The sequence below is a fragment of the Clarias gariepinus genome, chromosome 26 (assembly GCF_024256425.1).
Source record: "Clarias gariepinus isolate MV-2021 ecotype Netherlands chromosome 26, CGAR_prim_01v2, whole genome shotgun sequence".
In the NCBI taxonomy this organism is placed as follows: Eukaryota; Metazoa; Chordata; class Actinopteri; order Siluriformes; family Clariidae; genus Clarias; species Clarias gariepinus.
Genome location: NC_071125.1, coordinates 5103540 through 5170505, shown reverse-complemented (window position 1 = coordinate 5170505; position 66966 = coordinate 5103540). Strand labels below are relative to the sequence as shown.

Sequence of the window (66966 nt, the reverse complement as noted above, 5' to 3'; positions counted from 1 at the left end):
CAAACCTGTTAATTATTGAATTCAGTCACGGCTTCTTATTCCCAGTGAAGGGCAATCTTAATGATTCAGCATACCAAGACATCTTGGACAATGCTATGCTTCCAACTTTGGAACTTTTTATTTTTTATTCATGTATTGTTAAATCTACTGTTATTGCTTTTTTGTTCATAGCCTTTGAGAATAAGGTTTCTTATTATGATCATGCCAGCGAAGCCTACTTTAACTGAACTAAATTGAACTGAGATCGTGACTTGACTAGCCGGATTTTCTTGATTTTTTTTTCTTGGAATTCAACAAAAGTTAAGATAATTTTTCGTAAACAAAGCTTATTTTGACATCGGGACTTGCTCATCTTCCAACATTGTGTAACACCAAATTCCTCCACTGTTCCCTCCCACAGACGCTGTTTTCAAATAAAATTCGGCTCTGTCAGGTGCTGTAAGACACCTCCACCTCAAGGCAGACATATTCTGGGCTAAGCTTAAAATATTCTGGCCTAAAGCCCTAAATGATCAGACCTAACTATGACACTCTATAGATCACATGGATAAGGCTATTCTCGCCATGGTCTCAGTTTAATAGGGCAGATTGGCTGGAACTAACACACTTTATGCCCAAAATGTGTGCTGGTAGTTTGCTAATTTTATAGCTAACACCACCGGACAGAAGAGTTAATCAATGTACAACTTAAAACAGCCATTTGTCTGGATCCAACTGTTCCTATTATTAAGGGCTATTCTGAGCATACCTTGTCATTCTAGATGTTCTGATAACTCCTCCTTTCTTTTGTCTGTTATTTAAAAAAGTAATGGACAGTAATAACAAATCTGACATCAAAAGGATGATAAAAAGCATGCAGATGAATATGATAATTATATCAACATAGCGTTTTCTAATATGGTTCACTTATTTCAGGTGACTGAGCACTCATTTTCTTTGTGTTTTCAATGCGCTGCCGTTATAAAATGGATAAAATAATTTGAAATCTGCGCGAAGACACTTTGCTGGAACGCATCCATGTCCACTTTGATGGCATAGATGCTTAAATTCTATGCAGTTGTAAGAACGTGTTCTTTGTGGCACCCTTCTTCTTTTGGCACAGTGTAGTAAATGACCGGTGGACAACTTTTACACAGTACTGTACTGACTTTTAAATGACTGAGGTTGAGGAAATATGGAGTAATTACATGGGATAATAAAATAATTTATCTTTAATAAAGCATCATTATTATCATTAACAACAACAATGACAACAACAACGGAAACAACAACAATAATAATAATTACTAAAACAAACTATGGTACAATAGTATACATTATATTTATATTATTAAGTATAATTATTCAATTTTTTTAATAAATAAAAAATTATGTATTTAGTTAGTATCTAGTTGGTACTTGGTTAGTAACCTAGTCACGGAGTGTAAGGATCTATCCAATGATGGAAATTACAAAGCACTCTGGATAAGTCGCTCTTTCCCTTCTGCTATGTTGTTTGGTTTACTACCAGATGTCTTGATTATGTATTGTTAGGGATATTATCAAGCAATGACAGAAGAGGGGCCCAAACAAGCTTATGTAAATATAACTGAACTAAACCTAATAAAACATGAGCTAATGCCGGACAAAATTCTGCCATATACAATTAATACAAGTAAGCATTTATACACGGGACCTATTTAATAAAAGCCACCTAATGCATTTTGTCCTGGTTAAAAAAAAAAAAAAAAATTAATTAATTTATTTATTTCAGACATTTCATATAGCACAAGGAATGCAACCAAAGAAAAAAAAACCAACGAAATGTACAATAACATTTACAGCAAATAAACGAAATAGACAAAATTAAAGTAACAAAATAATAAAATAAAGAAATAATTATATATGAGATAAGTTAAGCCTTTATTTGTCACATATACAGTACATAGCCCTCTGAGCTACCACTGTCTATAACCATATACATATTCTGTATATAAGATTAAGAAAACAAAAAAAAAAAACTGAAGAGAAATTGAGTAAAAAGTCAAAGGAAAGAGTTTAACCTTATCTCAAGGAGCCAGGGGATTTCTGTGTTTTCCTGTCTGTGTTCAGTGTTGGAGTTTCGTTTTTGTTTTATTACCACCCCACCTTATCTCCAAATGGGAAACTCTCCTGAAAGTTTGCACAAACACTTCCGCAGCTCACACACACAGCTTCCCCTACGATGCCCTGCAAAGGGGCTCTATATAAAACCACCCAGTATAGGGGCTCTATATAAAACCACCTAGCACGCTAACACCACGTACCATCCGCATCATACCCAGGATTACAAATCCCATGGTTCGGACTGGTCATGGTTTTTACAGCATGTCAAGGATCAGATAATTTTTCGGATCAGCATGGAAAGAGACATTTTAATTTAGCTTTAATTTATTTCTTATAGACCTTAATGAACTTAATGAAAATAGCATTCACGATGGGCTATGGTAAAATGAAATCTTAAAAAGAATATTTCTGACGTTCCATCATAGCAGTTCTCTTGGCGATGGTGGCTCAGAGTGTAAAGGCTCTGAGTTACTGATCAGAAGGTTAATGGTTAGAGTCCTAGCTCCGCCAGGATGCCCCTGTTGGGCCTTTGAGCAAGGCCCTGTCTGCTCCAGGCTCACTAACAAAAGCTGGGATATGAGAAGAATAAAGAATTTCACTTTGCAGTAACGTATGTGATGAATAAAGGCTAGATTTACATAACACAAGCATGTATGTGTAGCGGGTGCTGTGTGTGGGTTTTGAGAAACATATAGCAAAAGAGGTGATGAGGTGGGAAAAGGTCTTTTAATAAAGGAAGACAGAACAAACACTCACATAAGGTAAATAAGGGACAGCAACACGGGGTCCAAGAGAAACCAAAGGCTAAGCAAAACAGGATCTAAACAGTACAATAACTAAACTAAACAAGAGCTACGCTAAGGCAAGGGTTAAACTGAGACAGGGGGTTAAAAAAAGATTAAGTGCTAGACATGACTTGGAGACACACATGGCTAGCTGCTAACACATGGCTAGGCTAAGCACAGGCTAAGCTAAACTCTGGCTAGGGGATAACATCACAAACTAGGAACAAAACATTACCATACATAAACAAAACCAAACCAAGAACACAAACCAGCTAGGGGAGTGGTGTAACACCAAGAGCATGGAAACATAACACCCACTTAACTTGATAGCAAGCTAACACAACAGATGCCAGACAAAGGAAACTAAACTGAGAGACTATTTATAACTAAACTAATTAGCTTACCTTGGTTCAGGTGTGCTCCCCATCACCTGACCGAGTTGCACTCTGGGAAATGAAGTTCAAGGACAACCAAGGAAACACAGGAAACACAAAAGAAAACAAAATGGAGTCCGGGAGCATGGCGCCATCTGGTGGCTAACCATGACATGACCCACCTCCAAAGGCGCTACACCGGAGCGCCAAATGGTGTTCCAGGGCACCCTCCCCAAGGTCCGGTGTTGGTCCTCCTGACAGAGAGGCTGCAGCACAAGTCCCCTGGGCAGGGTGGCAGGGCTGGCATTGGCGTTGGGTCGTCGCCGAGTCCGGGCGGCGGAGCGAAGGGCACAGGAGCTGGGTCTTTGCCGAGTCCGGGCGGCGGAGTGAGGGGGACAGGATCGTCAGCGAGTCCGGGCGGCAGGACGACGTAATAAAGGTCGGTGAAGCAGGGCAGCGGTGGGAGCTTAAAGCCGTCAACGACGCAGGGCCGAGATGGAAGCTCGATGTTATCGACGAAGCTGGGCTGCAACTAAGCTAGCTCATGTCTTTCGGGGCTCTCTGGCAGACCGGAGCCCGCCACTGGGCTCTCTGGCAGACCGGAGCCCGCCACTGAGCTCTCTGGCAGACCGGAGCCCGCCACTGGGCTCTCTGGCAGACCGGAGCCTCTTCTGAGGCTAACTGAAAATTCTGGACCTGTACAGTCAATCTAAACGAGCTGGTCCTGGAGCCGTGCACCCAACTCCAGCAGGGTTTGCATGCGCTTATGATCGTTGCTTGCCCGTCACGCATTGACCTGCTGGATGAGCTCTCCAGCCAACTGTTGGAGCACTCACCTCTGCTGTTGGTGCTTCACACCGTGCCCCTTTTGCTGGCACACCAACTGGGGTTTTCCTCACCCCTGGTTCCATCGTCCTGTGTCTGTGGGGGCACGCGTCGTATAGCCAGCCTCGAGCTTCTCCAGTCCTGCTGCGTTGCTCGCTCGCCCTCTCCAGTCTCTTGCCACTGAGCACTGCAGGGCGTCGTCCCTGCGTGCCTTACGCTGTTCCGTTGGATGGCAAGCCGGCCACCCACGGGGTCTGCTTGCCCCGACGTCACGATTATAGCCCCCCCCAAAAAAAAAATATCCAGGGGAGGCCCCTCCGCTATACTACTTTTTCGGTCTGGCATTCTGTAGCGGGTGCTGTGTGTGGGTTTTGAGAAACATATAGCGAAAGAGGTGATGAGGTGGGAAAAGGTCTTTTAATAAAGTAAGACAGAACAACCACTCACATAAGGTAAATAAGGGACAGCAACACAGGGTCCAAGAGAAACCAAAGGCTAAGCAAAACAGGATCCAAATAGTGCAATAACTAAACTAAACTAAACCAAACAAGAGCTACGCTAAGGCAAGGGGTTAAACTAAGACAAGGGGTTAAACAAGATTAAGTGCTAGACATGACTTGGAGACACACTTGGCTAGCGGCTAACACATGGCTAGGCAAAACCTAGGCTAGGCTAAGCACAGGCTAGGCTAAACACAGGCTAGGAGATAACATCGCGAACAAAATGGAGTCAGGGAGCATGGCGTCCTCTGGTGGCTAACCGTGACAGTATGTTATACTGGTCAAGTGGATACATAAACAGATAAGATTAACTGGGAATATTCTAGGACTTATTACGGTCTGTTTGTGAGTTACTATTGGGTTTGACCAGAGCTTTTATTACATATGAATTTCCATTGGAGGTGCTTCAGCCACATGAGGATTCCTTGCATGCTGTCCTTAAATGTGTTTTGCAGTGCTTTAGAGGAGAAATAGTACACAAATGGATCCAGGCAGGGGCTTAGGCTGCTGAATAGCAGGGGAAACACTCTCCAGTCAGGGCTGTCCCTAAGAATGTAACTTACTATATGGTAAACACTGAAGTGCAGGAAACAAATAATAAAATGTAGAACGGTAAATATGGCAAGTGCAATGGCCCTGGAACACTTCATCGGACTGATGTTGTCTAACTTGGGGAGTCTGTAAATGGTGATGGTGATATACAGTAGCAAAAACAGCAGATAAACAGTGGCACACATATGGCCAATATGCTAATTCCTAGACACTCAGGCACGATAATGTTCTTCTGTTCTTGAGTAAAATATCTATAGGTTAAAAAAGAGGTGATAGGATCAAGTCCAGGATTTTTTTTGTTTAGGAAGTGGTACTGCATGTAATAAACAATGCTGCAGTGGGCCAGGTTGACCACCCAAATTATGACACTGACTATTACAGCATATCGAGGATGTTGCTTGATTTTGTACTTAATGTCCTAAATGTAGGGTACTAGTATAAAAGTTGATCAATGTAATGTAAGTTGAAAACGGACAGAGGAAATTGCTCATTCTCCATCCCATTTCAGCTGTCTCTTTAAAGCGAAAGGGGAACAAAAAGAAGAAAATCAAATCCGAAAATGTTGAGGCTGAGGAGGAGCATGTCAGTCAGTGTGGCGCCTTCTTTCACCTTTCGGATTAAGACGTAGAGGGACAGCAGGTTGCCTGGAACACCTGCGATCAGTGTGGTACTCTACATGGTCAAGACCAAATCTTTGAAATCCCATGACGAATTCATAATGACTTGCGAGATAAAAGATAAACAGAAATAACAAATCAGACATTTTGATGTTGACAGCTTCGATGTAAACCTTAATAAGTTATCTCAAATGATTCGCTCCTGGCAAAAAACTATTTGACACAAATACTATTAGTTTTTACAAAATCTGCTGATTAATTTTTTTCGCTGATATTTCCATCAGATGTTACTATGATAAGTATAATTACAAGCATTTCATAAGTGTCGAAGGCTTTTATTGACAATTACATTGAGTTTCTGCAAACAGTCAGTATTTGCAGTGTTGATAATCAATGCTTGGAGTTTCTCTGAATTTGTGGTAGTTTGTTTGTTCACCAGCTTCTAAAAAGTTCCCAATGGGATTAAGGTCTGAGGGGTTTCATGGCCATGGACCCAAAATTTTGATGTTTTGTTTTCCGAGCCACATAGTTATTACTTTTGCCTGTTCGTCACCAAACTGTTCTTGGGAGAAGTTGCTTTCAGAGAATTTTTTTGTACCGATCTGTCCGAAATCATGAGTGAGCCCACTGGCTTGTCTAAAAAGCAACCACACACATGAATCGTTTCAGGATGCTTTACTGCTGGCATGACACAGGACTGATATATATGGTATAATTACTGTATGCGTCAGTATATCTTAGTAAAATCTAAAAAAAAGAGGTTAAAAAATTTCAACAAGAAACTGAATAACAAGCCTGTCGAATCTAATCTAATTCATTGAGCCTCCTGCAAAAGTACTGTTATATGTTTTCTAGGGTTGGGTTAATTTGTATAATGCATGAGCTGGTGTTGTGTATTTCCAGCTAATTGGTATCGGTATGATATGTTGCATGCATTTGCTTAGAAGGTACAATTACTACTTCTTTATTGAACCTGTGGCAGAATTCACTATGCATACAAGTCCTTTTCCCATAAGAGCTTATCTCATGTTTGTGTGTGTGTTGTGCCACCCGAGCAAAAGATCTTACACATGTTAAAAGCATTTTTACATTTTATATATAAATACACTGCCTGGCCAACACTCTACGATTTCATTTAATCACCTTCAGCTTTCATAACAGCACGCAGTTAATGTGTAAAAATGATTGCTCATACTTCCAGAACCACTCTTTCACAATCGGCGTCCAGGAATTGGTTTACGTCATCAGGGAAGAAAAACTCCACGGATGTGATAACCTGGTCATTCAGTACATTCATGTCATCAGCTGACTTCATTTTATTGTGACATAATGTTGCTGAGTCGAGACCTGAGCAACTGAAGCAACACCAGAACATAACACTGTCACACAGAGGTTTGTACATTGGACACTATGCATGATGGGTACCACTTCATGAGCTTCCCTTCTCAACCTGACACGCCTATTACTCTGGAATGTGGTTAATCTGAAATCATCAGACCACAAGATTTTTCTGTATTGCTCCACAATCCAGTCTTTATACTCCCACACCTGTTTTTCTGATGAGTTGCACTACCTAATGGTTTTCCTATCATCACACAGCTGTGTAGTTATAATTCTGTGAGTTGTAATCACATTGAGTGTGTATGCTCTTACTTTCACAAATAACCACATTTCAAAGTTGATGGTCCAGCACATTCCAGGTTTTGATAATGCCTTAAAGGATTCTTAATTTTTTTTTTTTAAATTGTTCAATTTCCTTATTTTTGTTTGCAGCATATAATTTGTCACACCCGAAATTGTGACTTTTTTGGCCAGCAAGTGTATGATCAATTAAAAAAAAAAAAAAAGCACATGATTGGACATGGGCTGTTAAAATATGTAAACCTGAGAGTCTTGGTTATTTAAAGAGAACAAAACTTTGAAAATCATTAGTAATTATGAAATTGTATAGTTAGTATAATCAGAATTGTCATGTTCATTGTCAGCTGCGGAAACAAAAAGTAGACCAATATTAAGGTGCTGCAGGTGTCGCACTGAAAGGTTTATGATGAACAGATTAACCGCTTTTGTCAGCACAAAATAAATTCAACAGGAAGCCAAAGCATCCTCCCCATGTTTTTCCACCTACATCCTCAATGTACTATTCCTTATGGAGCAATAAGAAATTAGATAAATTTACCATGCACGTGCAGATTAAAGATGTCATGTTTTGCTGTTTTAGTACCCGACCCATAAGTTCATGGTGCTACTTCAAGCTACTTGTGGGTTTATGTTTAGTCAAAAAAAAAAGTTTTTTAAAAAATTGTTGCACATTTTATTTAATTTGCATGATTTAACAATTGACTAAAGGATTGATGCATACCGTTTTAAAATGTGTCAGAAAATGCTAATAGTGCTACCGATAGAGATTATATTATGACAATACGTGATAAAATAAAATTGACAAAATACCCAATAAAAAACTTCCAGTATGTCAGAAAATGTTACCTCCGATAAAAACTTTACTATATTTCTGCAGTGCTACAACCATTTAAAAATATTCAGTAAGTGTTACGGAACGGGGGTGTGGGCTTGATACGAGACATAGTGGCAAGGGTGAGACCTTGGAAAGAGTCTTTTAATGACAAAAACAAAACCTTAGCACATCAGACAGGAGCAGACAAACAAGAGCTAAACTAAACCATGGGCTAAACATAACTTGAGCTATACAATGAACAAAACTTAACATGAGCTAAACATAACCAAGGGCTAAAGTAAACAGGAGCTAAGCTAACAACGGTGAAACTAAACAGGATGCTGATCAAGGTGCTAAACACAACAAGGGGGTTACACGGGGCTAGGTGCTAAAGAAAACCAGGAGCCAAAGAAGACTAGGGGCTATAGAAGATAAAGAGTTACACAGACTAGGAGCAAAACAGTAATTAAACTAAATAGCATTTAAACTAAACAGCATTTAAACAAAACAGAAACACAACAAACCAGGAGTCACGGAAATTAGCATAACGCAGAGCTAAAGTGTTCACAAGGAAATTCACAAGGGTAACTTCAACAGATGCACGACGGGGAGAAACTAAAGACAAGACTATTTAACACAAAACTAACCAGTTACTTTTAATTATCTGCCTCGGCTCAGGTGATCGCTTTCTACTCAGAACCCAGTACAGTTCTTGTATTATTCATTTAAGAAATAATAAGCAGGAGCTCGTATTATGTATTATTGTTATTTTATGTATGTTATAATTTATTTATGATGATATTCATAATAGAAATAAATTAATATTATTAATTAGTAAGGCACCAAGCCTTCACTCAATACACAGATACTAAGGGATATACAGTACTACTATCAAAAGTGCATCGTGCACAAATTTCCCACAAAACTTGCAGTGGAAATAGTTGCATTTTCATCTCATCAAGTTGAGTTCTGTGAGGTTAGAGAAAGGCTTAGTGGATGATCTCTCTGCTCCTTTGATTGCTTACTATAAATGCCCACAGTCTGCTCCCTCTGACCCCTTGCTTGGCGCCAACAAGACGGCGAAGTAGATGATAACACCTACTTTCACTGGTCTGACATTTCAGACTAAGATTAAGTCTTTCCAAGATGGATATTTGTGGCTCAGTGGTAGGTGTTTCGCCTGCCGTACAGAAGGCCCGTGTTCGATTCCCAGCCAGTGCCGGTCCCAGTGCCGGTCCCAAGCCCAGATAAAATAGGAGGGTTGCGTCAGGAAGGGCATCTGGCGTAAAACCTGTGCCGAGTTGTAGTGCGAACTGGTTGTGTGGACCACTGTGGCGACCCCTTGCCGGGAGCAGCCAAAAGACCAACAACATGCACACAATATTATTATGTCCGTTCTGATACACACCAAAATATAAGCTCTTGTGTAAAATAAAAAAACAATCAACTGTCACAGGGAAGATGAAGCGAACTATCCATCCAATGCTACAATACATGAGTGCTACTATATATCAGCATTTCGGGTAACAACACCACAGCTACCAGCCCTTTGTGTGAACTACAGTAAATATGCAAGACTAGTCTTGATTAAAATAGAAAATTGTGCCTCATAAGTGGGAAGTACGTGCAGGTCAAATGAGGACATGGAGACAGGAGTGAAAGAGAGTCACAACCACGAGAAGGAATGCAGGAAAAAAAGCCCCAGGGACTATAGTGATAGAGGAAAGTGGGTTGTGAAGTAACAGAGGTTCTATTGTTTGGATCTGAGTTGCTATAGTTCAACTGGTTGTGCTGTAAATTATGTCCAGGGCTAGCTCCAGGACAGATTAAATAGAGGGAGGTTTCGATCAAGTAACAATACACTTCTGACACAATCACACAGGACAGTTTCCTATAATACATTATTAAACACAGGCCACTGAAACTGCAGTACAAACTCTTGTCCTACAGGCCTGCAAGGTAGCACGGCTGCTCAATAAGTCTAATCATATGGCGACATGTTAGTGCCTTCTTATTGACAGAAAAAAAATAATCAGTTTTTCCAGTTACACTAATTGTTTTTGTTTACTGAAACTTTGTCTCCTTCCATCAAGAGCTCACACAGCCTGATGGCGCCTTTCGAAGCCATCGATCGGACATAGACTGGAAAAAGGCCAATTCCGGTCGGCTGGTTTTGATAAGATGGGAAATAGACTATCAGAAATAGTCTTCTTCCAGCATTTCTTCTTCAACAGCTGTGAGATGTTGATAAAGCATGAGGATTTGAAAGGTTTTGCTTGAAAATGTAATTATTGTGATTATAGAATTATAGAAGTCTACCATTATAGGTTACTACATGATTTATGCCCTATATGGATGGACTGTTGCTAGGTTCTTTTTTCTCTTCTTCTTTTTGCTGCCGTTAGGGGTTTCCACAGCGGGCCATTTGTCTCCATCCAACTATGTCTATTACATCTTCCTTGGCAGTCCAACCTACTGTATGTCCTCCCTTACCACAATCATAAACCTCCTCTTGGGCCATTCTCCGTTTCTCCTGCCAGGCAGCTACATCTCCAACATTCTCCTCCCAATATACCCCTCCTTCCTCTGCACATGTCCAAATCATCTTAATCTGGCCTCTCTAACTTTCTCAGCAGCAACGTCTTCAAACCAGACAATATTGCTGGTCTCATTACCTTCCTGTAAACTTTCCCTTTCATTTTTGCTGGTAAGGGAGGATATTTCGTGTTACTGTTGAAGGTGGAGCATTTGGGGGCTTTTGGCCCATGCCCATGCCAAGAACCAGCCATGGTCTTTTTTATTCTTAACCCTGAGCACCTATCTCTCTAATGGGTCCTGTTCCTGAACTTGGGACGTTTCCACTTTTCCACGAAGATGGCCCTGGCCTTCAGCACTGGAGGTTCCTACAGTTTACCTGAGCCCATATTAACTTAAACACATCTCCTATTATACTGAACTTCCAGCCTTCTAACACTCAATGAGAACGGGTTCCCTCAAGGTTTGGTCTGGTTTCTCTACAGGTTTCTTCCTACTGCCATCTCACAGGGTTTTCCTTGCCACTATCATTGTCATCCACGGCTTGCTCATCAGGGACAATCTAATCATTTTGATTTATACACATTCACATTTTATACAAACTTCCATAATTCTTTTGATTGTGTAAAGCTGCTATGCGACAATGACAATTGTTGAAAGTGCTATACAAATAAAATTTAATTGAACTCAAAGAGTTGCTGAAAGATAGTGCTAAACCAGAGTAAGAAGGGAAGTGCATGAGCAAGTTTAGCAATGTTATGTCACAATAAAATGAAGTTAGCTGACGACCTGAATGTACTGAATGACCAGGTTGTCACAATTATGGGCTTTTTCTTCCATGATGCCCCAGTGAAAAAAAAATACACTTTAGTGTATTACAAATATATTGACATCCTCGATAGTACATTGCAAATATACTAACAAAAAATTGTACCATCAGTTAATATTTAAAAAGTATACTAACATCATGCTTTTACCAAATTTTGGAATTTAATTTTTAATATACTTAAAAATAATTGTATTATAGTACACTTTTCAAAAATATTGTAGCGTTTTTACGCCGGAAGGAATGCTAGAGAGACAAGTGAGCTTATTTGCTGCCCAATGCAATGGCTGGGAGTACTTTATTAAGCACACAGCATGTAAGGCATGAGCAGCACCTTCACTCAGGAGCCTACATCCAATTCAGCGTCAGCCTGAACTGAAGCACATTTCACACGTCACACCCTACACACACAAACAGGGCCGAAGCCACCAACCCAAACACCTTTCCCCAACATGGTGAACACACACCGACATCCCCGCAAGGCATGCTGGTCGTCAGCCGCCGCCCCGCCCACGCCACACTGCCCCCACTCGAGCTGTGACCATCCCTGGTCACCATGACGAACTTTGCCGTGGAGGCGGTCGGCGCTGGCGGTGGGAACGCCGGCGTCCTTTGGCAGGTGAGGGATGAACGCGAACGTAGTCCTGAGGCGGTCCGGCCTCCACAGAGTTCGATGTCTCCCCGGCGTGCGGCTGGTGAGGCGCAAGATGGTCCCGGTAGAGCAAAACTTGTGCCCGCCCTGCCAACCGCACCCGGTAGATGACATCGGAGAGCCGAGCTGGCTGTGAGTGTCCACGCCCATTCGCCCCTTCTGGGCCCTTCTGCCTGGCGATGAGCGGTTCACAGTTCCACAACCCGTGGGAAACAGTGGAGCCGGTGTCCACGAGCGCCCGCAGTAAGACGCCGTCCGGCACACAGTCGATGTAAAGCCCCGCGGGGCTCCCCAACCGTCCACCCGGCGCTAGTTTAGCGGCTGCTGGTGTACGCTGTCCCTCAGGCCTGAGAACGTTGAAACGGTAGTCCGGCTGTCCCTCAGGCCTGAGAACGTTGCAGCGGTAGTCCGGCGGTCCCTGGCCTCGGCGTCGGCGCGGAATCTCGGAAGCGGTGTCGAGGCCTAGCCGCGACGGGTAGCCCTGTCCCCGGCTTGGTTCACCTACCAAGCGCCACTGAGCTGCGGGCAGTCGCTCGGCTCTTTAGCCGTGATGTGCCGCCATTATGGGCTCAGCGCGCTCGACCTCGCGCAGCGCCTCCTTACGGTCACCCGCGCCGTCGCCTCGCCGCGAAACGTCGGAGAGCTGCTCGTTGCCTAGCCGCGACGGGTAGCCCTGTCCCCGGCGCCACTGAGCTGCGGGCAGTCGCTCGGCTCTTCCGCCGCGATGTGCCGCCGATATGGGCTCAGCGCGCTCGGCCTCGCGCAGCGGCAGGTCGCTTTGCCGGCTAACGGCGCACGGAGCTGTATCTTGTATCCAGCCAATCAGAGATTGTAGGCGGGCAGATTCGGAAGGTCCGCTCTCTGATTGGTCCTTCACTTCTACAGTAGTTTGAATTAACGGCTGGAGGCTGCATCATCGCGTGCGTTAGTTCGTATCGTTATTATTTTATTTTTATCGGCATAAGGTAAATTTACCGGTTTTTGTTAGGTAGTTTGTAATTAAGTACCTACTTTAAACTATAGAATGTATTGTCTAATGTGTTGTTGCTAAATCTCATGTACTTTGCTTGTGGTATAATGGCTCCGTAGCTCGGAGCTTTGTAACACAGTAAAAATAGCTTTAATGTACTTATAATATATTAAATATATACTTAAATTGTATTAATTACTGTCAGGTATGTACGTTAGTACACACACAGGCATATACTTTAAGTGCACTAAGTAAACCTAAAGTTGTTCCACTTTAGCACACAAAAGTATACTTAATACACTTACAATTGTACTTTTGTACAATTTAATTACAACTTAAATACACTTAGTACAAAATTAGTTGTTCCAAAATAGCAAACTTCAAGTATACTAGTCATTAGTCTGGCTGCAAGTACATTTAAGTATGCTTCGGCATGCTAGGATTTAATATACTTAGTATACTTTTTTTTTTTACTAGGGTGGCAGTGCCGTATTCCATGGCTCAATTGGAAGTTTTTTTGGTTCTGGAAGCATGAGAAATAATTTTCACACATGATTTGGCACCATATTGTTTGCCGCAATCCAAGCTTAGGGCTGCTGAAAGAAAATCATTGTTCTAACCTTTGCAGCCAGGCTGCAAATTATTTACCCTAATCATAATGCTGCTGCTCACTTTGTCAATAACAGTTACAAGTGAGAGCACATTATTCCAAGTCTGCTATCCTTTCACTGGCTTCCAATACGTGTTAGATTAAATTGTGAGGTCTTGTGTACAAGTTATAAAAAGATCTGGCACCATATCTCATAGATATAATAGATTTATTGCAGCCTTGCCTCTCAGGTCACTCACTTAGATTCAGGTTCGATTCCCGCCTCAGGGTCTGTGTGCATGGAGTTTGCATATTCTCCCTGTGCTTGGTGTGTTGCCTGGAATGCGTAAATGAGTGTGTGAGGGAGTGTATGTGTATGCCCTAAGATGGATTGCCTCGTACCCTAAGTCTCTAGGGATAGGCTCCAGGCCCTCCACACATTATAGACGATGACTACAATAATTTTCTATTGAATGGTTCTTGACTACTGTTTGTAACAACATATTTGGGACTGTATTTATATTTGTAATTCAAATTAGAGATATATATCAATACATCCAATTACGACTGTAGGACACTATGATGTCAGTGGTAACACCTTACCCCTATGTAATCTAAGCCTAACAATAAACAGATCTGTAAAGTGTGCTGTTATTTAACAAGGTTGTCTATAACTGGCGATATAAAAAGCTCTCGGGAAGCAAATGTGTATTTGACACTTATTGAAGAAGGAAAATAGTCAACTTTTGAATAGTAATGCATCACATGACCTGATTTTAATTCGTTTCTAATAACAGCATGCACCAGGTTTTTTTTTTTTAAATTCCTTATAGCTGAACCTATTTGTCAAATTTTCCAAACACTAAAAACATGAGAGAACCGAGCTTATTGTACTTGGTTACCCACTTCCATGCATTAATCAGTTTCATAATGACAACTGGAGCAGTGTACTAATATGTTAGGGCTCATGTCAATTTCCTTATTTTCTTAATTGTAGCTGGATCTGGTCAGAGCTGTTACTTCCAGTTCCATTAATGTTTTAATTTTTTATAAATTATTCTTTATTATTATTATTATTTTTGATTTAGAAAAAAAAACTCGACACTAAAGAAGAATGTATTAAGAGTAAGGTGTTTTTAAATGATTTAATCAAAACGATGTAGGCTGCCTGTAATATTATTCGGAAGTAGCAAATAAAAAATAAATAAATTATCACCTGTCTCTTTAAGACGAATAAGAGAAAATATTAGGAAAATCAAATATTAGTAAGTAGAATAATTGAAACTGTAGAACAGAAGCCTGAGTATGCCATTTGGTTTGACTCCTTGTTTTATTTTTCGGATTTAGCTGTAGATCAACAGCGGGTTGCCTGAAAGACCTGCGATCAGTGTGATGCTGTACTGTACATTGTCAAGATCCAATACTCTAAGATTTGTAATCAACTACATCACTTGATAAGAAGTGCAAAAAGACAAACCAAATTGCAAGTCAGATTTTTCAGTGTGCTAGCTTCAATTCACAACTATTTAATTTTGATTAATTTGGAAGTGAAAAAGCCAGCTGGTCCTGCTCAATTGAATTCTCTGTTTTATGTTGATTATTGCCTATTTTTTGCTAGTAAATTAGCTGAATTTCACTGGTGAAGCAGATGCAACTGCCATGAATTGATTTCTTGCTTGTTTATAACCAAAATGATGTATTTTCAACAAGCCAATTTACCTTTAAATGCACTTGCACAAAACTGGCAAAATGAAAACAATGAAGACAATTATTTAAAGCTTTAGTGTTAATATTTGTGCAAACGATTTAGAAATTAATGTTTAGGATTAGATATCAGCCACTCCAACCAGTATAGCCGACTACATTTCTAATATAACAGTGTGGTTTTCCCTTTCATACTGTTATCTATTTTTTATCTATTGCACATATTCACTGCATAGTCTTGTTTTCTGTCTTGTATTCTGGCATAATCTTGGATTAAAAAACAAACAAACATATATATAACAAATATGACCCAGTTTAAGGATATATTTAATAATGAAAACTTTAAAGCATTTTTGTAAGTCTCTCTGGATAACTGCGTCTGCCAAATGCCTTAATGTAAATGTAAATGCACTGATATATTGTATGTACACTACTATTTGCACTTTTGTATTGTACTGCGCAATGACAATAAAGTTGTATCTATATATTTATTTCAGATTAACACATGCACGCAATGCAAAATGTTCTCTCTCTTTCAACAAGCATTTAACCATAAACTGATGGCCATCTGAGTTTCCAGTGTTGTGTATTAAATGCAAATAGTTTTTTGTGTGTTCGGTTGTGTGAAGGTTTTGCATGTGGATATATGTATTTGGTTACCGGCTACTTTTCTAAACTTCCATTGAAAATTGATGCCTCCGGGTCCCGGCTCGAGTTCCATTTCTGTGTGCATGGAGTTTGCATGTTCTCCCTAGTGGGTTTCCTCAAGGTACTCTGGTTTCCTCCCAGAGTCCAAAGACCTGCAGATTAGGCTAACTGGCGTTCCCAAATTGCCCGAAGTGTATAAACGTGTGTGTGCCCTGCAATGTATTTGCACTCTGTCCAGGGTGTACCCTGCCTTGTGCCCTAAGTCTGCTGGGATAGGCTCCAGGCCCCCTGCGACCCTGAATAAAGAATAAAGTGGTATAGATGGCGAGTAGGTGAGTGAAATTGGCTTGGCAAGTTGAGAAGATGTACAAGTGACTTTTATTCCATCTCGAGAAAATTCAGTACATACAATACAGACAATATACTTTGGTCTTTAATGTAAAAAAGTACCAGATTGGCAGCACATGGTAATGAGATTTAAAGCAAGACTTTATTTTGTGAAGTTCTTGACATGGTTGTTGAGGAAAAAAACATTGTCTACCACCAAAAATGCAAGTACTTCATGGGATTGATGATCCTCCCACTTTACTTCAAGAGTAAAATCCTCATGAACTTTAAAGTTCATTAAAAAAAAAAACAACAACTTGGTATTCATTGCATAATTTAATAAATAAAAAGCAAGGTTAACTACTTTAATATTGCTTCCACATTCACCCATTTATTCAATTTTAATGCCAATTAGCTTGTGTAGGGTGTAGGAGAGCAGGGAGCCAAACTCGGGGCACAACTACAGTATAACACAGAGCTAGCAGATAAATGAGACAGCAACATTATGCAATAGAGTCAACGTATGTAAGCATGAATTTATTTCATTTCATTACTTATAGCAAGGATAAGTGTTAATTTAGCCATGTTTCATAGGTAAAAACCTAACCTTATTTGGGCATGTTTGAGCATCAGCTGTGTGCTCGATATGGCACAGTGTCTCCAATTCCCCCCATCTCCCTGTCCACAGGTGGAACATTAATTGCCTGTGGGCACCAAAGTGAGGCCGGCATAAAGTTTTGCTGACATGATGGGAAAGTCAGTGAATTACTTAAAAAAGCATGTCCATATTTGCCACAATCTCATTCTTTAATGAGAGAAAGAAAGAAAAGTGGCCTAATTAGGCCCTGGTGGACTGGCTTTAAAAACCTGGTATAATTTGGGGCATTAGGAATGCATGTATGGTAAAAGTAAAAAACATTGAATTGACTTACTTATTCACTTAACCTGGGAAGGAATTGCCAAGTTTTCAAGCATTAATAATATGATTTCCCTCAATAAGAGAGGAAAATTCTTACAGAGTCTTACAGAACCGAGGGCCGGTATGAGAAAAATGAAGCGTTTGTTGCAGAGACAGTGCAAAGGCCCCGCATTCAGGGTATGATAGGGCTGGGAAGGGATCCACCCTTCCTTGCTCGGTGGAAATTTCCCTTGTTGATTTATTTTTGGAACAATCATGATAGGAGACCATGAAATAGAAACTAAATTATTGTCAGCAAAGCCATGATGCTGACAATCGCTTTCCTTTCAATGCTTTTCAGTCATTAAAGACGTCAGTCAACACAGGACACAAAAATCCAGTAATTGGTCCGAAAGAACAGTCAGGAAATGTTGTTCCAGGTTGATCATCATAATCTCACAGAAAAAGACATCTGGGTATTGTAGTGATGGCACACAGGTTGTTAATTCACCGAAAATTCTAAAAGATCTGTCATCATCATCAGGATATTGTGCTAGTTTTGAGCTGTCAAGCCATGTCACCAACCAGGCAATTACATTAAAACTTTTAAATACATTTATATATTGTAATGCCTACATGGTTTCATAAACATGTAAGCATGTAATTTATTCATTAACAATTTATACTTTAATTCTGTTAAAAATATATATATATACTGTATACTGTATATAAGGCAGTTCTGAAGGCGAAAGAGGGTTAAATACTGTATTCCGTATTAGTATGGGGTTCCTATGCAAAAGCAATATGTGCAGTTTATGGGTAATTCAGGGGTTTGCTGTAATTACAGAGTTGTGGTGTGCTACAGAGTTGTGGTGTGCTACAGAGTTGTGGTGTGCCAGCCCATATAATTTCCTTGTCCAGTCTATTTCTGTCTGACACTGTCTGATGTTGCAGCCCCAACAGACCACAGCATAAAAAAATTACACGTGCCACAACAGTCTTATAAAACATCTGGTTGGGTGGTGTTGTAGACGTTAAAGGAGCCTTCTCAGAAAATACAACCTGGCTCTGTCCTTTCTTGTAGATAGCCGTTGTTGAGGATTCAGGTGAGATTCTGCTCCAGGTGGACACACAGGAATTTAGTGCCGTTGGTGATCTCCATGGAAGAACCGTTGATGTTCAGTGGAGAGTGGTCGCTTCGTTTCCTCCTGAAGTCAACAACCATCTATTTTGTTTTATCGATGTTCAGAGATAGGTTGTTGTCCTCACAGCAGTCCGTTAGCCTCTGACTTTTCAGCCTCTGGTCATGTCATCAGCAAACTTGATGATGTGGTTGAATTATGTATGTGTTGCTACACTGTTGTGAGTCAGCAGTGGAAACAGCAGTGGACTGTTTATGATAATTGTTTTTTATGCTGTTTGGTGTCCTTGTTGTCTCGATGTGTGTGGGCCTGATGGATTGTGGTGGAGATGGCGTGGTCTGTTAAATGGTTAGGACGATACGCAAACTGCAGTGGGTCCAGTGAGGGGAGCAGCAGGGTCCTGATGTGTCTCATGACAAGCTGGTCAAAGCACCTTATTAAGAAAAGCTGGGAGGAGGGAGGCACAGGGGAGGTGGTTCCAAAAAAGCAGAGATTGAGACTGTAGTGAAGCTAAAAAAAGATCCAGCCCGATTTATCCAAGTCCCCTGTACAGACCAGTTGCAGGAATATTTTATATGTGTTCTTGCCTCTACATGGTCACACGAATCTCACAGCGCCACATAAAGACTGCTCCACATGTGGTTGTCAGCTACCCTTATAGGTTACCTACTGTAAACTCAAACACAATGTGGTTTTGGATGACCTCATTGCAGTCATTGAAGTAATGAAACGTGCTACATGAAAATGCCATTGGATCACTTATTAGCATCGGGTGTTTTAGTGATTTACAATAAAGTGTGGTCCACAGACCAGGGGGCACAGATGGCTGGGATGAAAGAAGTGGGGTGTTTGGCTGCATCATGATTTCAATCAGAGGCTGTCTCTGATCTGATGGTGAGGGTATACAGTATGGCAGTAGGGGTATGGTCGAGGCGCGGCCATAAGCAGAGGGGAGCAGGTTGAACCAGCAATTAACGTGTATATATAAAAGACTTCTCTCGGTCCAGGGAAAACTTTTACCTTTTTGCTATATGAACTATAAGGTGTGAAATTTGTTATTAAATTTGTTTGTAAAGTTTTAAGTGATGCCTTATACTGCAGACTATACTTAAAAAAGAAGAGGCTTCAGAAGAGGCTGTTTAAATGTGAAATATTGTTTTTATTAAACTAGAGCAAAATCTTTACATTTCATTTTCTTTATTTTATTTTGTGGTTAGCTAACTAAAAACCTTTCTTTTTTGTGAACATACAGTGTTATCCACAGATCAGCCATGACCTAAATATCTCCACAAGGTGAACTGAATAATGCCAAACTCCCCAGATCTTAATCCCTTCGAGCATCCATGGAATGCTCTGGACGAGCAATTCTGATAAATGGGCGCCTCACTCTGCAATCCACAGCCCCCAAAGGATCTGCCAAACACCACAGCACACTCATGGAGGTCCAATGGAGCCATGCCCCATGGAGACAGAACCACTCCAGGAGCAGATGTCAATCCATCCGAATTTAATTGCACACTTATAAGCACGTTTAAAAAAAATGTACAACTCCGCCTACAGAATTTTGAGATGAACTAATGATTTTTACGTGTTACTGTAAAGTGTGCGTAATAAAGGTGTGAGATAGTGTTTATTAAGTAGATTTCAATTTCACACTTCTAAGCTTATATCTTAAAATGTACAGCGCCATCTGTTGAATTTTGAGATAAACTAATGATTTTTTTAAGTTCGATTTTTGTATGATATAAGGGCGTTTCCAATTTAAATTTGATAGTAGTATATCATCTTTTCCCATGGATGGATTGTGGTGAAGTCTATACTGTACGTCACCTCAAGATCGGGCAAATACACCTGCAAAAACCACAATAAAATTCATCCAGTAGTTTTAACATAATGCGTTTGTCATAAACAGACAAACGGACAAAAGAAATTCAAAAACATGTGAACAGGGTTTTGCAAATGTGGACATGTGGACATTTTGCAAACATCTTCAATGTACAGACACGACGACTTTCCAGTTTTATTATATGTATAGATTATCGTTAGTACCCGTTGTAGACGGGAAATGAGTTTGTAGAAATAGTTAAAAGGGTAAAGATAAAAATAATCTAATCAGTTTTAATGTAATCTTATCTTTAATATTATTATTTTAGGTTGAAACCGCCTGTCTTTTTGTAAGGCAGAACTGCCTACCTACCTTTTTAATACAAAGAAACTAAATTTTGTAAGGCTGAGTATCTTGCGCCATGTTTATACTAAGCTGCGCTTCTTTCTTCATCAGCCAAATACACTCCTTGTTCGGTAATCAGGGCGTGAATAACAGATGAAAAATAAAAAAGGACATCAGTTAAAGATTAAGTTTTGTCCTTAAACAACTTCAACACACTTATACTGTACTGTACCACTTCAGCGCTGTTATTTCAGCTGTGAAAATATAAACCAATCCCTGTAAAACTATTCAGTTTAGCTTTTATAAATAATATCTATCTGTACAGTTGTTTTTTTAATTGTGCAAGTAAATAAATAGTAGCTTATTTTAAAGTAGATTATTAAATCCACCACATAAATATTTATTATATACTGTTTTTTTATACATATATATATATATATATATATATATATATATATATATATATATATATATATATATATAGGCCTATATATATATACATTTTATTTTTTTTTTTAACATTTTGATTTCATTTGTTGTGCAGTTTAAACTTCAGGCAAATACCTAAGTACTGTAAAAGTTTTATTAAGCTAGTTTTACGTGATGCTGTGACAAAATCTTGCTGAACAGACATACAGACGTAACATTTTTCTGAAACTTTTTATTCAACTTTTGTTACTAAGTACAGAATCAAAGTTTTACAGTCTGATCAGTGTTGTTTTCACTGTATGTTAGGTTTAAATATGCTGTTATGTCAATAATAACACCTCATTCTTTTTAATCCAAGCAAAACAATAAACAGAAATGTTATTTAACAAGAATTATAAAATTAGTAATATGGTAAAACATTCAGAAAGGAAATTTAGAACGTACAGTATGGAGAGAATCTCTAATTAAATTTCTCTTAAACAGTCAGTAATGTTCCGTTACACAGGACAGAGGACATTGTTCTCTTTAAAGAGGGGATGGTGAGCAGTAATTTCATAAGGAAACTTACGGATGATCGACGATATTAAAACAAGCATCATGTTTCAGATGCATAAGGACAATTGGATCAATGTGCGAATATTCGAGGGCTTATGACAAACCTAGTTTTGTGATTGTAGCTGGATCTGGTCAGCTCTGTTATCGGCAGTTCTCGTGATATTTAATCTTACTTGGAGATTATGCAACAACATATAGAGTGCTCGAATGCTCCTGCTAAATGCTTTTTGCAATGATTTGGAGGAGAAATAAAAAATAAATGGGTCCAAGCAGGCATTGAAGCTGCTGAAGAGCATGGCATACACTCTCCATGAAGGATTGTTCCAACCAATGAAACCTTCTACAAAGCACACACCTAAAGGAATAAAACAAATCATAAAGACCAGAAGGGTGGATATCGCCAACCCAATGGCTCTGAAACGCTTCATGGGCTTGATGTTGCCTGTCAGGGAGAGTCTACGAATGATGTTGATATAGCAAAAGCAGCAGATCATCAGTGGTATAAATATCTCCACTATTGATAATACTAGACGTGCAGGCACAAGAATCTTCATTTGTTCTTCATTAAAGGACCAGTAGCAGCCTGTTCCATTTGTCAAACCTTGGATACTGTCTAAAAAGTGGTACTCCATGTAGAAGACAACAGTGCAGTGGGACATGTTGACCACCCAAATTATGATGCTGATGATGACAGTATGTCGAGGATGCCGCTTGAGTTTGTACTGAATAGCAAAGAACACTGCCAGATAGCGCTCCACACTAATGGTCATTAAGAGTAGGGTGCTGTTAAAGAAGTTTATCACAAAGATGTAAGCTGCTAGAGGACAGAAGAAGTAACTCATATTCCATTCATTATCAGCTGTCTCTTTTATGCGAATGGGAAGGGAAATGAGGAAAATCAGGTCAGAGATGTTGAGGCTGAGTAGGATCATGTGAATTGGTTTGGCATCTTGTTTTGCCTTTCGGATTAAGATGCAGAGGGACAGCAGGTTGCAAGGAACCCCAGTGAGCAGTATGATACTGTACACGGTCAAGACCAAAACCCTGAGGTCTGGTGTCCAATTCATCATGACTTCAGAGGGAAACAAAGAAATTTAAGTTAATGTTAAATGATTTAAGATATATTGCTTTGCTTGCTATATTTTTCTTCCAGCTAATTTCTATAATAATCGTCAATAGTCGATTAATAATAGTCAAATAAACTTGCAAAAAAAAAAAAAAAAAACCCTGAATACCCCACACAATTAAAAAGAAAGGTATCTCAATATTATCTAAGCATTAGTTTCTAATAATAATAATAATAATAATAAAAATAATTATTATGGTCAACATTTTGGAAATTAAAACTCAGGATTAAGGATCAGCCATTGGGACCAGTGTAAGTAACTACACATTTTTAAAATGTCATATAGGAAGGGGTAGGAAGCTGTGTTTTAAAAATATGCAAACTGCTTATTAAAAGAGTTCTTACCTAAATTCTTGGTTCCTCTCTTTTTTTTTTTTTTACTTTGCAAGTGTTCTGGAAAAGAATTTTCACAAATTAATTGTAAAACAAAAATAAGTTCCTAACAGTTTATATCAAAATAAGGCTGTTCCTCTTTTTTCAGCAAGCACTCGAGTACAAGCCAGTGTTCAGTATACTGAGTTATCTGGTGGTGTGTATTAAATTTAAAACTGCTTTTGTAGTTGGGTTTTGTAAAGGTTTTGCATGTGGATATATTTGTTTGTTACCCATTTTTCCGCATTACAAATTTCCTTGTCTGAGCAGGCGACGATCAAGGGCCCAACAGTGGCAACTCGGTGGTGCTTGTGTTTGAACCAGGGACTTGACCATGTCAAGTAGTCCAGGATCAGTATTCCAACGTCTCTACCACTACCTTAAACCATATGATACTCCCATACCTATTGATTGGCTTGGCAAAAAGAGGCTTGTACTGCACTTCAGGCCAGTACTAGTTAACTTTTTTGTTACTATAACAAAGGAACAAACTGACAGCATATGGTAATGAGATACTTTAATAAGCTTTTATTTCCTGAATCATATTACCTCTATGTTACATAATCCTATTTCATAGGGGGAAAAAAACTCTTCTACTAGCTAAGTGATCCGTGGAATGACTAATCATCCTGCCTCTGGAGTAAAATTCGCAGCAATTTTATTAAAAAAATGTATAAGAAGAACTTTGTAGGCACCAATAAATTTTTGTGTAAATTGTTTTAGTAACTCTTTACTTAAAGAGCTACAGCATAAAGAGCTATGCTTAAAGAAACTAAGCTACATAGCACTTATAATAGTAAGTATAGGTATTATAAGTTTTTAGGTTAGATGTATAGTCTTTTTTTACAAGTAAAGATACAAAGACAATTACATTTTAAATTTAAAACATGCTCAAACTTAATAGTATTATATTGTAATTTGAAACACTATATTGGCAAATTATGTGGACACCTGATCACTACATCTATATACTGTATACTCCTTGAATAGTTTTAGTTCCCCTTTCTGTTATAATAACCTCCAATCTTTATGAAAGGCTTTCTACTAGATTTTTGGAATGTTCCAATTTTTTGGCATAAGTTTGAAAAAGGCTGAAATATGCATGTGAAGGTTCAGCGTCGATATACTTTTGACCATGAAGTGCATTTATCCAACGAAGCTTAAAAGTAAGCCATATATTGGGGTTTGAACTCATAACCTTTTATTACTAAGAGACTAGGAAAATAGGAATTTCCTCATACTCTATGCTGGATTATGCAGAATTTTGCAAAAAAATAAAAATATTACTTTTATATATAATTATTAGGATTAAAATTCCCCCAAATATTTTTGATTAAGTATTTAAATTTAAAAAGTAACCAGAACTAATTAAACAAAGCTGTGGGATGTAATGTGATATTCTTCATTTATTTTAGTCTTGTGCATTGAGCAGAGTTGTGCTTTAAGGGATGCAGAAGATTTTAAATTGGTTACTTTTTGTAATAGCTGATCTAGGGTTCGTTGCAGGACATCAGGCACACATTTAAATATTTATTCATACTAAGTGGCAATCAGCATACATAATTCACCTGCTGGCATTAGATTTAGTCAGTGGAAGGTGTTACGTCCCAGTCTAGGGTTGGGCCGTACAGCAAATGATAGGTTCGGGGTTCTATTTTAAACTGTGTGAAAAGAGTCGAATGTAATGGTGTAATATACCAGAAAGAAATAGACAGGCACATCAGCTGGCAAAAAGACAGGGTTTGTATTGCTTTACACAGAGCACACAAGAATACTGACACCACACCAGGATCAGCTTCAGGGTGGACCCAGGCCAAAATAATAAACAAAACGGGTATCTGTATTTTGACAAGCTTGTTTACCTAAACAAAACACAAACAAAAATACAGATAACTTGCCTATCTCCCTAAACCAAAACAGTAGATAAATTCCCTTTCTCCCCCCAAAACAAAATGGCAGCCACACCCCTACTACTGGTGCGTGCACAAACAAAGTGAAATTATTTACAGAAAATATATACAAACAAAACCAAGCAAACAAACCAAAAGGGACAAAGCAATAATCGAAGTCAGAGGGTTGCAATAAAGTCAAAAACCAGGGTACACAAGCCAATATCAAAAACACCAAACTAACAACTCTCTCTCCAAACAATCAACACCTCGCCTACACGCCTCCCCGTTCCCGTGTCTCTCTCCGGTTTATAACTGGTCCGCTCGTTGCTGACGTCACTCAGGGCGGAAGTGCACGTGTGGAAGGTCAGCCAGCCGCTGGTGTAGTGGCAGTCGAAAAACCTGGAGTGGAATGGGAGCGGAGCCGAACCTGGACACGCTGTAGTGGCAGTCGGAAAACCTGGAGTGGAATAGGAGCGGAGCCGAACCTGGACACGCTGTAGTGGCAGTCGGAAAACCTGGAGTGGAATCAGGGGCGGAGCGCGACCTGGGCACAATATACACACACACTACAAAGCACAGAAGCATAAACATACACAGCGCGATCAACATGTTGCGGGTTGTAACATGGAGGAAATGCAGACAATAACTCTATGTCAGGATTTAATTCAGGACCCTTGAGCTACGTATGAGGTGGCAATGCTACCCACTGCTCCACTGTGCCGAAATTGGATCGGGATTAAAGAATTCACTTGAACATGGACTATGCTTTTATGCAAATCTTAACTTCCTAAGGAATATACTGTATGTTACTCATTTGGTGTGTCTATCACTCGTGATTAGCTTTATCTGTCTATCTGAAAATCAAACACAGACCGTTTATGTGCTTAACCCTTTACTTTTTTATTTTATTTTATTTTTATATTTTTTTGTTGTCCTTATCCCAGGTTGCCCCAAGTTCATGTTATACACTGTCTACTTCATTAAGTACACCTTGCTAGTACTGGGTGGGACTGCTTTTGCCTTTAGCATTTTATTCTTCATGGAATAAAGTCAATATGGTTCTGGAAATATTATTTTTGGTCCATATTGACATGATAACATCACATCAATGATTCAAATATCATGAAAGATGCTGGATTTGATTAAGATCTGGTGCCTGTTGAGTCCATTTGAGTACAGTGAACTCACTGTCATGTCCAAGGAACCAGTTTAAGATGATTTTACCTTTGTTACAGTATATGGTGTGGTAACCTGTGATCATAAAGGGATGGAGATGGTCAGCAACAATACTGTACTCTGTAGGCTGTGCCACTTACACAATGCTCAGTTAATACTATGAGACCGAAAGTGTGCCAAGAAAATCTCCCCCACACTACTACACTACCACCAGCAGCCCGAACCATTGATAGAAAGCAGAATGGATCCATGCTTTTATGCTGTTTGAGCCAAATTCTGATCCACCCATTTAAATATAGCAGCAGAAATCAAGACTCATCAGACCGGGCCGCCCTTTTTAAATCCTTACCAACCTTGGTGAACCCATGCAAATTGTAGCCTCAGTTTCCTGTTCTTTGTTGACAGGAGCGGGCGGCACCTGGTGTGGTCTTCTGGTGCTGTAAAACATGTGCTTCAAGGTTCAACATGGGTAGGTTCATTTAACTTTACATTTAGGCATTTGGCATACACTCTTATTTAGAGCAACTTACAAAAGTGCTTTGAAGTTTTCATCATTGGAAAGATCCTTATCTTGGGTTACTGAGTTACTAACTATAAGTACTGTACCATCGTTCAAAGACTGTTAGGAATTTTTTTTTTTTTTTTGTAGGGGAGGGGAGTTTACTCAAATACCTGAGAATCGGATAGGACTTTTAGTCATAAAGAGATGCTCTTCGGCATACCCCTGTTGTAATAAGCAGATTTTTCTGTTACTGTTGCCTTTTTATCAGCTCAAACCAGTCTGGCCATTCTCCTCTAATCTCTGGCATTATCAAGGGATTTTTACCTAGAGATCTGCTGCTGACTGGATATTTTCTCTTTTTCAGACCATTCTTTATTCTCTGTAAACCCTATGGATGGTTCTGCGTGATAATCCCAGTAGATCAGCAGTTTTAGAAATACTCAGACCAGCCTATCTCTCACCAACAACCATGCCATGTTCAAAATTAAATAAATCACCTTACATCCCTGTTCTTATGCTTGGTTTGAACTTCAGCAGATCATGCACTATCTGATTGGCTGACTGGATATTTGCATTAAATTGCATTGCTTAATCAATGCTTGGAGTTTGCTTTTTTGTCCACCCGTCTCTTGAGGATTGACCAGAAGTTTATAATGGGATTCAGGTCTGGGGAGTTTCCTGACCATGGACCCAACGTTCCGGTGTTTTGTTCCCAGAGCCACTTAGTTATTGCTTTGGGGAAGGTGCTACATGAGGCTGGAAAAAGCATTGTTCGCCCCTCAAACTGTTCTTAGAAGATGTTTTTATGTCAATCTTTATCCATGGCTATGTTCTTAGGCAAGTTGTGAGTGGCTGAGAAGCATGAATGGTCTCAGGATGCTTTACTGCTGGCTTGACACCAGGACTGATTATAGCTCTCAACTTTTTTTCTTTCTGGCAAAACATTTTCTGGATGCCTCCAACCAATCGGAAAGGGGATTTATCAGAGAAAATACCTACTTCAAACCTCAGCAGTTCAATTCCTTTACCTTTTCTAAGAATATCAGTCTGTTCCTGATGTTTTTTCTTAACAGAAGTGGCTTCTTTGCTCCCTTTTTTGAAATGTTTGAAAGTGATCATGGCCATCAGTAATGTGTCATGGGTTTGACACTTATGAAATGCTCGTAATTATACTTCAGTATACAATAGTAACATTTGACAAAAAGATCTCAAACACTGAAGAAGCAGACTTTTTGAAAATTCAATATTTCTCATTCTCAAAAGTTTTGGCCATGGCTCAATTCTAGCAAATGACACAAAAGTAATTTCCTCTGAAAACAGGATTTGTTTACCTTATTGTGAAAGTTCATTCAACATAGTAAGCATTATAACATTCACTGAAAATGACATATATTGCATACATGCTGACCAGCTCATGTATTTATTTATTACCTTATTTATTATATAACTTATTTAAAATATTAAACCATTTACAAATATAAATAATTAGATTATTTATGCAGAAAGGATAAAGCACAGCTGTGCACTGTACAGTACTTGTTAGCCTGATAGCTTAACTGTTAATAACAGGTGTTTTGTTTCATTCAGACCAAACTGGAAAATCAGGAAGTGTGAGATGCTCAAACGCAAATCTACTTCCTACGCAAGTGCGCTCATTAGGGTGGGACAAAATGGCGTTTCACACCCTATGTAGTGCACTGAATATCCAATGGAAATTGAGCCCAGTGTAAACGGTGGCGGCTCTTTAGACAGCTTTAACCGAAACATGACGGCGAAAAAAAGAGAACAGAGTGAGTACACGAGCATTCTTATTTAGTAAATATATAAAAAAAGTATCTTTATATCGTATTATATGAGATATTATCCTCCGTATATTATTTTAACACCTTTGTTATACTGTTAGTAAAACTGCTGCTTTGTAAATGTTTACGCGGCGTTTTGTAGATAAACTGGTTTGACAGAGCAGTTCCTGAACATATTGACGCTAATGCTAATATTTGTTTGTTTTGTTTGTGTTGTACTGTAGCTCCTCCAGGCTGAGATGAATAGAATCTTATTGCTGGGTCATGTTGTGCTTGTAACAATTCTGGCAGGTAACATTATACTATTATTAATTTTGTAATTATTATTATTATTATATTAGTAATTATTATTAGCTTATATATATATATATATATATATATATAGCCTATATATGTTAAAACTTTGATTGTGAGTACAAATTGTTCTGGAAGCATTCTTTTATATCAAAACACTTGTATATCAAGGTAAATTTCCCCATTTAAAATAATGAAAACTTATAATTCATTCCACAACCCAAAAATATTAATATAAAAAGAATTAATACAAAATGTGAAGTAAAAAAAAAACAAATTAACCTGCACTTTACCTTTAAAGTCACACAAATTCTTATGCTTTCCCATTTTTTTCTGCTTTCAACACATCAGGACCAAAAGTGACACAGATTCTGTAACCACCTGATATGACACCAACGTGTAATTCGATTTATATTGTGTTTTGGTCAATTTTTTACCTTTATAAATATCCTGACTTGACAATACATTTTGTTCCAAATATGTTAGAATTTTAAGACCTTAAACCTTTTTTTTTATTTAAAAATTAAGTCCAACCTTTAAGGTTTTATACCGCATCTTTATTCAACACTTTCACAAATAAATTGAACATGAGTAATTAAATGTAGCCCATTTGTTATAACATTAGTTTTTTCACAAAAGATCAAGGGAAGCATTTAAACAATACAAACTAACTTTAAATACAAGAGTTTAAGATTTAACTTAAAAATAATGAAACAAAAAAAGATACATTTTTGTCTTGCAGCACATATCTCCTTTATGTCACCTGCCATAATGTTTATTTCTAAATAGCATCCTTATGCATCACCTGTAGGATTAGAAAGAAATGGTGATATTTTTAAAATTCTCAAACTTGCGAGCATGTGGGTGTGGAGCTTCATTCCAGAAAACATTCCAGACCAAAGTTACCTTGTGTTCAATACTATGATTATCATCATTATCATCAAAAGAATAAAATAAAACAAAAATATTTACCCTCCACTTGTCAACTTCACATTTTATCAGTAATAAACCATTCTTTTCAATACAGTAATCTTATAAATACAGTATTGTTTTTTTTTTAAAATATATTTTATGAAGTAGACGAGTGTAGATAAAGTTAAAACTCCACTGCATGGATCCACTGCACATACGGCAATAACATTCTTTATTCTTTAATGGCCCTGCTCTTTTCAAGGATGACCCTACACTGCTAACAGGAATTGCTTTAATCTGCATCCTAAATGTGTTCAGATCTAACATGGGCTAAATCAGATCTGGCACTTCTCCAGTGACCACTTGTGTGACCACAGTGATTGGAATGCATATATTGCGTGCACTTGAGGAAGGCTTCCTTGCACATCACTGAGCTCTTAACAAAACAAATATATTATTAGATTGTTGTTCTGTTTTTCTTTTTTTTTTTTAGGCAGAAATGTCAGAAATTTTTTAATCATCCAATGCCATACAGTACATTTCAAAATCTTTAATCGCATTCTCTGCCAAGGAGACTCACTATGAAAAGCAGCTGTTTTTCACTCTGCTGGTATAGTGTTGGATGTATCTATTATTTACAGTATGTGGCAGACTATTGGGGAGCCCTTCTGTTCATGTATGACGTACAACCAGTCTTTCAAAAATTACATATTTTTGGTTTCTGGTTTGGGCAATGGCTCAGTGGATCAGTTGCAGTTCGAGATGCATTGATAAGCATTTCCATTCACATGTCAGTTGTGATGGTGGTCTGATCACAGTGCGTTTTAATTTGATCACTCTCACTATATCTTTAAACAGTTTTAAAGAATTTCAGACAGCTTTAATCGTAGCCTAAAAACATATTTTTGATGGCCTGAGTCTTCTTCTGTTTGAGCTGAAATATACAAATTTGAAAGTCTGGTTAAAATGATAGCTCATAGCAGTCGTAGCGCCATTGGTGAGACATTGGTTTAATGATCATAAGGTTGTGAGTTTAAATCCTAGCCTTGCGAAACTGGCACTCTTTTGCAAAAAATTTGACCCAAAACTGCTCAGTTTTATCATGCCTCAAGAGTAAGTTGATTCGGGTGAAAACATTCATAGCACTGCAATGGCAGAACTAACATTTTTTAGAAAATTGTCAACTTGGTAGTGCTGGGGTTTGAACCTGAAATTTTCCAATCAGCAGTCCAGTGCCTTAACCACTTAGCTACCCCTCACTGTAGAAGTGTTACAAAAGTCGCTTGTTGTAACTGTAAGTGTTGCAATTATTTCCACAGCAGTGTAAACTCTAATGCTGCTTTATTGTAAGTAAAGCGTATCATGTGGCCGATACTAAAAACTCTTAGTCAGCTTTTGTGCATTTACAGTACAAGAGTGCAAGAAATGTGTTTAACTAGTTAGACGGGATTTTTTTCAATGACCTTTGTTTATTAAAAAACCTATTTAAAGCAGAACAGACATTGTTTTCACACATGTACATTAAATTTGGTCTATGAGTGTTTTGGGATATGAGCCCGATTCCGGAACGAAATATGTTCGTAATCCAAGGTTCCACTGTACTTGGAAAGCATACCCAGAACAATAAAGGCAACCTGTAGTGAAGTTGCTAGTATTTTTGTCTGTTATTTAATGTAAGTGAATAGAAAATGGTGTACTGTATCAAATAATAATTATTAGTATTTTTTAATCACGCTTTTTCCTCAGTGCTTCCTCTAACGTCATGTCAGGACCCGGTGCCCATTCAATTCCAGAGCTCGCCTGTGCTGGCAGCTACAGGAGGCAATGCCGTGTTCACAGTTCAGACCATTTCCAATGTCTTCTCCATCACATGGTTTGCTCCCGGAGGAGGCACTCTGGGTCAGTGGATCAATGGCCAGGCTGTGATTAATCCACTTCCTCAGTACCAAGGCAGAGTGAGCATCACTGCGACTCAGCTCACAATCAGCAGCAGCCAACTCAACGATGCTGGAAACTACACTGTCTCTGTAACACCGTTCGCTTCCACCGGCCTGTCCACCAACACACGCTCCGTCACTTTGTCTGTTTACGGTAAGAATTGGTTTTATATATTAGTATAAATATACTAAATATTTATTTAAAATGGACAGTATTAAAATTAAACATAGTGATGATTATTTTTACTGTCTTTATCTTTTATTTTTATTTTCTCCAATCTTGAGGATTCACTGAAAACATGGATTCACTGTTTTTGATGGTTGATTAATAATAATGGTACTACATTGCAAATAATTGCAGGGCTTAAAGTATTCCGGCACCGTGCCGGATCTCCGGCGTGCGGCCGTGAGGGAAAAAAATTATAATATTTTAGAGCCTGCGCATGCGGTTTATTATTTTCGAGCCAATTTATTTCACCTACCAATCATATGAGAGGAACGCAGCTTTAACTAACGTTACAATCAGAAGCAGAGAAGGGCGGGTCCTTGCAACACGGTATGATTGACACCCATACGTCAATGTCACGTTAGCGTTGTCGGAGAAAAAAAAATGGAGCGCAAGTTTATGAAGCCTGGGGATGATATCCTAGAAATAGATAAAGGACTCAAAAATAAATGGCGCTGGGCGTGGATTGAAGAAAGAAAAGATGGCGAGCCTTTTGGCGGTTGGTGCAAGAAACTGAGAGAGCCCGGGGCTTGTTTCTGCACGATTTGTTCGAGGAAGCTACTGTATGCCAGCAGCGGTAAGAAAGTGCTTGCTCGTCATGATTCAGACTCCGGTCATAGAGCCGCTGCCCGTGCACTCAAACTTACCACGACGTTGCCGGGAGCAACTGTTACAGATGAACACCGTTGTCGATGACTGACCGTGTCTGCGATTTAAAAATACGTTTGTGCACATTTATAGCAGAACAAGATTTGTCATTCAGAATTTTGCATCCACTGGTCACCCTGTGTAAAAAACTGGCAGAAGACAAAAAAGCGTTAACTAGCCTGTCGGTTTCAAATCAACATGCGAGTTACATGAACACTCATGGAATTGCATTACAGTTCAAAAAATGTTTGTCTGAGAAACTAAAAAAATGCATGTTCTCACTCAATGTTGATGAAGCAACAACCTTGAATATGGTTAAAATACTCAGTGTGCTTGTTTCACTTTTTTGATAATGAAAGCAACAAAGTAATAACACAACATCTGGCAAGCAGAAAAGTCAACATTGCAAATGCCCCAAACCTCATGCTGGAACTTGATGTCATGCAGACTTATGGTCTTGAGTGGAGACAAGTTAACAGCATCCTGCTTGACAACTGTGCCCCCCCAAAAAAAGTTCAGGCTCAGGGTTTTTTTTTACTTTAACCCCTGTAATTGAACATTGTCAGTACATTTTACAGTGGCCACCTTTACATTTACATTTAGTTGGCTGGTAATTATTTTATCTAGATGAAACTGCATCTTATTCAGTCTGTACATGAACTTTGTACAATGGCTTTGAATCTAATCTAATTAAAAAAAAATAGAGGAGGTCTTATATTTAAGTCTGATGTAAGGCATGCCTTGTTCAGACTTTCAGGAAATCATGGTTGTGAAAACACAGGATGGGTGGAACAAGTTTTTACATTAGATAAGGAGGTCGAACTGTTGCTGTTCAAATATTTAGTCATAATTTATAATAATCACAGTACATACTGTACAAGGTTAATGTGAAAAACACTTTCCCCCCATACATATCGTACCAATATGTAATGTTAAACATATGGTATATTTTATTGTCTAAAATTATAATTTGTGATTTTCCTATGAAGTTGCGGTGAGTGGAGTGACCCTGTTCATCCCCTCTGTGGTTATTGAGGGTGGCAACGCATCCTTAACGTGCAGCTGGACTGCAGGTTCCGGCACCAGCGTGACATGGGGAAAAGGTAGCTCCAATCTTCCCTCCGACCCTCGCTTCACCATCAACGCCGGGTCTCTGATTATCAACCCAGTGAACAGAAACGATGCCGGCCAGTACAGCTGCACCGTTAGTAACCCAATCAGTAGCCAGACTGCCACGGCAAGCCTCACTGTGTACTGTAAGTCTAATGTTAATATTTGTGTAGGGACAGGATATTACACAACATAAGAACAGAACTTTGAGAAAAAACAATGAGGTGTGCTACATATATATATTTCCAGGTGGCATATTTTCCACCTTTTAATATAATCTTTTGATATCACTGTAATTATTTTTTAATTTAAGGACATCACATTGTTCATGTCAGTCTGGGACTTTCTCATGAATGAGAACGTAAAATTGGTTGGCATTTAGAAAAAATGTCAAGCACAGCAAGAGACGTATCTGTCTGTGGGGAACTAAGCAGACAATCATTTACCAATACCACTTGCAAATTACAGCAACCCGTCTGGGAGTTATTGCCACATCCCCCGGACAGTTCTGACGGCACTCCAACCTTTCCAAATGTTTGCATTGTTAAAAGAGTTCCTGAGAGGCCAGCGTTTTATACATGAAGTAGGCAGTGTGATCATGGCCCCAGCGTACTGAGAAAACTCTCTACCTATCCAAGCACTAATGCAACCGGGATACGTGCATTAATGTAGCAGGAGATTATATTGAGAAATAAAGGGAGTTTTTAACTCTCATTACTGTGTTCTATTTGATTATGCGCGATCAAGTTTGACTTGAACATCCCTTGGATATTTATTAATTTGTAGGTACACTTGTTTGAATGTCCACAAAACAAGTTTTATTTTGGCTAATCAACAACACATTTTAATCAGTGTTAATCAGTAGCTGCTTTTATGGAAAATTAATCAACAACTTCTCTCCATTGGCATTGATGTTTTGGATTTATTTACTGTAAGCATTGCTTAAACAACAAAACTTTTGTTATTCCTAATGCTTATTTGAAATTTTTTCTAGAAATTTTGATTATATTGATTATTTATACATATAATGTAATATTGCCGTCAGATGGCCCAGACACTCCTCAGGTGACGCAATCATCCTCCAATTGTGTTGGTGGAGGAGACGCTACCATTGGCCAGACAGTCCAGCTCACCTGCACCGCTGTCTCTTTGCCCCCTGCTCTCTTGTCATGGCAGTTCAATGGTGTACCACTGACAGCCAGCCAGGCAAACAGTGGCACGCTGAATTTGCAGATTTTTTCCAACAATCAGAGTGGGCAGTACACATGCTCAGCTCGTAACAGCATCACAACACAAACAACGCAGCAGCAGACAAGCCTTAGCATCGTGGGTGAGTTATGCTTGTGCTGTTTTTCTTCTCTCAAATGCTCTTTTTTTAATGCTGCCCAGCAATTTGCATTAAATAATCTATGAAAGTTTATTATGGGATGGTATCTTAGTTATGATGACTAAAAGTACAGTGGAACCTTGGATTACAAGCATAATTCGTTCAGGAAGTGGGCTTGTATTCCAAAACACTCGTAAACCAAATTTAATTTTCCCATAAGAAATTATGGAAATACATAAAAATAATTAATACAAAATATAAAGTAAATATAAAACAAATTAACCTGCACTTTACCTTTAAAAAAAAGTAAAAATAAATCCCGACAGAAAAGTGTTTCTGTTTATCCGCGCAGACGCTGTGTGCATGTGTATTTGGGTCTGTCGTTATGCGTGTGCACTCTCGTAATTTGACACCATGGTCACCTAACGACAGGATGAGGAAGAAAATTTATTTTTAACCCTCTAATAAAAAGAAGTTAAAATAAATGTTTCTGTTTATCCACCCAGGATGGGTGTGCATGTGTGTGTGTGTGCGCCCGCGTAATTTGACACCGGGCCGGTTGACAAACACACACACACACTAAAGGCGAGAGAGAGAGAGTGTGAACCAGCATGGTATCAAATTACGCACACGCACACACATAACGACAGGCTCAGGGAGAAAATGCGTGCACGGATGTTGATTATACCAGTAAGTGACGCCCACTAAGACCCAGAAGGGGAGAGGACTACCCACTTCCGCAGTGCAAGAGAGAGATTGGTTCAGTTGTGATCACGTGACGCTCTGCGTCAAAACAAGAAGCGCATGCATGATACATAATACTCGGTACTCGTAAACCAAGACTTGCTCGTTTTTCAAGTCAGTCTTTATAAAAAATCTCTTGCACTCACAAAACCGCGTTACTCGCAATCTGAGATTTTCTGTAATTAGTATTTTATTTATTACAGCAAGTTTACCCTCTATTATTTTGATGCACACTCAAACACACATTTTTTCCGTCTATAGGCACGTGTCTGAGTGCAGGTGCAGTCGCTGGAATTGTTGTCGCCTGTTTTGTAGCTCTGGTCTTGATTATTGTTGCCATTATTTTGATACTACGTCAGCGGAGAGGTAAAACTCATCTTTCATGATGTCTAACTATGAATGCCATCTTTAAGTCATATTGATTAACTTCATCTGCTGCAGTTGATCAGAGACTCAGGACAGTCATTGGACAGCAGAAGGAAAACTTAAACAACAGGCCGACAGTAAGAAAACAGTCTTGTGTATTTGTTTACCACAGATACATGATTTGGATTTTAACAGTGTAATTTGATTTCCTCTCTCAGGTCGTTCCAGCACCACATAATGGCTATGATAATCATGGGTTTCTTGGGCAGGGTGACCAACCTGACCCGCCGATGCACAACGATAACAGACTTAATCATTCTAAAAATCAACAAACCAGCGGCCTAAACAACAACAATAACGATATATTGACAGCAAACAGAATAGCCAACACCAGTGCCACTCAGCCCAATGCTGACATGTTCTCCAATAATGCCACCCTCAACTCCAGAACTAACCCACACCATAATCAGCGAAACAATAATTCAAATCGACAGAGCCCAGGCTCGTTCCGGCAAGTGGGCCAGCAGAACCCAAATATTCTCATACAGACTGGCCAGACTGATTCAGGACCTCACACAGTCTTTATAAATCTTAATCCACAACCAGAACAACAGAATGCAGCCACACAACCTCATACTGTGCAAGTCAGCCTCAATGCGCATCCACCTTCTTCAGGACAGCCCAACCATAACACCATGCTCTACAATGCTCAACCAAGCAATACTGTTCACCAGGAGCTTTCTAACACTAATCAAGCAAATCTCCATCATGTCAGTGGAATGCACTCCAGTCCTCAGACACGCACAGATAACATGCGTAATACAGCACAGCCTGCCCACAGTAACACCTTAGGAAACGGACAACGCAGGGTCCACCGTGTCCCTAGTCAGAGGCGGTCGAGACAAAATAATGCAGTATCATATCCTTATTTAGAGCAGACTCATACAGAGTACACAGACCACCGACTCTCTGTATCTGTAGATGGCTCAGATGCTGACACACGCCTGCGTCAGATGCCCTGGGACTGTATGCGTGGTACACCTGCATATCCAAATCGCCAAGTGGACAGTTATGAATCCCAGACTTCATCAGAATCAGACAGTGAGCATTCAATACCAGCTCTAAGACCCAGGAGGGCACCTGTGGATGAGCAGGTTCGGAATGTTTCCAGGTCTTCGAGAAGAAACCTGCTGAGAGTGCTTGCTCACAATGCTGCACAGAGACGAACTCGGGTGGATCGGAATGTACCAAGACAAGTCACGCAGCCTAATGTGGTTGCTCAGCCACGTGCTGAGAATCAACGTCAGACTGCTCCACAGATCATCACATCCCAAAGACGTGCCATGGATAACATTGACGTATCTGTTCTTCCAAGTCAAACTGTTCAAACGACTGTTCGTCCAACTCATTTGAGCAGTCAGCCTGGTCCAGATCAAAGGCAAACTGGACCCCTCAATGCTGCCCCTCCAAACACCCATGTGCTCAGTCAGGCTGCTTTGCGGCAGCACACCAACCAGAGTCCCAGACCCGTTGTAAACCACATTCAGCAGACACAAGCTTCATTGCAGCATCCTGAAACTGGGGCAATCTCTGCTCAAACCCATCCTGCAAGGCAGATCATCCAGACTGGTAAAGCTGCTCCAACACCTCCTCCAGTTCTGCACCCAGGAGAGTTTAAATCACTGCCACGTCAGCATATACAGAAACCACGCACTACAAAACCAGTTCAGATGATGAGACATCCTGTGGTCATACACCATGGACATAGACCTTCCCACATGCCAAGACATGCAAGAACCATGCGTAACAACCTACACACACACCCAGTGAACCATCACATGGCTGCCAATGCACATTGGCATGGCAACCCACAGGGCTTCCCAGTACATACCAACCAGGTGAGACCATCCTTGTATAAAGACTTATAACACTAAACTGTTTCACTTAAAAAAAAAAAAAAAAAAACTTCACAGGAAGAAGTACTTTACTTCACAGGCCTAGAGTGACATTCAAATAATTTTGTTTTTATTTTAGCCAGGGATGAAGATCATATATCATAGCATACCGTACTGTATGTACTATATGTAGCTGGAATGACTACTTCAAAAAGCCCCTAGACATCAAAGAGTTTGTGCTTGGCAAGGTGACATGTACTAGTGTTCCATAAAAAGTGTATTTTTACTTTATGATTCATGTAAAAATTCTGCATGAACGCAATGATGTTAGAATTGGTTAAACTGACAAGAAATAGAAAGAAAATGAGAGGATTTACCATGAAAATGGAGTCAGAACTGTTGTTGTGACCTCTGGTGGACTTGAGATGCATTACAGTCCCTCAGTGTGCTGCTTCCAGTGACCATGCTTTCAGTTGACACATTTTCATCTTTAAAGCGAAAAGTCATATTCCTGAAGGTATTATTTTTATATGTGTGATTATGATGTCAATAACACTTGTAGTAACAGATTTAAATAAGGAAGTGGAATTTCACGTGGTGACGAGGACATGCAGAGTGTTGCACGCAGTTAATTGTAGCAGTATGTTTATAGGAAATAAATGCACTTTTGTAACCCTGCTAGACCAACAGCATTACTGGCCCCTTTATTGGAACTAACCACTTTATGATCATTGATTTAGTGACGTTAAAGAAAAAGACTTCCATTAACCATTTATTTACAGAGCATCCGGAAAGTATTCAGAGCACATTACTTTTTCCACATTTTGTTACAGTATGTCACAGCCTTATTCTAAAATGGATTAAAAAAATTTTTTCTCAGAATTCTACACACAACACCCCATAATGACAACATGAAAAAAGTTTACTTGAGATTTTTGCAAAGATTTTGAGAAAGCACATGTACATAAGTATTCACAGACTTTTCAAAATTGAGCTCATATGAATTCTGTTTCCCCTGATCATCCTTGAGATGTTTCTGCAGCTTAATTGGAGTCCACCTGTGGTGAATTCAGTTGATTGGACATGATTTGGAAAGGCACACACCTGTCTTTATAAAGTGCCACAGTTGACAGATGTCAGAGCACAAACCAAGCCTGAAGTCAAAGGAATTGTCTGTAGACCTCCGGGACAGGATTGTCTCGAGGCACAAATCTGAGGAAGGTTACAGAAAAATTTCTGCTGCTTCAAAGGTCCCAATGAGCACAGTGGCCTCCATCATCTGTAAGTGGAAGAAGTTCGAAACCACCAGGACTCTTCCTAGAGCTGGCCGGCCATTTAAACTAAGCGATCAGGGGAGAAGGGCCTTAGTCAGGGAGGTGATCAAGAACCCGATGGTCACTCTGTTCCAGAGAGGTCCAGAGGTCTTCTGTGGAGAGAGGAGAACCTTCCATAAGGACAACCTTCTCTGCAGCAATCCACCAATCAGGCTGTATGGTAGAGTGGCCAGACGGAAGCCAATCCTTAGTAAAATGCACATGGCAGCCTGCCTGGAGTTTGCCAAAAGGCACCTGAAGGACTCTCAGACTACGAGAAACAAAATTCTCTGGTCTGATGAGACTCTCTGGCCACTACTACCATATAGGCCTGATTGGTGGATTGCTGCAGAGATGGTTGTCAGAGAAAGGTGTGTGCCTTTCCAAATCATGTCCAATCAACTGAATTTACCACAGGTGGACTCCAATTAAGCTGCAGAAACATCTCAAGGATGATCAGGGGAAACAGGATGCGCCTGAGCTCAATTTTGACCTTCATGGCAAAGGCTGTGAATACTTATGTACACGTGTTCTTGTTTTTTTTTTTATTATTATTAATTTGCAAAAATCTCAAGTCAACTTTTTTCATGTTGTCATTATGGTGTATTGTGTGTAGAATTCTGAGAATTTTTTTTTCATTTAATCCATTTTAGAATAAGGCTGTGACATAACAAAATGTGGAAAAAGTGATGCGCTGTGAATACTTTCCAGATGCACTGTTAGTGTCATGCATGTCAGTGACACGTTTAAGTTTAGGGAAATGCCCCAGCACAGAGGACTTTGCACTTTGTGATTTCTCAGTAACATCACAAGCGGAATTTTTTTTAGCTTATTTAATTTCAAGGCCACTTTTTTTCTCCTTGCCTACAAGTGTTAACATGAGGTTTGACTTGAACGGCAATTGACGTTGTTACTGACGTTGTTTCTGACGTCGATTCACAGATGTTGCACAGCTGTAAATGGGTAAAATGTATGATGTTTTTTATGTAGTAAAAATTGTTATAGCTGAAAAACTGCTGTGGTGTTAGGGGAGTTAAACACTTTGGGGAAAATAGGGAGCAAATAGGTAAAAGTAATAAAGAATGAAAAATGTACGTACACAGTTTTCAATTATTTGTCTTTAACAGCATATTACAGTGTGGATTTTATAAATACATAAAATTATTATTTTAACAATTTCTTTATGTCCTCTAAGTATAAGGGGTGTTTAAGTCAAAGCAATCACAAAATTTGGTAAAATATTCTAGATGAAGGCATAAAATTATTTACATGTACATAAGACTTCAAGCACACTGCGGTGATGAGACTAGTAAAATGTTTCAATGGTGCGATCGTTTTAAAGATGGCCGTACGTCATTTAATAATGCTCCTGGCCGAGGTGGCTTGAAGTCCACTGAAGTTGTTCCTGTGAGCCCTTAGTGAGTGGAAGACCTGATTGTTGAGAATTGGCGGATAGCTTGTGGCCAGCTTGTGCATTATATTTATCAATCTGTGAGAACTGTAAACACAATCTTTCACCAACACAACTTGCACATTACACGTCCAGTCCTGACCTCGTTCCAAGCCATTTCCACATGCATGCTCCTGGGAGGCTGATGAACTGAAAACTTTATATTGATGATATCTAAGCACTAGAAAAAAAAAAAAGTCCTGGTTTGACTTGAACGCCCCTTGTACCATAAATCAAGCATTCACTTTAATCAAAAAGGATTTACTTTACTCTGAGTTTGCCATTAATCTACATACATTTCTTTCTTTCTTTTCTCTGTTTTTATTTACAGGTCCACAGAAGTAGACATAAACCCTGAGGCAGCTCAGTCCACATTATGATAAGGCATCATGGGGAAAAAATAAAACAGGACAAAACCATAAATACTGATTTTTTTTTTCTTCAGCTACAGTACGACCATATATGAGTCAAACTGTACTGCTTTGGAGTAATTTTCCACTCATTAGTGGACAAATGTAGAGAGAGGTGTGCAGAACTTGAGCAGTATCCAACCAGAAAAACCAGGACAAGCCTCAAGAACCTGCTAAACGCTAAGTAATGATCTTCCTGTTTAGTGCCTTTGAACACACAGCCGTTTATTCAGCAGTTGGTACACAGATGCTTCCTCTGACGCTGCTCAATTAGCGGCGCCTCCACGGACGAAGCGCTCGGCTAACTATGAAGGAGAGCCACCAAACGGACGTGCTCTTATTTATTATGCACATTTGTTTATTGCTAATGACTTGGAAAATGCTAATGGCTTGGAGTGGTGGAGGTTATCTTGAAGGGCTCGGGCAAATTGGATTTTGAAACTAAACACAACAAAGTAATAATTTGCTGTGGTTGTCTCTGTTGAGGACTAATTACAAATGTTATTGGTTTTACTTCTTTTTTAATGTATTGTTTATCTGTGCGTCATGTTACGTAACTTGGTTTTAAATTTACTCCACATTGTGGGGTTGTGTCTAGATTCTGAGATAAAAATTGGATTAAAGTGAAAAATAGGTCTTTCTTTAAAAAATCTATATTGTCAGTAAAACACTATTATTTAATATTATTAAAACTGCACTTTATTTGGGTTATTTTGTGGAAGACAGTGTTTGATAAACAGATTTTGATATAAACTGTAATATATCTTTTATAATTATAATTGTTCATAAAATCAATTTTATACTTATTTTATACGTCTTTTTTATGAAAGTGTGTGACTGTTTAGCTGCGTTGTTTATGTAACGATGCTTTTCTGTCAAATCAGCTAAAGTGTCTAAATAAAAATTGGACTGGTTGTCAAGCAAATTCACAGAAGGGGAAAGGATGTGAAAGTCGATAATTTGCAGGCACCTTGACCTTTATCTTGGTGTGAATTTTGCTCTGCGAATCTCCAAGCCCCTAGAAACACAAAGGGACGAGTGGTTTAAATTTGTTTGATTCATTTGTTTGACATTTAACGAATGGTTCTATAATAAAATCTCAGGGTAGAATGTGCAGTGTGTGCTTTCATAGTTTGTTTCGTTATACTTCCAGTCAAAAGTTTGGACACACCTTCTAATTTCATGGTCGTTTCTTATTTGTAGGAACATGCAAATTCTTTTTACATTGTAAAACAATGATGAAGGCATCAAAATATGCAGTAATCTTTGAACATTTGATTTTGACATGTGTCTGCTACTTATGCTTTGTTTCGCTTTTTCGGGATTGTATTCATGCGAGCCAGTTTCATCATGGTGCTTGATGGCATGTGGGCCTTCAGTTCCCCAACAAGCACCATGATGAAACTGGCTCGCATGAACCCATGGCACAAGTCTGTTTCCTGCCGGAGACTCCACTCTGCAACCCACAGCAGCAAAAAGATCCTCTGATAACATCCTGGTGCAAGACATCACAGCACACTCCTACAGGTCTTGTGGAATCATGCCCCAAGCCTTGGTGTCGCTGGGGATTATAGAGAAATGGTACCTGTAGCTTTTAATCTCATAACTGTATCTCAATTCTGTTATTCTGCACAATCAGAACTCCTGCTTTTACTCAAACACACCTTGTATTACAGTATGCTGCTGCTGCATAATTGTAGAATGTGTAGAAGTTTTTCTAATTAAGTGGATGGTGTGTGTATACAATTTTTATTTTATTATTTTATTATCATTTGTGAAACAGTTTAACAATACATATAAATGAAGCTCATACAGTACACTTAGCCGGTTTGATTGTAAATTGACTAAACATGTATGCAGAGTGACATGCAATGTGGTTCATGTGGTAGAAATTCTGGTTTTGCTTAGGACTTGCCGCAATTATACCGTAAACAATTTCATTACCTCCGTCTGCGTGCGTGTGTGTATGTAGTTGTATTGTGAAAAATATTTTTTTAACAATTTATCAAAGAATAATAATAATTGCTGAATACTGTGTTCTATACTGTATGTCCTCTCTCCGGATGTTTACTGAGACTGATATTAGGAGGTACACTAAGTCGTTAATGTATCACCTGAAGCGGATTGAAAGATAAAAAATGCTTTACTTAGAACGTGTGGTTTAAAAAAAAAAAAATGTGGGCGAAAAAAAAAAACCCCACAGGAAGAAAGCCTCTTGTTGCCATTAATAAGTAGGAAAGTAAAATAATATTATTAATGGCATTACGTTTACTGCATGATGACATGAAAGTGCAAATTTGATGAGTTATATGTTAGGATGAGTGGCAGTCTGCATTTAAAAAGGTCAATTAAATACAGACATATTATCAGTTACTGTATATACCAGTAAAAGGGAAAAAGTTCAAGGTTGATCCTGCCTTTAAAGTCCCCAAATTGCAATTTCATGAAATGCACCGGAAAAACAAGTCTGATCCATGGAGGCTTCACCTTGCAACTGGTGTCAGATACCACAGCCTAGCTTTAGAGGACTGGTCGAGTCATGCCTCAAGGGGTCACAGCCATTTTGGTGGCACAACATGATCATACATAATATTGGGCAAAAGATTGTTCTGGCTAAACGGTGTACAGTATGGTGTCACGAGTTCCATTGTCTATTAAATGTTTTCTAACTTGTGTCTTTTACAACTTATAATATTAATAATGGCGGAAAAAAAAACAACCACAAAAAACCTCAACAAGAAACATGCACATAAAATGACTGTGCAAGTGGTGTATCACAGCCATCGATAACCAGTAGACGAGGGACCCAATCTAGCCTTCTAGGTAAAAGGGATGGATTCATCATCTCTCTCCCATTAATGTATATGGAAGCGATTAGATAAAACTTTTCTTCTCTTTGCATAAACATGAGCCTTCCATAGTTTGGCTTGATGTGACAACGAAGAAATGTTTATACAGTAGGTCACATATATATTACAGCACAGCAAAAATAATTTTCTTCATTTTGTTAGGAAGCTGGGGTCAGAGTGCAGGGTCATTGGGGTTGAACAAGGGAATCTGATCAGTAACCTAATGCATCTAGTCACTGGTCTACAAGTTATTCCTCACCCTCCCTGGTTGGCAGCGCTAGTATCACAGAGGTGACGAAATTGGGGGAAAATCCTAGTTTGTTGACGTGAAAATATTCTCATATTAGCCATAATTATATAATGCCTATTTAGAATAGTCTATCTGGAATTTCCTTATAATATTTTTAATTAGAATTCCTATAATAGAGACTGATTTGATCTTATGAAAGTGAATGGAGTTTATTATTATTATTATTATTATTGGTTTGTATTTATTTTAAGCATTTCTTTATGATGCCAATATTTTACACGTTCATACTGGACTTTTTCTTTTCTTTTTAAGCATTTTTGGCTTAACCTTTTGCAAGGTACAAAACCAGACATTCTGCTTTAGACTTCCTGGTTCACACTGGCTCTGTGTAAAATGGCACATCTGGTTAACACTAGGAAGTTGTAAAAAAAATTCTTCTGATAGGTTTTCTCGAAAACACTGCAACACAAAGATTAGTGTTTTAAGCATCATGCAAAAAAACAATGTCCTTTCAATGTAATTTCTTAGGAGAATATGGCCAGCAGTATGCTTATGAACCTTCTGCCTGTGCATATGGTATACTGTACCATCATTGAAGAGCATTGCTCAAGCAGTAGGACCACATCATTCATTATGGCCGAGCTAGGTAAGGTAAGAAACCTTCACCTAAATAAACAGAGGCTTGCTGCGTTTAGATCATTGCTTTAAAACTTCATGTTCCGTTGACATAATGTTATGGCTTTGCATGAGAAAAAGGAATATATTGCAAATGTCTTTTTTGTTTCCTGAAGCAAGAGAAAAACCCAAAACACACCTACGCAGACATGGAGAGATGGCTACGTGCAGGTTCACCATGCTCCCCTGTGCTAAAACTGTGACTGACCTAATAGACTAAATATAGGATTTACTTGTATATAGGTGCATACTCTGTAATGCCTAAACAAAAGTGAAAAAAGGAACCAAAGCTTTCATTTTCCTCTTCCTTCTTTCTGAAATGTTATGAACAAGCAAGGTTACTGTAATGACATATCTGAAACGCTGATTTGATTCTGAGAAGCTTGACTTTCGAAGGCTTTGTGCTTTGTGCAAAAGAAACAATAAGATACAGAGAAGTGCATTTTTAAATGACTTTTTGTACTGTAGCATGAGGGCATGCTGCAATACAGTGCAAAAGTTTTCTACTACAGATGCTGTGTTCCTAACCAATCATATGCTGCCATTATTATTATTATTATTATTATTATAAAAAATGTATGTTATTATAAAAAATATACAGTGGTGTGAAAAACTATTTGCCCCCTTCCTGATTTCTTATTCTTTTGCATGTTTGTCACACAAAATGTTTCTGATCATCAAACACATTTAACTATTAGTCAAAGATAACATAATTGAACACAAAATGCAGTTTTTAAATGATGGTTTTTATTATTTAGTTATTTTATTATTTAGGCCCTGTGTGAAAAAGTAATTGCCCCCTGAACCTAATAACTGGTTGGGCCACCCTTAGCAGCAGTAACTGCAATCAAGCGTTTGCGATAACTTGCAACGAGTCTTTTACAGCGCTCTGGAGGAATTTTGGCCCACTCATCTTTGCAGAATTGTTGTAATTCAGCTTTATTTGAGGGTTTTCTAGCATGAACCGCCTTTTTAAGGTCATGCCACAACATCTCAATAGGATTCAGGTCAGGACTTTGACTGGGCCACTCCAAAGTCTTCATTTTGTTTTTCTTCAGTCATTCAGAGGTGGATTTGCTGGTGTGTTTTGGGTCATTGACCTGCTGCAGCACCCAAGATCGCTTCAGCTTGAGTTGACGAACAGATGGCTGGACATTCTCCTTCAGGATTTTTTGGTAGACAGTAGAATTCATGGTTCCATCTATCACAGCAAGCCTTCCAGGTCCTGAAGCAGCAAAACAACCCCAGACCATCACACTACCACCATCATATTTTACTGTTGGTATGATGTTCTTTTTCTGGAATGCTGTGTTACTTTTACGCCAGATGTAATGGGACACGCACCTTCCAAAAAGTTCAACTTTTGTCTCGTCGGTCCACAAGGTATTTTCCCAAAAGTCTTGGCAATCATTGAGATGTTTTTTTAGCAAAATTGAGACGAGCCTTGATGTTCTTTTTGCTTAAAAGTGGTTTGCGCCTTGGAAATCTGCCATGCAGGCCGTATTTGCCCAGTCTCTTTCTTATGGTGGAGTCGTGAACACTGACCTTAATTTAGGCAAGTGAGGCCTGCAGTTCTTTAGATGTTGTCCTGGGGTCTTTTGTGGCCTCTCGGATGAGTTGTCTCTGCGCTCTTGGGGTAATTTTGGTCGGCCGACCACTTCTGGGAAGGTTCACCACTGTTCCATGTTTTTGCCATTTGTGGATAATGGCTCTCACTGTGGTTCGCTGGAGTCCCAAAGCTTTAGAAATGGCTTTAAAACCTTTACCAGACTGATAGATCTCAATTACTTTTGTTCTCATTTGTTCCTGAATTTCTTTGGATCTTGGCATGATGTCTAGCTTTTGAGGTGCTTTTGGTCTACTTCTCTGTGTCAGGTAGCTCCTATTTAAGTGATTTCTTGATTGAAACAGGTGTGGCAGTAATCAGGCCTGGGGGTGACTACAGAAATTGAACTCAGGTGTGATAAACCACAGTTAAGTTATTTTTTAACAAGGGGGGCAATCACTTTTTCACACAGGGCCATGTAGATTTGGAATTTTTTTCTCTCTTAATACTGTAAACCTTCATTTAAAAACTGCATTTTGTGTTTACTTGTGTTATCTTTGACTAATAGTTAAATGTGTTTGATGAGCAGAAACATTTAAGTGTGACAAACATGCAAAAGAATAAGAAATCAGGAAGGGGGCAAATAGTTTTTCACACCACTGTACATGCTTACTTCTTTGAAAATATCTGTTTTAATGTCTTATAAAAGTCTACTGCTGTGTTAAGATGCTGAAACACTAGACTTACATGTTGAATTTTGAATTTTTGATTGATTTAATCCAAAGCAGTCAGAAAAAAATATCTGAGAATATAAACATACTAAGCGGTTTAGGGTTAAGTTCCAAATCGTGGCTCTCTGGCAGTCCAGGGAATTCAATTCCCAAATTTCCTCCCACTAGCACCGAACCGTAACTGCTGCGTTACCCCTGCCCTAGAAGTCAATCGATGCAGACGATCCAGGGAAAGCTGAGCAAAAGTGAAAAGCGGAACAGAACGAGTCATTAGTTATTAAGGTTATAATAGTTTGTGCCCTTAAATTACTTTTATTTATTTTTAATGTAGCTAGATTTTCATGACTTGCATTTATAAATATATATTATTACTTATCACAACACTTTCAGTTGTTCTTTTGCTTTGAGATCAACTATCAAAGTCAGGAGGTACAAGTTGATGGTAAGCATACTGTTTCCTAATGATTACCAGTATTACTCTAATTAATACTTTTGCTAATAATTATTATATTTTTATAAAAAAATAAAGTTATATTTATGTAACACTGCTGGGAAAAACGGTGGGGTAACGGTTAGCACATTGGGGTTCAATTCCTGCCACAGGTCCCAGTGCTTGGTGGGTTTCCTCCAGGTATTTTGGTTTCCTCCCGCATTCCAAAGTCCAAACGTGAAGTACACTAATTGGCATTCCCAAATTGTCTGTAGTGTGTGAATAAGTGTGTATGCATGTGTACCCTATCCCGTGATCCTACACAGGATGAGCATATGGTATAGAAAAATAAAGACAAGCAGTCAAACTTATTATAGAATATTGATTGCAGGATGAATGCAGAAATCAAACAAGGGTCAATGCTAGGAAATTACAGAAGTATAACATTTTTGTTCACTGGAAACCAAGGAGCAACAAACTAAAGACAGGGCATGGAATTCAATAGGAAAAAAAACCCTGCTTTGAAATAGAAAGTAAAACTAGTGGCTTAGTGGTTAGTACTGTCACCTTGCACCTCTAGGGTCCGGGTTTGATTCCCGTCGTAGGTCTGTGTGCATTGACTTTGCATGTTCTGCCCTGTATGGTTTCCTTCCAAGTCCTAAAATATGCAGATTAGGATAATTGGTGTTTCCAAATTGCCCATAGTGTGTGACTGTGTGTGTATAAATGAGTGTGCCCTGCGATGGATTGGTACCCCACCAGGTCTCGTGCCCTAGGTCTCCTGGGATAGGCTCCAGCCCCTCCGTGACCCTGTATACAGTATAAAAAATTATAGATGATGAGTGACTGAGTGAATGAGAGAGTAAATGATCTACTTTGTTCACATTTATTACCACCACACAATAGTTTGGTTACGGTATTTTGTGGTACTGGTTTGCTTTCCAGGACAGTGGTGGCTCAATTGGTTAAGTCTTTTGATCTGAAGTTCATGGGCTCAAGCCCTAGTGCCACCACGCTGGCTCTGTTAAACCCTTGAGCAGTCTATCTGCTCTATGGGCACTGTATCCTGGCTGACCCAGTTCTCTGACCCCAGCTTCTTAACTGGGACATACAAAAAAGGAAAAAAAAAATTCACTGTATGAAACTTTTCACTTCACATTTCTCATTGCTGTAAGGTACATGTGACAAATAACCGGACCTTCAGAAGTCTAAAACAGTCTGCCTTAATAATGTCCAGTGGTGTTGTGGCTTACAAAAAAAGAAACCCCATAATGACATGATTTATCTTCGAAAGTCTATTGGTCGCTATGTCTATTTATGTACATTAGCACTGAGCAGATGCAGAAGCAGAACTGAAGGTTTCCTGCAAATCGCCGGTATGCGAGGCAATAACTTGTGTTCTAGTTTCTATTTTCACCTAGTTTCTAGCATTGTCGTGTGACTCTTGTCTAATTTTACTAGTCTAAAGGACCTCTGTGAACACATGCAGCATAATTAAAGTGTAATAGTGGCAGATTAAAATAAAAATTAAATATTTTTTTTTTATTAAAGTGAACAAAGTATGTTTTTGTATGTATATATATATATATATATATATATATATATATATAAACTACCGCTCAAAAGTTTGGGGTCACTTTCTAACTCCATGATGGTTCCTGATTTTTATTGCTGAAGGCGTCCAAAAAACGCATTACTCTCTTTTGAACAGTTAATAGTGAGATGTTTCTGCTACTTCTGCTCTGTAAAGACTTTATAACGCCTCTAATCAGAGGTGCTGTTAATTAGTCATTTTTCAGGCTGATAACTCTAAATGAACTTCTCGTCTGAGGCAGAGGTAGGTTTTGGTCTCGCCCTCCTGGGATGGACTTCATGAGAGCCAGTTTCATTATGGTGCGTGACAGATTTTGCAAATGCACTTGACAATACTGTTCTTGCAAGAACTATTACAGAAAGGCTGACCTCTGTGTCTTAAAATAACAACTAACTGGTGTTTTTATTGTTGTTACGTAATTACCTGATTTCATATGAGTTATTTTATAGTTTTGAAATCCCCAGTATTGTTGTACAATGTAGAAAATAAATCACTAAACAAAAACAAAGAAATTTGCAAGTGACCCCCAACTTTTGAACGGTAGTGTATATTCATTCTCAACCTGTATGCTGTTTCCTGCATGGTTACTATAAAAAGCCTGCTGGTGTCTAAATGACATTGCAATGTAACTAAAGAGCATTAGTGCTGTGACCACATCAGTGACACAACGATCACAGCTCAGCTGAGAAGGTAAGGATTCTCTTCTTTCTCTGCTGCATGAACCAGAAGGGGTTTTCTGATGTTGATCTGTTTTAATAATGTCATAGTAATAATGTCATTATTTAAAGTGTAGAATATACCATGCAAAAATATATAGTTTAGGATTTAATTGCAAAAATATATATAATATAGGATTACTTCTGCTTCTCTTACACTACTTATAACTGCTGTTAATACACCAAGTTGTTAGATTACAAATTAAACCAATCTAGTTAATTATGCATGTTAATATTAACTTGGGATATTGTTTTTTTTTTTTCAAAACATTTTGATATTTTGGAATTTATTCATTTTCCCAACTTGCTCCAATAATACACACACACACACACACACACACACACACATATATATGATTGGGAATATATATATATATATATATATAATCTCAAAGTCTATTTAAATATTGTTTTAAAACAGAATAAAGGAAACAGCACACAAGTGTGTAAGATGAAGTGTATAAATTAGTCAGAGAGTTTCACAGAGGTGTGTGTGATGGAGCAGTCACATAGCGATTGTGGTACACCAAGGCAGATTCAGCCACTTCTGCAGGATGTGAGCGATTTATGAGGACCACAGGTTGTAGTAGCAACCTAGAAGCAAGGTTAAAAAAAAAAGTTTTAAAGTTTTTCTTTAAAAACATACACAAACTTACAAACAAAAAATCTCGCGTTTTAGCCAAAAAGTATATTCCAAAACCAAGAAAATTTATAAAAATTTGAAAATCAAAAAGATTTTTTATTATATAGAAAAACTAAACAAAGACAATTATGCAAAGTTAAATTAAGAGGCTGCGTCGTATTATAACTTAAACCAATTTTGCATGTTCTCCCCATCCTTGGTGGGTTTCCTCCGGGTTCTCCGGTTTCCTCCCACAGTCCAACGACATGCAGATTAGGCTAACTGGTGTTCCCAAATTGCCTGTAGTGTGTTAAAGTGAATGTGTATATGTTGACCTGAGGTTCTTCCACAGTCATACAGTAAAAATGGGAAAAAGTACGATGGTCACCATTGGTCTCCATGGTCCCTAGCTGGACTACAGAGGTTCCTACAGTAGATAAATGAATATAAGGGTCTACTAAAAAGGCTTTAAAATGAACAAAGTCTGTGATATACAGTAGAATGATTTTTACTAGTGCGCTCACACACTTGGACCCCAATATTATGGCGCTCAATTGAGATGTAAACTTAACAACGACTAAGGGATTACATTCCTTTCAATAGTAATGTGCAAAAAAGTTTACACATTTTTATCATGATGTAATTTAAAATACAACTTGGCGCTAATTCCTGTATGTGTAACATGCCATGCCAAACATCACAGCAGAGCTGTTACCAGTTGCGTGTGTTCTTCAAACCACATGTTTATAATAACATATATACAGAACAATGTTCTAGTGCCATCTCATTTCTGTAGTAAAACTCATTTATGTGAATTGTATTTAATAATCATATACACTAATAAAAAGTATGAACACTCATATAGTACAGCTTTTGATTTTTTGTTTTTATTTTATATCAAGACTTAATAATGTTAAAGTTTTTCTGGAGAGGAAAAATATAGTCAGGGCATATTTCCTCAGGCTTTCTCGGTAATACGACAAACTGCAAGATGACAAGAAAGAAAGAAAAAAAAGGGGTTGGTGAAAGACCTGCTGTTTATAGATGCCAAGTGATAACAGGAACTAACACTTGCTTTCAGGATGTACTGTTATTGAAAAAAAATACATATGCCCTGTCGAAAATGTTATAAGTTTTCTTGTTCACTAGCATATATACAACTATATGTAAAAATATACACTACCGCTAAAAAGTTTAGGATCACTTCCCAACTCCGATCTATGATCATTTCTTATTTTTAATTCTTTTAAGATTCATTCAAAATATGCAATAATCTTCTTCGAACAGATGTTGAGGTGTGTCTGTCTGCTACTTATGCTCTGTAAAGCCTTCGTACAGTGACGGCTCTAATTAGAGATGCTGTTGTTACATTAATTAGTGATTTCTGATGCTGGTGACTCTAAATGAACGTCTCCTCTGCAGCAGAGGTAAGTTGTGGTCTTTCTTTCCTGAGATGGTTTTCCTGAGAACCAGTTTCATCATGGTGCTATCCGGATTTTGCAAAAGCACTTGACAATACTGTTCTTGCAAGAACTATTACAGAAAGGCTTAAAATAACAACAGACTGATGTTGTTACATAATTACCTAATTCCATATATATTATTTAATTGTCTTGAAATTCCCATTATTGCTGTAAAATGTAGAAAAGATGCAAGTGATCCCAAGCTTTTGAGCAGTAGTGTATATATACACAAGGGGTGTTCAAGTCAAACTGGGATTTTGTGATGAGTTATGAAAGCGAAAACAATTTTTATATCTCTATATAATCCCCATGCTACACTAATGCACTTATCTCAGCAGTTTACTGGTGCCTGGAGACCATCAAGGTAGAAAGATTTCTCAGTCCAGCAGAAGCATAAAAACAGTCTAAAACACTGGACTTCCAAGAACTCCTTTAATAGCCAAACATGTGGAAATCACTTGGAATGAGGTCAGAACTGTAAAGGGGATGTGGCAATAACTTCCAGTCGAGTTTCTGTAACGTGCAAGTGCTGTTGGTGAAAAATCGTGCGAACAGTTCCCACATACAGATGCGTCGCTATTGCAAGTTTGCACGTAATTATGCGTCGATTTTCAAGGATCATACATTTAACTGGCAGAACGTTCACGGAAATAATACATAAATCGTCGTTTACAGACATAAAGGCCTACTTTAAAGCATTCGCACCTTTTGAAGATTTTACTGAGGCCAAGATTCTCATCATCAGTGCTTGAAGTCTTCTGTAAATGTCAGTTGTTTTTACAGCTTCATTCATGAGAGGTGGCATCACAAGTCCTGGTTTGACTTGAACGTTATACTGTATATGTATACACACAATCACACACACACACATACAGTATGTGTGTATACCCTAATGTACAGTCTTAGCCAGGCAACCCATGTTTGTAAAGTAAGTCTTCAGTATCTGAAGACTTTGTAAGTCATCTTTTTCCCATAATAAAAATAAGCATTGTGCTCATTAGCATTAACCACACTGCTGGCTATTTTGCTATTAAATTCGATGAATTTCAATCGTATCTTAAATCATGCCTTCCTCTAAATGTTTGCACCTGAAAGCCACTAAAGTAACCATTCCTAGAAATAGATTTATATTAGGCTTTGTGATTACCACCAAACATCCTATCATCATATATCATCAAAAAATGTTTCCCCTCCTAGGCAAGGTGATACTTTCTGTTCTATTTTCTCCTTATTTATATTTGTATTCTTCTCACATTTATTGTAGCCTATTAATCCACAACTCATTGTTTTTAAAGATACTGTAGAAACCCTGCTGATGTACGGGTGACATTATAGCATCAGATAAAGAGATTGAGGGGTGTGACCAAATCCGAGACTGAAACTTCACAGCGAAGCCGAAGGTACGGAATTTGTTCTTGATTTTTACCTGCACAATGTGTTTAACTTTAATTGAATGTAAACAATTTAACTAGACGTGTTTTTAAATGAAATTTTAAATATATCAATTAGATTTAAAGATTTAAATGCTTAGGTGGCACAAGGGGGATCTACACAATATGAGACAGATGTTACAGTATATACAGTACAGTACTGTTCAAAGATCTTGACCGACCCCTCATTTCCTCATATTAACCCAAATTACAACAAGTAGATTGAATTAGTAGAAGTTCAATTCAATTCAATTCAATTTTATTTATATAGCGCTTTTAACAATGGTCATTGTCCCAAAGCAGCTTCACAAGAAAAAAATGAAAGATTTTTTTTTTTTTTTTTTTTTAAGAAAGAAAAGAAAAGAAAATATTTGGAAGTGTGTATGTGTGAGAAAAATGTGTCTAGATAATAATTAAATGAATGAATGATGAATGAAATGTCTCTGATGAGCAAGCCAAGGGTGACGGCGACAGTGGCAAGGAAAAACTCCCTGAGATGGTAATAGGAAGAAACCTTGAGAGGAACCAGACTCAACAGGGAACCCATCCTCATCTGGGTGATAACAGATAGAAATAACATCAAGTGTGTTGTGCAGGTGAAAGTTCAATATATCAGAAGTTGTGTAGATTCAGTTCAGCAGTAGGTGCAGAGGGCAGATGGGGTCAGATCACTGGAAGCACAGGAGCAGGATGTGTAGCTCCAGCCGTCATAAAGCAGAATCTAGCTGGAGCAGGTCCTTCTCAAGATGCTTAAGAAACCTCGCAGGGTTGGCCTTTGTCTACTGAAGCTGGCACAATCTCCAGATGTCTCAGGATGGGTAGAAAAATACAGAAAAGATGGAGAGAATTAGCGTAGTTGCCATTCAGGATAAGTGTAATGGAGTATGAGGTTATGGGTTGAGTTACGCGTATGCCAGATTAAAGAGATGCGTCTTGAGCCTACTTTTGAATTGGGAAACCGTGTCTGCTCCCCGAACAGTGTCTGGAAGGCTATTCCAAAGCTTTGGAGCCAAATATGAAAATGCCCTGCCCCCTTTTGTAGATTTTAAAATTCTGGGAATTACCAGAAGTCCGGAGTTTTGTGATCTTAAGGGACGTGGTGGATTATAGCGTATCAAAAGACTGGTTAGGTATGAGGGAGCTAAACCATTTAAAGCCTTGTATGTAAGTAGTACTATTTTGTAATTAATTCTAAATTGAACAGGTAGCCAGTGCAGGGATGATAATATAGGTGTTATATGATCATATTTTCTGGATCTAGTGAGAACCCTGGCGGCTGCATTTTGGACTAACTGTAGCTTGTAAGAAGTGCCTAAAGATGCAATATAAAATCGATTGTTTATGTAACAACCTCAGCAGCAACCTCATTTCCTCTCTCTTTTGTTCAACCACTCAGCATTCAGCATCGCCAGTATACCAATCCCTGGCCTGATAACGTCATCATCTGCACCTATTTCTAATAGATCATGCCTTAAATTAGACGCTTTTCTTCAATGCATGAGGTCCTTGTGTGGTTGAACAAACAAAACACATTACTTCAAAACTGCTCAGGTACAGGGACTGGACTGAAAATGAGAGACAAAAACTTTCCACAAACAAGAGCCAAAAAGTCCTTTAGGAAACCTGGAGAAATATTTCTCAAGACTACATTACAAATGCAAGAACGCCTGGCTCTTTGGAAGCAAAATATGAAAGAATGAGGGGTCAAGACTTTTGCATAATACTGTAACTATCAGTCTCAACACTTAATAACAGTGTGAATGTTGTAAACTGAAAATAAATCAGTTTTTTATTATGATCATTTCGGTTTTGCTTCTACAGATTATCAAAGAAAAAAAATGCCAAATTCCACGCATTGGACACCAGCACTAAGCTATTCTGTTTTGGTTGTCGACAGCATCACCCTAATCACAGGTCTTCCCGCCAACCTGCTGGCTCTCTACACTTTGATCCAAAAGGTGAAACAGCGTGCTACGCCTTTAGACATTCTCTTGCTCAGCCTTACCATCTCTGACCTTGTTTTCCTCTTGTTCCTCCCATTGCGAATAAAAGAGGCGGCCAACATGACCTGGACCACGGCCTTCTGGCTTTGTCCACTCTCAGGATTCATTTACTTTAGCACCATTCACAACAGCACCTTGCTTTTAACAGCTATTAGTGTGGAGCGCTATTTAGGAGTAGCCTTCCCCATCAAGTACAAACTTAAGCGAAATCCCCGATATGCTATTATTGCTAGTGTCTTCTTTTGGGTGCTTTCCATGGGCCATTGTAGTATTGTCTACATTGTGGAGTATCATAACAAAAGCAATGATATGACCAACAGGAACTCCTGCTACAAGGAGTTTAGCAAGGAGCAGCTGGACCTTCTCTTACCTGTCCGTTTTGAGTTGTTCATTGTCCTCTTCTGCATACCTTTTCTCATCTGTTGCTTCTGTTACATTAACTTTGTCATCATCCTGTCTCGCTTGCCAAACATCAACCCTCGGAAACGCTCCAGGGCCATTCGGCTTGCTGTAGTCACCCTCCTGGTTTTCATTATCTGTTTTGTCCCATTCAATGTGTCCCATGTGGTGGGTTTTATTAGATGGCAGAGTCCACCTTGGAGAGTCTACACAGTACTACCTAGCACCTTTAATGCCTGCTTGGACCCCTTTGTCTTTTATTTCTCTTCATCAGCAGTTCGGGGGACTTTCAACCAAGTATTTCAACGGGTCCTCAATTGGCTACAGAGTTCCTTTAGGCAGAAATTCAACTGTATGCAGTTAGGCCGTGCTAATGTTTATGATGAGAGAACACAGAGTTCCAATGATATTTCTCATTAAAGTCTAGATTCACAGATAGGCACATACTGTATTTTCATTAGTGCTCTTATTGGGAGTCTCTTTACAACAATGTCACAGAGAAATACTGCAGTTGGTGTTGGCGGATAAATTATTGATGGCCAGCATAATGCTGTTCATAAAAGGTAACCATTACAATTCATAAATACTGAACCACCGAAACCACGCAGTCCCTTGGATTGTTAATCATATACTTTGAACATTAACTGAGATATTAGGATCATTTATTTCACATTTTAATAAATATTATTAATACGGCAACATTTGTTGATGACACATTGTGCCTTAAATAATTATACATTTTATATATGGAAAAATGGGGACACGGTGGTGTAATGGTTAGCACTGTCGCCTTGCACCTCCAGGGTCCAGGGTCGATTCCCGTCTCTGTGTGCATGGAGTTTGCATGTTCTCCCTGTGCTTGGTGGGTTTCCTCCCACAAACCAAAGATATTCAGGTTAGGCTAATTGGCGTTCCCAAGTTGTCTGTAGTGTGTGTGTGTGCCCTGCAATGGATTGGCACTCTGTCCAGGGTGTACCCTGCCTTGTGCCCTAAGCCCCCTGGGATAGGCTCTAGGTTCCCGCGACCCTGAATACAAAACAAAATAAGCAGTATAGATATACACACTTAAGAAAAGAAAAATTGTATATTATATGAATACAATAATATTGATATCAATATATTATTAACATTATATTTATATAATGTCATAATAATTTCATATACAGTATATCAGTATATAATGTATAGCATTGATTTTACAGTAGTATTAAAATATTTATACAAAAGTTATATAGAAAAGTTTTTCTTATCCTGAAGCGTGTATACATTTTTTTGGGGTTGACTCTGTATACTTCCACAGTGTGTGCCATGAACCAAAATGCACACCATATTTTCTTACCCCACCCTAAAATGAATTCCTGGCTATACATCAGAAACAGTATACCCAGTACTGTATGGAACTGTTTACTCACCTGTTCAGAACAGTATTCTCTTCTAAGAGCAGTATTATTTAAGCAGTGATGCATGATTATTTAGCCTTTTAATGCTTTGCTTCTACAAAAGCTGTTATATCCAATTAATTACTATGGTATATACTTAAAATCCATAGATTTCTTGCCAAAAAGAACTTTAATGCTTCTATAGTTTTGCATTTGCGATTAAAATTAAATTAATAATACCACAACATTTATAATTTGTGATAATTAATTGTGAATGTCTCTTTTTTTCTGACTTGATGGTCTAATTGAGTTTATAATCATTATTCCTCAGGGATCAGTGTTCATGATGAGTTTAGAGCTGCCATCTGTTATTAATGCAGCTATCTCTGAAATGTGAATAAACTGTCTAGACACTTTCACATCTGTTAGAAAATAAGCTATGTTCTTGAAAAAGTTATCACGAGTTAGTTATCAAAGGTTAATCATTACAGCTGTGTCATTTCATCAGACAACAAGGAGAGAATTTTGTCAAACCTTGAAATTGGAGATGTAGCTTAAAAAAAGATCTTCTTTTATAGTTACATGTGACAGATAGAGAAAAGCACCCAAAAGGCTTGTATGAGAAAAATGGCAATGTTAAAGGTGATGTCTTAACACCTTGAAACCAAAGGAAGGTGAGGGGATAGAAAAATCGATCTTTCATCACCACAAAGTTAGATGTAGCATAGCTGGAAAGAGGCTTTGTTTTTTTCATTTCATTTTGTGTTATTTTAAATGTATCAATCTGTATGTATATGTAAGCACTTTTAAATACTTTTTCAATAGGTATAATAGGTCTTTAAAATGTTATATGAATAAATATATCAAGCTGTTTTTTGACTGATGTTTTTTTTTAATTCAACAAATCTTTACAATTAATAAAAAAATCCTTATATGTTTAGTGAGCCAGCCAGGAGCGTTCATTTAAATGTAAAGTATCTGTATCAAAAGACGGCACAGCAAGGATTAGACAGGGCAGTCTATAATTTGGGTAATGACCTATGAAAACTGGCCCACAAAGTGCAACAAGCACAATCTGGATTAATGTGATAATCATGAAATTAGCATACCAGAATGCTGTATTTAAGAATCCTTATATTATATATTTGTTTAACAACCAGAAATGATCATTTTATTTTCATGAATTACAAGCTGGGCCAGGAAGGGCAGTATCCAAAGTCTGTATTATTTCCATGATCATAATATTAGCATACAGTTACTTTTTTATTGCGTTGCATAAAAATGGCTTCACAGGCAAGGATATTGTGGCTACTAAGATTGCACCTAAATCAACAATTAATAGGATCATCAAGAACTTCAAGGAAAGAGGTTCAATTCTTGTTAAGAAGGCTTCAGAGCGTCCAAGAAAGTCCAGCAAGCGCCAGGATCGTCTCCTAAAGAGGATTCAGCTGTGGGATCGGAGTGCCACCACTGCAGAGCTTCCTCAGGAATGGCAGCAGGCAGGTGTGAGGGCATCTGCATGCACAGCGAGGCGAAGACTTTTGGAAGATGGCCTGGTGTCAAGAAGGGCAGCAAAGAAGCAAAAAAAAAAAAAAACATCAGGGACAGATTGATGTTCTGCAGAAAGTATGGTGAATGGACCGCTGAGGACTGGGGCAAAGTCATATTCTCCGATGAAGCCTCTTTCCGATTGTTCAGGGCATCTGGAAAAAGGCTTGTCTGGAGAAGAAAAGGTGAGCGCTACCATCAGTCCTGTCTCATTCCAGCAGTAAAGCATCCTGAGACCATTCATGTGTGGGGTTGCTTCTCATTCAAGGGAGTGGGCTCACTCACAATTTTGCCCCAAAACACAGCCATGAATAAAGAATGGTTCCAAAACACCTTTCAACAGCAACTTCTTCCAACAATCCAACAACATTTTGGTGAAGAACAATGCATTTTCCAGCATGATGGAGCACCGTGCCATAAGGCAAAAGTAATAACTAAGTGGCTCGGGGACCAAAACGTTGAAATTTTGGGTCCACGGCCTGGAAACTCCCCAGATTTTAATCCCATTAAGAACTTGTGGTCAATCCTCAAGAAGTGGGTGGACAAACAAAAACCCACAAATTCTGACAAACTTCAATAAGTGATTATGAAAGAATGGGTTGCTATCAGTCAGGATTTGGCCCAGAAGTTGATTGAGAGCCCAGTCGAATTGCAAAGGCCCTGAAAAAGAAGGGCCAACACTGCAAATACTGACTCTTTGCATAAATGTCATGTAATTGTTGGTAAAAGCCTTTGAAACGTATGAAGTGCTTGTAATTATATTTCAGTACATCACAGAAACAACTGAAACAAAGATCTAAAAGCAGTTTAGCAGCAAACTTTGTGAAAACTAATATTTGTGTCATTTACAAAACTTTTGGCCATGGCTTTTGGCCATGATATATATATATATATATACTGTATACTGCTCTGGAAAAAAGACTACTGCAATTTACTTCAGAAAACTTCTAAAATGTCATCAAGAGGAAGATGGACGGTCAAATACCATCTGAGCTGTTTGCCTTTTTGCAAAAAGAGTGGTATAAATTACCCAACAGCAATGTAAAAACCTGGTGGATAGCATCCCAAAATGCATAAAATATGTAAGTGCAAATAAGTGTTATTCCACCAAATACTGATTTCTTAAATGTTATTTAGCTGAATATCACAAATAATTATAATTTTTTTAATTAATTTTTTTAGAACTTTATTAATCCCAGAGGAAAATTGCTTCTTTGCATATCCCAGCGTAACTGGGGTCAGAGCGCAGGGTCAGCCATGATTCGGCGCTCCTGGAGCAGTTAGGGTTAAGGACCTTGCTCAAGGGCCCAACAGTGGCAACCTGCAATTTGCATTCTGTTCTAAGTTAACAAAGCTCTGCAAATGCTGCATGATCTTGGGTTATTTTTTGTATACATCTACATCATCTAAGCATTTGGCAGATGCCCTTATCCAGAGCGACTTACATTTTTTTTTATCTCATTATACATCTGAGCAATTGAGGGTTAAGGGCCTTGCTCAAGGGCCCAACAGTGGCAACTTGGTGGTTTTGGGGTTTGAACCTGGGATCTTCTGAACCGTAGTCCAATGCCTTAACCACTGAGCTACCCCTGGCCCGCAGTGATGATGTCATTTCCTGTAAATATACAATCTAAAAAACAATGGTTATATTTTTAATTAAGATGACATATTGTTAGCAGTTTACAAAAATTTTAACAAAACTGTTCATCTCACCAATACATAGACCTGTAGGAAAAAAAACATAAGAAACTAATTAATTTGCAGTGGTCCTTATTTTTTTTTCCAGAGATATATATACATAATTACACACGGTGGCACGGTGGTGTGATGGTTAGCACTGTCGCCTTGCACCTCCAGGGTCCGGGTTCAATTGCCGTCTTTGTGTGCATGGAGTTTGCATTTTCTCCCTGTGCTTGGTGGGTTTCCTCAGGGTACTCCGGTGTTCTCCCACATTCCAAAGACATGCAGATTAGACTAATTGGTGGTCCCAAATTGCCTGTAGTGTGTGAATGAGTGTGTGTGCCCTTTGGCACCCTGTCCAGGATGTACCACTCCTAATGCCCTAATGTCTCCTGGGATAGGCTCCAGGCTCCCCACGACTCTGAATAAAGGATAAAGCGGTTAGAAGATGAATGAGTTAGTGCACTTGGTTTCATGTTTACGAGACAGCCTAGAAAGTAATTACTTCCATGCAAAATATGCCAAACTTTCAAATGTTTCTAATGTAAAATATTTGTTTTTCTTATTGAAAAAATCTTCTTGGTTATAAAATGAAATCTGCACAATGAGGAAATGTATGTAAATTTAATTTCTTTCTCAAGGCCTGGAATTCATGTACGTTGTCTCACCAAAAAAAAAAAAGTTACTCCTTAGTTGTTGTCTTTGCTTGATGCAGGCCAATAATCATCTAAAAAACTGTAAAATCTTGCCCAAAATCTATACCTTCTAACACCAAACTTTTAGAAATGAGAAGCTGCTCGCTGCAACAGAGTGTAATTATTTGAATCGTTGCCATCTGGAACTTATTAATCACTGCAATAATTATTCTGTCAAAGCCTCTTAAATTATTTGCTTATTTTAATTCAAACAGCAATGTTTGCATGTTTCTGGCCAGACAGTGTAGTTACAGTATTATTTTCATAAAAATAAAACCAGATGAAGAAACCTGGAACATGTCCAGTAGAGGGAGCCAAAAAGGTGTAGAATGATTTGAGACCATTGATGTACAGTGTTGTCATCCTGAGCATAACCGGGACTTTTTCTTTTTTTCATCTTTTAGGGATCTAGATGACATAATACTTGATCTGTAACTTTCCACCTACTCCAATGATATCACAAGGGTTTTAAAAAGAAGAAGAAAGAAAATCCTAAACAACCATGGTCTCACTTTTCCTTATTGCACTGCTTCTTAAATTTATTTTTAAGTTATAAGTTATATATAACTTAGCATTGAATTAATGCTTGATTATTTGCTAAATGATTTTAGCAAATGGCTGCAATATAACAAAGAGTGAAAAATTTAAGGGGGTCTCAATATTCAATTCAATTCAATTCAATTTTATTTGTATAGCGCTTTTAGCAATTTTCAATGCCGCAAAGCAGCTTTACATAGTCAAAAGAATTATTTAGGTTTGTATGAAATGTGAATTTGTATGGATCAAAATGGTCAGTTTGTCCCTGGTGAGCAAGCCGAGGGCGACAGTGGCAAGGAAAAACTCCCTGAGATGGTATTAGGAAGAAACCTTGAGAGGAACCAGACTCAACAGGGAACCCATCCTCATTTGGGTGAAACAGAAAGCAGTAAATGATCTGCATCTATACAGTGTGTAGGGTGGGAGGCAGTTCAGCTACAATAGCTGATGTTAATTGATGTTAATATGGAGTCCAGGTAGTTATTGAAGACCCAGGTAGACTTGTAAGAAGTTCCAAACATGAACTATCGAACTGTCAAGTCCCCAGAGAAACAGTTGCCAACACCAGTCAAGGCCAGAACCATTTTCTAGGTAGAGAGAATCATTCCCAGACACCAGACGCATCCCAGAGAGACACACGGGGCATCCATGTGACGAGATCTTCAGCCAGAAGCGGGGCACCAGGATGGGTCAGACAGGTCCGGAGGGCAGAGGGAGTCTGGATCACTGGCAGCTCAGGAATGACATGTGTAGCTCGACAGAGAGAGAGAGAAAGAGTGAAAGGGGGGACAGAAGGAGAGAGGAAAAAGAAAGAGGGGGGGAAAGAGAAGAAGAGGAGAGATGGCAGTTAGGTATGGTCACAGTCACACAATGTATAATGTGAATGTATATTAACTGTAGAGTGCAAGCAGAGACTCCGGCAGGACTAACTATGACAGCATAACTAAAAGGGAGAGCCAGAAGGAAACACAAACATGAGGGCTTCCTGAGATGTAAAGCAAACAATCACCTCACCGTCAGCAAACCTGAGTGATCAATGAGAGTGAGGAAGACAGCATCCAAACATACCAGTTCACCATAATACTCTACGTCCATGAGTCCCCCAGATCTGCTCCTTTACCTATGGCAAATCTATTTATAAAAATGCTTGGCTAAATAAATAGGTTTTTAGCCTGGACTTAAACACTGAGACTGTGTCTGAGTCCTGAACACTATTTGGAAGACTATTCCATAACTTTGGGGCTTTGTAAGAAAAAGCTCTGCCCCCAGCTGTATTTTTCATAATACGCGGTACAATACCTTCAATACTTTCCTTACACACTGTACACTGCACAGCCAAAAAAAAAAAAATAAAAATAAAAAAATTACACACTCCAATATTTTGTTAGACTGCCTTCTGCTTTGATTTCTTTTTTTCCAGAGTTTCTTTAATTTCTGTACAAGATTTTGTATTAATGATTGGAGAGTCGGACTGCTGTGTAAAGTCTTCCCAGCATATCATTAAAATTCTCAATGGGGTTAAGGTCTGGACTCTGTGCTGCCCAATGCATGTGTGACAATGATGTTTCATGCTCCTTGAACCACTCTTTTACAATTAGAGCCCAATAAATCCTTGCATCGTCATCTTGGAATATGCCTGTGCCATCAGTGAAGAAGAAAAAAACCCATTGATTTAAAAAGCTGGTCATTCACTGTATTTGGTTAGTCGGTTGACCTAATTTTTGCACATAATCTGAACTCATCAGACCACATGACCTTTTTTTTCAATGCTCCACAGTCCATTTTTTATGCTCCCGAGCAATTTAAAACCTTTTTTCAAAGGTCACCGAATAGTGTTTTCTTGTGTTACACAGCTGTTTAGTCCCAATCCCTTAAGTTCTGTTGCATTTGCATTGGAAATTCACTATTAAACATACGTAGCCGTTAGTTCTACTGTTTTTTTTCTTTTGACAATTTGATCTCTGATCAAGAAAAACAAATACGACCACATTTCTTCATCAAGGTTAAGGATGGTTCACTACTATTCTTCCAGGTTTTAATAATGGATTTTGCATAACCCAGTTTAAGTAGTTTAAGCTATCTCCTTAGTTGTTTTCTTTGCTTGATGCAGGCCAATAATTTGGCCCTTCTGAAGCAAAGTAGCATCTTTGCCACAACCACAGGATATGTCTTCTGACGTGGTTGTTTAGGAAATGAGAATCTACTCACTGCATCAGTTAGGCATAACTTGCTGTCAACTAAAACATATTCATCACAGCAGAAATTATCCAATGAATGGTTTTAACCTTTTAGCTTAGATAGTGATTGTAAAAGAAAATGCGAAAAGAAAAAATGTTTTTAAAAAAATCAATTATTCTTGAAAATCATGATAATTCAATAATATCATATAAATGCATCAGGTTTATTATTTTCATATAACAGTATGTCATGGTTTCTTCCTTACTTATTACCATGGAGGAAAAAAAAAATATATAAAGAATGGCATTCTGCATTCTTAAGAAAACACCTGGTTACTCAGGGGCCCTAAGCGACTGCTTATATTGATAAAAGCTGGCTTTGGTAATCTCTTTAATAGCCTGTAATTTTGGCACTTAATCCCCATGGTTGTTAAGAAAACAAAGTGATTTGTGGTTGGAGAGCTTTCAAGCATATATGTGTGTGCTTATATACAGTATAACACCACTTCACGAGCAAATATATAAAATCTAAAATATTGTACAGATCTGATGTCTGTAATTTTTTTTTATTGTACACAGACACACACACACACATTAAATATTGATGGCATGAACACAGTGATGTATGAGGCACAAGGCTGAAAGACCTGACTAACACTCAATCACCAGGAAAATCATCAAACGTTGCTGCTGGATCTGCACTAATAATCAGGTCTTTGATTGTTTGAGCCGCTACGGACATGCCAGACTTCAATGTAATGACAAGATAAAAAAGCAGGACGGTGCGATTATCACATCAAATCATCTATCAGAGCGAGACGAGTAAGGGTATCAGGCGAAATGTCAGAGGATGAGGAGGAGGCACAAATTGGTACTGGGTTTGATTGCTGCATGCAAAGCTGTAAGGTGGAATTTCCCTTCACCTTTAACTAGTGTGTGTGTGTGTGTGTGTGTGTGTGAGTGCTTTATTTATATACTTTCCTACTTGATGTCTGTGGTTTTGAATTATATTTAAAAAGAAGTCAGAGGTTAGGGAAAGACCATAAAAAAAATAGCACCATGAATCAGGGACTCAGGGAGATTACATTTTTATTTATTTCTTCATTTAATAATAGTTTTTTAAGTATCATTTGCCACCTACTAATTAAAGCATATATCACCCTAGACTGTTGCTAATTAGCACATTAAAGTGCTAATTAGCATGTTAATAGTTTTAACAATGTTAAAAGATATTAACATGAAACATAACAAAAAACGCAGTCCTCGTACTACATGGCTAACGAAGGAAACATCTTGTTCCTGTTACTCATGGTGGCCCAACACCTTTCTATAACTGCAGATACAGTGGCTATAAAGTCTAAACTTGTCTATTAAAAAATTCAACCAAGATCAATGATATTAGGTCTTCTTTCATGACTCCAACCAATTAATTTCAAGTAAAACATTTGCATAAAATTGTAACAAGTATGCACACCCTTTTATAAAGAGGCATCTGTCCGTGCTCACAATCAAGCAGTCACATTTACACTTGCTCAACAGTACTATATATTGCTAAAGCTATGGTCTGCAGAGAGCATGCAACGCATGTTTAAGATCTCACTGCTGATAATCTCACCACTAATCTGAGAAGGGGTATAAAAGTATTTCCAAAACATTGGTTACATCTTTGAACACAGCAGGGCCAACAATAAATAGAAATAAAAAAAAAAAGTCCATTAAAAACATGATGTCCCTCCAAAATCGACAAGAGCTGAAACGAAAATTGTATACAGCAATGTTAAAGGAATTAAAGGAAGAACAATATCTAGCAAAGTTCTGGGTGATCCATGCTGTGAAAATGATCTTTCTTTGTTCTACAAATGTCTGGGCTCAACAAAAGCGGAAAATGCATGACAATCTGATGGGGTAGAACTTTTTGAATACAATAGTAGTACAGAAAATAATGCATAACTTGTTTTTTTTATTATTTTTTTTAATTAACTGACATGGATGAATCAAGAATAACCCTTTCCACCGCAAAGGTACTTCTCAACATCTCCACCACCATCGTTGAATCCAATTTGTGAATCCTCTTTGAAAAACTCAATTGAGATCGCAATTGACGATCTCCCAGTATGTGGTTTGTTTTGAATGCTGGTGTCCCCTTCTGTATTTTCTTCTTTATCCATCTGTGCATCTGTCAATCTTGACAATGGTGTCATCTTTGTAAACATTGTGTAGCGCAGTGGGAACTGTGACAAAGGGTATTTTCAAAGAGAATTCAATGGATTGGGTTCAATGATGGCGCAAATGCATCTCTTATGATTTAGACGACTTTGATTAGTACCCTTGTACAATACAGAGGAAGAGTTACTATAGCAACATGTACAATTTGAAAAACTTAGATAAAATTTACTCAATCTACTAATCTACTTCCTTTATTACAGAAATATCATTTTTTGGTCAAACAAAAAATTCTAAATATTAAAATACTCATATTATCTTTTTTGTAAAAAAAGATATTCAGTATGTGATAAAGTGTGATTGTTTCTAGTGGAAAAACTGTCAATGGTCATATTAAGCAACTTGATCAACACCATCATATTAACAGACTTTATGTATTCGCACATCTGAATATTCATACTATATATTTATAGTAGTGTAAAAAAGCCCTAGGCCCATGCGAATAATGATGTAGAGCAAGAATGTATTGCTCCCCCCCTTAATAAAAAATGTATTAAGGAAATTACCTCCTGTTTAACTGAACATCCTGCAGTTCTGAACCACCAAAAGTTTATCTAAAAACTTTGGACATTGCTTCTCATTCGTTTTTGCATGCAAACTCCAGTAGCTTCTGTTTTTTTTTTTGGTCTGAAATGTGTTCACTTACTGTACATTGCCTTGCAAAAGTATTCATATACAGTAATTATGTGTACATATCCCTGAGTCAATCCTTTGCAATAACAGCTGCAAGTCTTTCACGGTATGTCCCTACCAGCTTCGCACATCTAGAAAGTAAAATTTTTGTCCATTCCTCATTGCAAAATTGCTCAAGCTCAGTCAGACTGGACACAATTAAGTGCCACATTGTTTTGGTCTATCACAATAAAATACCTTTATTTT

General features: G+C 38.5%; 3 protein-coding genes and 1 pseudogene across 3 annotated transcripts; 2 read left to right on the top strand and 2 right to left on the bottom strand.

Moving 5' to 3' along the window:
• Positions 1-4922: 4922 nt before the first annotated feature.
• LOC128513839 (free fatty acid receptor 2-like) lies at positions 4923-5838 on the bottom strand (annotated as a pseudogene).
• A 15904-nt stretch (positions 5839-21742) lies between these two features.
• Positions 21743-22705, bottom strand: LOC128513837 (free fatty acid receptor 2-like). The gene has a single exon (XM_053487387.1). The coding sequence runs from the start codon at positions 22703-22705 to the stop codon at positions 21743-21745; it is 963 nt and encodes a 320-aa protein (XP_053343362.1).
• A 5738-nt stretch (positions 22706-28443) lies between these two features.
• si:dkeyp-97a10.3 (uncharacterized) lies at positions 28444-42237 on the top strand. Its single transcript, XM_053487602.1, has 9 exons — positions 28444-28496; positions 28733-28799; positions 31461-31805; positions 33515-33781; positions 34681-34965; positions 35968-36072; positions 36148-36209; positions 36291-37970; positions 41062-42237. Exons 2-9 carry the CDS (start codon positions 28748-28750, stop codon positions 41086-41088), a joined length of 2823 nt encoding a protein of 940 aa, XP_053343577.1. The 5' UTR covers positions 28444-28496; positions 28733-28747; the 3' UTR covers positions 41089-42237.
• A 13041-nt stretch (positions 42238-55278) lies between these two features.
• Positions 55279-56898, top strand: LOC128513999 (free fatty acid receptor 2-like). Its single transcript, XM_053487608.1, has 2 exons — positions 55279-55404; positions 55499-56898. Exon 2 carries the CDS (start codon positions 55510-55512, stop codon positions 56266-56268), a length of 759 nt encoding a protein of 252 aa, XP_053343583.1. The 5' UTR covers positions 55279-55404; positions 55499-55509; the 3' UTR covers positions 56269-56898.
• Positions 56899-66966: the final 10068 nt, after the last annotated feature.

Coding starts and splice junctions, on each gene's coding strand:
- LOC128513999 (XM_053487608.1), top strand. CDS start 55,510: ATGACCTGGACCACGGCCTTCTGGCTTTGTCCACTCTCAGGATTCATT.
- LOC128513837 (XM_053487387.1), bottom strand. CDS start 22,705: ATGAATTGGACACCAGACCTCAGGGTTTTGGTCTTGACCGTGTACAGT.
- si:dkeyp-97a10.3 (XM_053487602.1), top strand. CDS start 28,748: ATGAATAGAATCTTATTGCTGGGTCATGTTGTGCTTGTAACAATTCTG. Junction 36,210..36,290: donor ACTTAAACAACAGGCCGACA/GTAAGAAAACAG, acceptor TTCCTCTCTCAG/GTCGTTCCAGCACCACATAA. Junction 37,971..41,061: donor TCCCAGTACATACCAACCAG/GTGAGACCATCC, acceptor TTTTATTTACAG/GTCCACAGAAGTAGACATAA.